General features: G+C 36.7%; 1 protein-coding gene across 3 annotated transcripts; it reads right to left on the bottom strand.

Moving 5' to 3' along the window:
- Window positions 1–7,461: 7,461 nt before the first annotated feature.
- On the bottom strand, window positions 7,462–58,639 carry EIF4E (eukaryotic translation initiation factor 4E). 3 transcript variants are annotated; one of them, XM_082653553.1, is made up of 7 exons: window positions 58,591–58,639; window positions 26,386–26,492; window positions 19,575–19,670; window positions 17,050–17,113; window positions 15,237–15,350; window positions 13,627–13,766; window positions 7,462–11,416 (listed from the first exon to the last, which is right to left on the bottom strand). In XM_082653553.1, exons 1-7 carry the CDS (start codon window positions 58,606–58,608, stop codon window positions 11,302–11,304), a joined length of 654 nt encoding a protein of 217 aa, XP_082509679.1. In that variant the 5' UTR covers window positions 58,609–58,639; the 3' UTR covers window positions 7,462–11,301. The 3 variants fall into 3 exon arrangements, with proteins under 3 accessions (XP_082509679.1, XP_082509680.1, XP_082509681.1); XM_082653554.1 differs by lacking the exon at window positions 19,575–19,670; XM_082653555.1 differs by lacking the exons at window positions 19,575–19,670; window positions 26,386–26,492 and having other exon boundaries at window positions 58,591–58,614.
- Window positions 58,640–72,089: the final 13,450 nt, after the last annotated feature.

The following is a 72,089-nucleotide window of genomic DNA, read 5'->3' on the forward strand; positions in this document are numbered from 1 at the left end:
CCAGGATCTCGGAAAAAGAATGGAGGCAAAGATCAAGAAGATGAAAGAAATGTTTAACAAAGACCTAGAAGAATTAAAGAACAAACAAACAGATATGAACAATACAATAACTGAAATGAAAACTAAACTAGAAGGAATCAATAGGAGAATAACTGAGGCAGAAGAACGGATAAGTGACCTGGAAGACAGAATGCTGGAATTCACTGCTAAGGAACAGCATAAAGAAAAAAGAATGAAAAGAAATGAAGACAGCCTAAGAGACCTCTGGGACAACATTAAACGCAACAACATTTGCATTATAGGGGTCCCAGAAGGAGAAGAGAGAGAGAGAAAGGACCAGAGGAAATATGTGAAGCGATTATAGTCGAACACTTCCCTAACGTGAGAAAGGAAACAGCCACACAAGTCCAGGAAGCGCAGAGAGTCCCATACGGGATAAACCCAAGGAGAAACACGCTGAGACACATAGTAATCAAATAGGCAAAAATTTAAGACAAAGAAAAATTATTGAAAGTAGCAAGGGAAAAAAGAAAGATAACATACAAGGGAACTCCCATAAGGTTAACAGCTGATTTCTCAGCAGAAACTCTACAAGCCAGAAGGGAGTGGCACGATATATTTAAAGTGATGAAAGGGAAGAACCTACAACCAAGATTACTATTCCCTACAAGGATCTCATTCAGATTCGATGGAGAAATCAAAAATTTTATAGACAAGCAAAAGCTAAGAGAATTCAGCACCACCAAACCAGCTCTACAAGAAATGCTAAAGGAACTTCTCTAAGTGGGAAACACAAGAGAAGAAAAGGACCTACAAAAACAAACCCAAAACAATTAAGAATATAGTCACAGGAACATACATATCAATACTTACCTTAAATGTGAATGGATTAAATACTCCAACCAAAAGACACCGGGTTGCTGAATGGATATAAAAACAAGACCCATATATATGCTGTCTACAAGAGACCCACTTCAGACCTAGGGACACGTACAGACTGAAAGTGAAGGGATGGAAAAAGATATTCCATGCAAATGGAAATCAAAAGAAAGCTGGAATAGCTATACTCATATCAGATAAAATAGACTTTAAAATAAAGAATATTACAAGAGACAAGGAAGGACACTACATAATGATCAAGGGATCAATCCAAGAACAAGATATAACAATTATAAATATATATGCGCCCAACATAGGAACACCTCAATACATAAGGCAACTGCTAACAGCTATAAAAGAGGAAATCGACAGCAACACAATAATAGTGGGGGACTTTAACACCTCACTTACACCAATGGACAGATCATCCAAACAGAAAATGAATAAGGAAGGACAAGCTTTAAATGACACAATAGACCAGATAGATTTAATTGATCTTTATAGGACATTCCATCCAAAAACAGCAGGTTACACTTTCTTCTCAAGTGCGCACAGAACATTCTCCAGGATAGATCACATCTTGGGTCACAAATCAAGCCTCAGTAAATTTAAGAAAATTGAAATCATATCAAGCATTTTTCTGACCACTCACTATGAGATTAGAAATGAATTACAGGGAAAAAAACGTAAAAGACACAAATACATGTCACATGGTGACATTCCATTCTGGCACATGTCTTTATCAAGCTCAACTTTCACAAAAAGAATGTGAAACTGCTTCTAAAGCATATGACTGCACACATAACTAGTTCTTCCGACACCAGTCCAAAAGTAAAACTCACTGCTATTTGAAACTCATTAAAAAGCTCATTTGAGAAACTATTTATACAGCACAGCTGTCTACTAGAACTTTCTGCAATGACGGAATGTCCGATATCTGAGCTACTGTTCTGGACACTGCCGATCTAGATCATTATGCCTTAAAGTATGGTCCCTGGGTCACAATAATCATCACAAGATCACAAGAATCACTTAGGATCAGGCACAATGAAATCTGAAAAGGACTGGTTCTCAAGGGACACAGTACCACTGACTATTACCATAACCAGTAGAAATTTATGTGACACTTTGATTATAACAATTATAGGTGAGGCGCATCTGGCATTATTAGGGATGAGCAATACACAGATGTACACACCTAAGAGCTGGTATCCCAAATGACATTCAACTATCCTGCCATGTAAACTTTTTAAAAATCTACTTTTAATACTGAAATTTTGAATCTAACTGTATTACCTAACATCTAACACCAAGCAGTTTTTGCACAATTTTAATATACTCTGAATTTTCCAGAAATACCTTAAGTTAAAAAAATGTATAGTTTTGTCCAGAACTTAGTACTAAGCATTGTTCACTTCAGAGTAACTTAACAACTTGCATTTAGAGTTGTCACATTCACACTGACACTAGGTATGTGTTCAATTACTAGACTACTTTCATTATATAGTTACATTTGGGCTAAAATAGCTGTACTCAGAACTACCTCCCTCTAATTTCCCCTCTGATTATTCTCTTATTATCTATTATTGTCTAGATAGGGAATTTATATTTTAACAAGTGGTAAGCAATTTCACTTCAGGATAATAAGAGCATGCAGTGATACATTTGCTTATACATATGGGGTGCTTTGTCTGACATGTGGGGTGCTGTGTCTGAGAGTGATCCTTAAGAATCACTGGTTTAAGGATTTATGCAGCCGTTACCATCCCCCTAGATCAGAGGCCCTTAATTTGGGAATACAAGGACACTCAGCCTAAGGAATCCACGGAGTGGCTTCAGAACAACAGAAATCCTAAATAATACATACAATTTGATACATATGTATAGCAACCTTGGGGGGTTAACAATATAACTTTGTTCCATCCCAAACTGTTAGCTTAAGTACCATTACATTACACCCTGAGACTATATATGCTGGGCTGGATTATAAACTTGGATCTCAAAATGTGGTCAAGCCCCACACCCAATTACATTTATGGAACTGCAATTTCATCACTTCATCAGCCTACACTAGACTATTAATCCTGACAAAGGATTAACCTCCAAAGTTTACAAGCAGCTCATGCAGCTCAATATCAAAAAAACAAACAACCCAATCCAAAAATGGGCAGAAGACCTAAACAGACATTTCTCCAAAGAAGATATACAGATAGCCAACAAACACATGAAAGAATGCTCAACATCACTAATCATTAGAGAAATGCAAATCAAAACTACAATGAGGTATCACCTCACACCAGTCAGAATGGCCATCATCAAAAAATCTACAAACAGTAAATGCTGGAGAGGGTGTGGAGAAAAGGGAACCCTCTTGCACTGTTGGTGGGAGTGTAAATTGATACAGACACTGTGGAGAACAGTATGGAGGTTCCTTGAGAAACTAAAAATAGAACTACATATGAACCAGCAATCTCACTACTGGGCATATACCCTGAGAAAACCATAATTCAAAGAGTCATGTACCACAATGTCCACTGCAGCTCTATTTACAATAGCCAGGACGTGAAAACAACCGAAGTGTCCATCGACAGATGAATGGATAAAGATGTGGCACATATATACAATGGAATATTACTCAGCCATAAAGAAATGAATACTGTATGCTAACACATATATATGGAATCTAAAAAAAAAAAAAAGGTTACGAAGAACCTAGGGGCAGGGCAGGAATAAAGATACATACGTAGAGAATGGACTTGAGGACACGGGGAGGGGGAAGGGTAAGCTGGGAAGAAGCGAGAGAGTGGCATGGACATATATACACTACCAAATGTAAAACAGATAGCTAGTGGGAAGCGGCTGCATAGCACAGGGAGATCAGCTCGGTGCTTTGTGACCACCTAAAGGGGTGGGATAGGGAGGGTGGGAGAGAGACGCAGGAGGGAGGAGATATGGGGATATATGTATATGTATAGCTGATTCACTTTGTTATACAGCAGAAACTAACACCATTTTAAAGCAATTATACTCCAATAAAGATGTTAAAAAAAAAAAAGCCCAATCCCATAAAAGCTAGAATTACTACAGAATGTCAGCCACTGCATTACATACACTACAGGTTTTTTTTAATGAAGACCCATGGAAGAAGGCTAAAATTCATTACACATTTGCTCTGCACCTGGTACTGCACTATACTTTATACAAACGATGTCGTTTAAGTCTCACCATTGCCCTCTGATATAGGTATCACTCATTGTTTCACAGATGAGAAAACTGGCTTAGAGAGCTCAACTAACTTGACTAGGTTCATACATTGAATAGATGGCAGAACTAGAATTTGAACTGAGGCTCTCTGACACCAAAGCATGTGTGTGTTTTTCTGGAGCAGGTTGCTATTTATTCTTTAATTTTACTGTGGAGTATGTACTGAATCCCATCTTCCTTTGACATAGCCAGCTGTATACTTAAAACAAAAATTGTGTCCCACAAATGGCAGTCGCCCAAGCATGACATTAGCATCTTTGAATAACTTGCTTCTCCATTTTATTTGGTTACTAGAATGGTCTTTATGGAATGGATTTTGCATGCTAACTTCACTTCTGGCTTAATCTTTTCTCACATCCCCCCCCCCTTTTTTTTTTTTTACTTTCTATAATAAAGCAAGAAACAGAGGCATACCACATGCTGCTTTAGGTAATAGAAAAAATATATTAAGACTGTCCTGTAGAGTACAAGCTTTGCTTGATGATTTATAAACCACCATGCAATCATTTTTGTAGTTAAAAACACCAACTATCACTTTGAGAATAAGTACATAAGCTCCAGTATTTCCCAGTTAGAAAACTTGATTACCTTGGCTGTTTTCTAAATAGTAAAAGAAATCTTAACATGCAAACAATGAGCATTTGAGGACATGGGCAAAAAAGCAGGGAGGTAAGCTGGGATGTCTTTTAGCCTAAGAACCCAGATAGTACCAGGGACAATCAGGAGAAACTGCAGTGGACTCAAGGACATTGTCTAAGTAGAGGGGAGAGAAGAAAATGATGATGTAAACCACACTCTGTTGACTGGATTAATGGTAAAGCCATCAGGTAGGAATGGGGTTAAGGGCTTGCTGGAAGTGAAAAGGAAAAGAAAATAGGATAAGACATTTGGCTTTGCTGACACTGTCACTAAAAACATTTGGTTTTGCTGACACTGTCACTACAAAACATTTAGAGTAAGGATCAGCAAACTTCGTACTACAAAGGCCCAGAGTAATAAGTATCTTACGCTTTACAGGGCTGTCTCAGTCACAACTAGTCAACTCTGCCATTATAGGACACACACACACAAAAATTAGACATGTGAACAAACATGTAAGTCCATGTTTTAATAAAACTTTATTTACAAAACAGAATGCAGGCCAAATATGACCTATGAGCTATAGTTTGCTGACCCCTGACAGAGAAGTCCAATAGGCAGGGAGAAGCATGATCTGAAGCACAAGAAGGTCATGGACAAGGATAGAGATTTGAAAGCCACTGACAGTATGGATAACCTAAGAATAGTAGAGATGGAAGATATGAACATTTAAAGACAGAATCCTTATAAAATAGCAACACTTAAAAAAAACATGAAGAGGAGGTAAATAATTGATGGTAAATAATTAATAATTAATGAAAGGAGAAACGTTGCATGAAATAGGAACTTATGATTCCCTTAAATATCATTCTGGCTCAATACAAATCCCGTATGCTTGGAGAAGCACAGAACACTGCAATAATTAACTATGGTTATTATCTAGAAGGCAGTGCTAGAACACAGAAAAAGCCCCAAATGTATATGGAATACACCTAATTAACACTTTGACATAACAAGACAACACAAAGCAGGGTCAAGTTGGGACAAAATCTTATGCCTCACATACCTTATAAATTATCTTACACCAGAAACAAAGTGTCAAGCATCATGCACAAACCACTTACCCAAAATTGAGTTAAAGGCTGAAGACAAAACTAAACAAAAAAAGGCCCAAACAAAAAACCCTTAAAAACAAATGTCAAAAGAAACTTGTTACGACAATATAAAGATGTGTTTGGGAAATGCTCTCAGTTCAAAAATTGTGAAGTTAAATTCATTACAAGGCTTGAAAACAAAACTAGGTCCTGTATCAGTGTTACCTGATTCAAGCTTTTTTAATATTTACAGGTCTAAAATAGAATTGCTAGCTTAATGCTTGTTTTCTGGAAGAAGTACTATCTAGCAAATAAACTATTTTATTTGTATTTTAAAACAATGTTGGCTCACTAGAAGAAAATAAAACAATTAAAAGTCAATCAGAAAAATACCATGAGGACCAAAACTGCAAAACTTGCAAAGCAGCATTCTGTAGAACACAATTACAAAACTGATGATGATCCTTGCATGTGGATTAGAACGGTCTGGGTGTGGAATGGGTAGAGAATAGGGCCATACAGTACTGCTAAAGAAAAGCAAACTTACACGTATCAAAAAACTACACTATACAGAGATAAGACTATAACTTACATTGGGAGACTGTAAAGGCAAAAATTACAAGGAAAGAAGGAAGACAGGCAGTCCTCCAATAAGGCATACATTCATATAATGGATCACTAGGCAATTAAAAATGTCTTATATGCGTTATGATGTGTAAAACTGTCCAAGATTATTAAATGAGAAAACAATGCTATTGATATTCTCAATAAAATGATTTGTGTCCAAAGAAAAAAGTTACACACATGTGCCCACACATACATCTGGTGTATGCACAGAAAATTCAGACATATACAAGAAATTTGAGTGGTACCTTGAAAAAGAAGAGTAGGATTGAAGGAGGCAGGAAATTGTCACCTTCTACCCTTCTACAGTCAAAACAAAATAGGCATGTGTTATGTTTGTGTTTTATGTCAAACATTAAAGAAAAAAAATCAGTATTTTAGAAGGTGAATAAAGGGAGAACTGCTATGTATAAAACCACACCAATACAGACACAATCATTTAAAATGCTTCAACAAATTCAAAAGTATGTTAAGTACAATCTCATAACCAAAAAAGAGCCACACCCACAAAATTTTATGTGGACAATCACACAGGTTTCAGTAATATAAAGTAGAAATTAAGTCTTGCAAAAGCTGTAATTTACATGTGAGGGTTTGGTCGAGTCCTCCTATATAGTGTGATCTGTTTAGACTCAATGTTACAGCTGGAAGGGTGTTCAGAGCAAACAACTTCATTTTATATTTACCTCTAGACTACTAATACCCAGTAACAGAAACCCTAGGAGTTTCTATTTCAATAACATAAACTATTTGCAGAACCCTGTGGAAAGACTTATTTATTCTGAATAGATGTCTGCTTTTAAAATTTTAGAGCAGGGACCAGTCTTTTGTTTTCTGCTGTATTTTCCAGCACCTAGAGCACAGTAAACGGAGGTACTCAATATGTATTTTTTGGAGGAAACGTAGGTATGTAAGTTCTGTGCAAAACTATGAGGAATTTGTAAGTTCTGAAGTAAAAGAAAAAGGGGCAAGATTAAAATGTGGAAACTGTTTCCTCTGAATTGGGAAAGACATAGCACATGTGATCTCATGCCCACAATTAAATTTTTCTTTTGTTTCTAGCAGTGGAAGAAATAATCACAAGACTATTGAAGTCTAAAACTATCCAAGGTATTAGGAATTTCTACTTTGAAATTCACAATAAGCAAGATACCAGAAAGTATTATTGAAAGACACTACAGACTAGGGCTGAAACTTTGACACGAAGTCCATTACTTGTGAGATGAGGAGTGAAGAGATAGTAAGCTGGATGTTTTTAGAGACTGATGGGCAAATGAGCTGGTCTTGGCTACTGAGGAAAACCTAAGAGTAGTGTCTCTCAAATTATATGTGATGAAGGACCACTTTTAAATCCCAAACTGCACTCTTGTCACAAATATATTTTTAAAAATCCGTTAGTAGAGAAATGATCACATACTTTAATGTCACAGCAATATCAAATTTCCATAGAAGTTTCTAGACATTCTTTAATTTCTATACTGGTCCAGAGAGACACCAGATAGCACTGACCTAGGGTTTTGTTTTTTAATGTCAATCTGACCTGAAATTTTGCATTTGCCCAGAAGGTCTAACTCTGAGTGAGAAAATTCAGCTCTTTTTTTCCTCTACTCACTAATGAAGACAATCCATAACAATTAAGAGATAAAAAGTAGCACAGAGACTTGTCATTAACTTGTTTTAATTTTAAAATGTAAAACATCACATTATCACACTGCCTTAGTAAATTAAAATTATACTTTTGAATGCAAACTTCAGCATTTAAGAATCTCAGCTCAACTTGAAAACTCTGCTTTATTTTGCCATTTAGCTTAGAAGATACAGGATATAGACACTTAAAACTGTATACGAAAATATTCACTTAATCTATGCACCTCTAAACTCCTGTACCTTTGTCTCCATGTTCTCAAAAAACCCCAAATGATTAGTTTAGCTGACTGCGAACAGACTGGCCTCGGGGGACGCTCCATCTATTATACGTTTCATTACCAAAGGAAGTAAAATTTAAAATGTCCTGACCTATAAACTTACTACAATCTGGTGCAATTTACTATAGCCCATCAGGTAGGCTCTATATCACTGAGACTGTATAATGTGCTTTACAGGATCTCCAAAACCAAATTTCCAGGATTCAAATCCATACTAAGCGACTTAAATCCTCACTGCTTGTTTCTTCATCTGTAAAAGGGGGATAACAGCACCTACATCAAAGGATTATTGTGCAGGTTAAAGTGCGTGTGAAGTGCTTAGAACACTGCCTGGCACATAAGTACTAAGTAAGGATTTCGACTTTTTGATTCTTACACAGTATGCCTCAAATCCTTCTGCAGAACTGGAATTATTAACAAAATTGGTTAAATGAAATATGGCACATCCCTACAATGAACTACTATTTACCCATTAAAGATTATTTTAATAATCTACTATGAAAATATATTTATTTATAATATCCTGTTAGAGAGGGAAAAGTAACTTAGAAAATCATGTACAATCTAATCTTATATTTAGAAAAGATGCTAATAAAGTTAGGAAATTTGCAAGTCATTGTGGTACTTAAGTGGCACTTGCCAAAAGTGACTCAGAATCATTCCTCCCCACCCATACTGGGAAAAAGACTTAAAACCGAATGTGATTCTCAGATGGTAATAATGAGGACAATCAGATGCTATAAATTAGGATTTTTAAAAATTTAGAACTCTGTACATTTAATGCATTATTCCTCCTCTACCCGCCAAAGCTGGTACTTCTTAAAATGGACTGCATCCTAGAATTAAGGAAATTAAGCATTAATTTCTAATAGATATATTCCTCCAATGCCACCCATTGCCCACACACTACCACCTCCACGGTCACTTTTAAGCAAGCTCTTGAAGTGCTCACAACTACGTATATCAACAAAGACAATAAATCACCTTAAACAATCACCCAACCTTAAACAACAGATATTACTAGGTACAGTATATTCAGATTATAAACACAAAAGACTCAGTTATTTCCAGACTACTGAACAAGGGGTGTTTGTGGTATTGCGAGTACTCAGATGGTAGCTTGTGGTACACTTTAAACTGTTTTAAATTCCTCAATAAAATCAATACTATTAATTTCATGTTTATTTTATATAGGATTTTTGTCAAACTTAGCAGCTTTAAAATGATTCATTCATAATCACCATCTAAAGATGAAATTTCCTCTCAATTAATGGTTCTCATTCTACCTACAGTTCAACTTACCCTTTTGTCTACAATATAACCATATTTCATTTTACGGGATCTGAAATATACAGTAATTATAAACAAACTGTTTTCAAATTTGCTTTCAAATGATGCCTATAAAGAGTAGATCAAGTTTTCAAGTTTACATAAATCTATACTACACCAATTCATCATTATAAATACAAGCATTCATAACCTGTTTATTCTAATTCTATTTAGACAGCAACACTAACAAAATTCTTAATGCATACGCCCACCACCTGTAACTCTTTCCCTATGGTGTCATTTGGACACTTGAAAAATAACGTCTCAATTCAGCAACCAAGTTTTACAACTGCTATTCCTACCAATCAAATGGTGATGCACCAAGGTCGCAATTCTCATGAGTTTTAACATATTAAGAGTACATTGTTTACCTAAGACTGAAGGACTGTGCCTCTTACTTTATTAAAAAAAAAAAAAAAGATAGCCACGTCAATTTAATTCCATATATGATGCTACCTATTCAATTTATTAAAAATTAAAATAAACGTAATAATCAAACTGATGCTCCAAACTTACGCTATTCACGTGGAAGACACTACAAGAGAAGACACCATAGAGACTGCCTTGCAATAAGAAGTACAAATTCCTTCTATAGAGATGGAGAAATAAAAGGAAGGACAAATCTAGTTGTCTAAAAGACAATTCACTGTACACATTTTATTTACAGTTTTGTACACTGTCTTAATATGAATGGGACCGCTTTTCTACTTGAGCCATTTTTTAACCAAAGCAAAATAACCTAAGTATAACAAAGTGTTAAAATACAGCATAAAGATACAAAAACAGACATACTAATTCTAATTAGGAATGTAATTATGATGTTACATTTTTTATAATCCACAATTATGTTTAGGAAATCACACAAACATAGATCACTGATTTGAATGAAATGCATAAATTTGTAGCAAAGCTTTGTAGTTACAAAAAAACAAAAAAATTACCAAAGAATGCACAAAATTAATGTTTATTCCACCTTTGTGTCATATTCCTGGATCCTTCACCAATGTTACATGAGGAAAAAAACAAAAGCAAAACAAATGAAAAACTGAAATCAGAATCACTAATGTTATCAAATAGGGAAACAAATAAATTAAAATCTAGCAGCCATCAGCAAGAGTACAGCACAAACAATGCTGTAAAAAGAAACAAAGAAAATTGTTAGAAAACTGTATGCATCATACTCTTTCAAACCAGCAAAATATGCTCCTGCATACAATGGAACATAAACAGAATCGTTCTCTTGTAAGGTATAGAAATGCAAATTCTTTTCTTTAATATTGTAGATGGGTCAAATGTGTTTGTAATCGTTAATTCTGTTAAGCTATTACAGAGTGGGCCAGGAACACATTTATGGATTCTGGGGACGATGTGTACTGTAATTCTTTGATTGGGATAGTGGACACTCTAGCCAAAATTAAGAAAAAAAAAATATATGAACACAGAAGTACAAGACAAAGGCGAATGAGACTTCTCTTATATCTTAGCAACATTTAGATGGAAATCAAATTTAAATGCAGTCCACTCTGCTTTTGAAGAGGCTTTGGTTCAGCTCCCAAATCTCGATTGCTTGACGCAGTCTCCTATGAGAATACTCAGAAGGTGTCTTCTTAAACAACAAACCTATTTTTAGTGGTGGAGCCGCTCTTAGTAGCTGTGTCTGCATGGGACTGATAACCAATCACTATCTTTGGAGGAAGTCCTAACCTTTCCTTATATACCCTCCTAGAAGATGAAAAAGAAGAAAAGTAGCCATTAATTTTTATTCAAACATACACCCCAAATCCAATATTATTACTCTTTACATTAAAAAATAATACCTAGAGAGTGAAATAGGAAATTGCACACCTTTTTCCTTTTAGCAAAATTTACTCTTCATAATCACTTAACCAATATTTGAGAGTCTACTATGTATCAGGTACTGTGATAATTATCAGTAAATTAATAATAAGCAAAGCAAGGACACTCTCTAGGCTCATGGTGTTTATAGTTTAGAGTATTTGATTATTTGCAAATAAATAATCACAAATACATACGGTGGAGCTGTATCACATACATAGTTAATGTATTCAAAATCAATTACATGCACATTTTAATTTTCTGATCTAAAATGCTTCAATTATATTTCACATATAAACCTTAGTAAATATTGTATGTTACTGCAGTTACATTTACCTTACCTATTACCGACAAGAATTCACACACAAAAATCAAACACTGTGAAGGCGATTTATGATATTTTAAGGATAATTTAGAACATAACATGATTTCTGCCTTATATATTAACTCTACAACCTAATTTTCAAATAAGATGTGACTGAGTATCAATGAGGGTAAGCACAGGGGTTGTGATATTAGCAAGGAGGATCTAATCTCCTCTTTGAAATCAGAGAACTCTCTCCTTTTAAAAACTCATGAGGTCAAAGTATAATGCTAAGAGAATGAAGCACATCTGAAGGCCAAGGAACAAAAATAAGGCTGTGTGGCTACAGCTCACAAGAAAGGTAAATATGAGAGATAAGGCTGGCTGACAAGGTAAAATTGGGGACAGATCATCATATGATCTTATGAGAACATCATAGGTCAAGTTAGGAATCTGGTATCTGAGAAAAAATAGCAAAATTTTAAAAACAGGCACCAAAATGAAACAAAAATAAAGAGATATATATGGCAAACAACAAAAAAAGAGATTTTCATGGAGCTAAATACTCTAGCAGTATGATACCAGGAAATTTTACTCATGGTAAGCAAAAAAATACGGTAAACAAAAAATACATGGTAAACAAACAAAAAAGATAAACAAAAAAAAGAGATTTTCATGGAGCTAAAAACTCTAGCAGTATGATACCAGGAAATTTTATTCATACTCTACCCTTCAGAAGACTTTACTACCTTCCTTCGAATAGAGTATTTAAAAATAATTTTATAACTAAAATTATAACTATTATCAGATTTACATTAGGATATAATGTATTACCTTCAATTATACTTAATCACTAAAAATGCCAGAATGAGCCCTGAGCCATGCAACTTAAAAGGGTGAAAAAAAATTTTTCCTTGAAAAAGTGAGGCCAAAAGTTTTACAGAGATTTCAAAAATGTTTAATATTGACACAAATAAAAAACTTTCCGAGGTAAGAAGTTCATACTTAGTTTCTTTAACACATTTTCAAAGAAATAGGAGACCCCCACTGTCAGTAAGTTTTAAGGCTGACAGAAAGATCAGGAATATGGTGACGAATCAACAATCAACCTTCTCTTATAAGAAACCCCGTGGAGAATGAAACCTGGAAAATCCCCACATCTTTTAATCCAGAAAGGAATTATGTTCACAGGAGAATTCATAATGTTTGAAAAATCAACATGCAAAGAGGCAAACTAAACATATTGTGACTTATGACTGGTACTTAATTTTAACACAAAATTTAAAGTCCAATTTTACTAATTTAAACATAGTAAAGAGAAAATCCTAGTTAACATTGACTGACATTTGCGGGGAGGGGGGGAGCGGGGACGACAGGCAACTTTTGCAAATAGTAATATTTGCCAAAACAAAGTTTTAAAATTTATACATGTGGGTTTTAAATATGGACAAAACCAAGCTACTGTCACTTAAACTTCAATGGCAAATGCCAATAGTCACCAAATTATTGAGTATTATACATTAGCATTATGGTTTTAAAGTAGGGCAAAAAAGACATATTCTCATATGCTAAATAATAAAATGCTACATGCTAAAATAGTGATTATATACCCCACTGCTAGGAAAAAGAAATTTTACAGAAGTGAAAAAAATACGAATAAGAGCAGTTCAAGATTATAAAAGTGCTCATGAAAAAAAGGAAAATAATGATCTACATAAATACTTTTAATTTAAAAAGTACTTCTGCTTTTAGTTATCTATTTTAAAAGAAGCACACAAAAAGCAAAACTTACCCTATATGTGTAACTGCTTCTCTGTTTTCACATTCAGTAGTCCATATTGCTATTTTATCACCTTTAGCTCTAACATTAACCACAGCTCCACATACATCATCACTGTAGTCATCAAAAGACTCTCCAATAAGGCACAGCAGCTTAAAAGAAAAAACCCAAATCTCAAGTTACATTCAATAGATGATAAACAGCTTATTAAGCTGCAAATGTCTCAAATATTTGTATATATACAAAACTGAAAAACAGTTTTTAAATCAAGAGTCGACTTTCTGAATGCGTAAATTATATTTATATATAGTTTTTTGTCCTGGTCTTTAAAAAATTTGTTAATTTGATTCTTTAATATCAAGAACATGATCAGTTTTGTTAACTTTTTTAGCAAATTGGGCAACTGATGTCAGGGCACATAAAAGGTGAATTATTTTATTAATATTCACTTTGCTCTGCTGCTGCTTATACTTGCCAGCAAACATTAATGGAATAACTGAAAAAGCTGCTTAATTGCCTCTTGTTCTTATTTTTCATGAACATTTTCTAACTTTTAAAAAAATTGTAGTAAATACATGACATAAAATTTACCATATTAACCATTTTTAAGTGTACGGTTCAGTGGCATTAAGTATATTCACATTGTACCACCAACAATCTCCAGAACTTTTGTCATCCTGCAAAACTGAAATGACTTTTTAATGCAGAATTCTAAAATGGTAATTACTGATAATCTCTCCCAAAAGCAAAATTAAGTTTTTTTTTTTTAACTTATTTATTTATTTGGTTGCACCAGGTCTTAGTTGCGGCCAGTGGGCTCCTTAGTTGCAGTTCTTGGGCTCCCTCTTTGCAGCTTGCCAGCTCCTTAGTTGCGACATGCGAACTCTTAGTTGCGGCATGCATGTGGGAACTAGTTCCCTGACCAGGTATCGAATCCGGGCCCCCTGCATTGGGAGCCGGGAGTCTTAACCACTGCACTGCCAGGGAATTCCCGCAAAATTAAGTTTCTTCTTTAAAAAGCCATTCACTGAAATATTTATTATTGCTCAACTTAGTAAGGGCTAACTATAAACCAGACACTGTCAAGTGATAGGGATACAAAAGAGACTATAATCCCTGCTCCTAAAAGCTTGGGGTTTGAAAACTTTCACTAGAGAAAATGCCTATTATCTCATATTTAATAAATGTCATATGAAGCCAAAAGTCCCAAGTTACATCACAACATATAAGGTGAATGATATCAAGCTACAATTTCACTGTTTCCTTCACTGATCTAAAAAGTTTAGTATACAGAGCAATACTCTAAGAGGATTGTAAAAAAACTTACATCATACAAAATGTGAGAGGTTACATAATTTTGAACTTAATGAGATGACCAGGATGACCTTATTCTGGAAGGTGAGTCAACTGCCGATCACTTTCTGGATGTGTAATATGTGGTAGGGAGTTTCACTGTATTAGTATGTAAGAAGTATACAAGATTCACAGGACAGAACAAAATTAAGTGCTGGCTTAGCTATTGTGGGAATCCTTATCTCATCTTGAATTAAGTAACCAATATAAAATGTAACATAAGTGAAGTTTTAGTATTCCAAAACAGCTTTATAATTTTAAAACCTTACTGTCTCTAGCCAAAAGCGATCGAGGTCACTTCGTCTCTGCTGTTTGTTCAATGTAATGAGCCATCGTCCTCCTCGTTTGTTTTTCTCATCTTCCCACATAGGCTCAATACCATCCTACAAGGTTAGGGAGACAACAGTATGAGACAATATTGTTACTTTAACTTGAGATCACCACTAGAAACAGCAAGCAACAACCCTATTAACTATTTACTTTATATCCATAAAAACTGTTAATTGATGTAGTGGGGAAAAAAGCACATAAGACTTAAAGCAAAATTAGAGTACTGACTTGGGCACTTATTAACTATCAAACCTTGGGTTTCACTTAATTTGGAGGCTCTAAAACATTCTGAGTAACAGATACCTTTGAGAAGCTGTATACATTTCTATACCTAGAAAATATATTAAAAACTTACACAATTTCAGAGAGCTAATGACTGTCCCACCCACTACCAGCTGACAAAACTCATAAATATCTCAAGGACCCACACACTACAGGTTAAGAATTCCTGACGAACTCTGGACTTCAGTCTACTCAAATATATAAAGAAGAAACGGATTGGATGACCCATTTGGATTATCAAAGCTCTCCTCAAAATCAATCACAGTATGTGCCCATACAGTCTGACTCACTTAATTTCAATAACTGGGTTCGCCAAAAGGTTCGTTTGGTTTTTTCCCTAAGGTGCATCTAGTAGCGCTCAGTTGTCTTTAACTTCATTCAAAACAATTTCGTTAGATTGTATGTGACAGCTGTCATATCAGCGTGCATTTAAAAAAAGACTTATCAGAATTGGTGAATTTTCATGTAGCCATTTTAATATTGAAGATGGAAGAAAAAAAGCAACATTTTCGGCTTTATTATTTCAAGAAAGGTAAAAATGCAACTGAAATGCAAAAAAAAGAATTGTGCAGTGTATGGAGAAGGTGCTGTGACTGACTGAATGTGTCTAAAGTGGTTTGCAAAGTTTTGTGCTGGAGATTTCTCGCTGGACGATGCTCCACGGTCAGGCAGACCAGTTGAAGTCGATAGCAATCAAATCGAGACATTAGCTGAGAACAATCAACGTAATACCACACAGGAGAGAGCCAACATACTCAAAATTAAGTGCTGACAATCATTTGCACCAGCTTGGTTATGTGAATCGCTTTGATGTTTAGGTTCCACATAAGTGAAAAAAACCTTCTTGAACGTATTCAAGCATGCAATTCTCTACTTAAACATAATGAAAACGTTCCGTTTTTAAAACAAATTGTGACAGGTGATGAAAAGTGGATACTGTACAATAATGTAGAACGGGAGAGATCCTGGGCAAGCTAAATGAACCACCACCAACCACACCAAAGGCTGAATACGTTGTTCAATAAAGTTCTTGGAGAAAATGAAAAATATGCCTTGAATAAATACAATTAGAGAAGAAAAACAAAAACAATTAAAGAAAAACACTAGACGTTTTGAGGAAGGGCAAAACAGAACAATGCTAATTTAACTAGACAACTAGACCTATGAATTATGGGGCTTCAAATGTAGTTCTATTACTTTAAAACATGGTTTAACTAAATTAAATGTGTATTTTATTTTTACTTAAAAAAATGTGTCTTTTATTTCTACCAAAAAGGCACTTTTTGGCCAACCCAATGTTTATACTAAAATAGGGCAAAATATATTTATGCTAAAACCTGGTAAAGCTAATTTAATTATTCTCCAAGCACCACAACATTAACTATTCCTAAGTTTATGGCAAGATTTTTTAATGAATACCTGAATGGTCCAGTCTTATAATAAATATATGAAGTCACCAATTAAACATACCTTAAAAAGTGAGTAGTCACAGCCAGGCATTAAATTACTAGACAACTGGATATGGTTGTACAGACTAGATAAAAGAAAAGAACAATTATAAACATAGCATATGTAATGCAAAGTTTAGGTGCGTACATATACATTCAGAGAATATGATAAAAATAAGATAAAAACTCATGTTTACTTCCCGCCCCCATGAAGTCAATTTCTGAAATGGACCAAACAGATCTCAGTAACAGTCAGCTTCAAGAATCAACATCTGATGATTTTCAAGAAAATATTTTTAATAATTTTATTCTGACAAGTTTGATGTATTAGTTAACTTAATACATACATATGTATATACAAGAAACTGAAAAGAGAGGTATGAGGTGGCTTTAAGTAGATGAAAGAATCCGTGAGGCTAATGAGCAGTTTTAAACACACAAAAAGACAAATCAAGAGAAAGCAAGACAAACTCCCTGACCATCAGGATTGCATGACTAAAGTAAGTCAACATTATTATCCTTGAAAGTATCCAAGAGTGGGACAGATCAATGGTTCCCAAACACCACACACCATTACTAGTTTAAGTCAGCATAATAATCTTTTGGGGAGCTTTTAAAAACAAAACAGGACTTCCCTGGTGGCGCAGTGGTTAAGAATCCACCTGCCAATGCAGGGGACACAGGTTCGAGCACTGGTCTGGCAAGATCCCACATGTCATGGAGCAATTAAGCCCGTGCGTCACAACTACTGAGCCCGTGTGCCACAATTACTGAAGCCCGCCTGTCTAGAGCCCGTGCTCCACAACAAGAGAAGCCTCTGCAATGAGAAGCCCACGTACCGCAACTAAGACTAGGCCCCGCTCACCGCAATTAGAGAAAGCCCACGCACAGCAAGACCCAACGCAGCCAAAAATGAATTTATTAAAATAGCAACCAAAAAAAATAAAAATAAAAAAACAGTTCCTTACCCTACTTCTTGAGATTTTAATTCCTTAAGTATAGGATGGAACCATAGAATCTGTACTTTTAAATTACTTCCCAAATAGTAATATCTAACTAAGGATAATAACACCATCCATGGTCACTAGTCATATAGCTAAGATCATCACTTCTGTATAAAATATTGGAGACAGGCAAAGCATTCTTACTCTGTTGCCCGTTTTATAACAATTTTACTGTGATAGACTTCAGGAGATCAAATGATCTAGGCTTCTACCTTCAGGCTAGTGAAATATCTAAATTAAAAATTTTAAAATTTCTTAAAAAATGTTTTCAGGGCTTCCCTGGTGGCGCAGTGGTTGAGAGTCTGCCTGCCGATGCAGGGGACACGGGTTCGTGCCCCGGTCCGGGAAGATCCCACATGCCGCAGAGCGGCTGGGCCCGTGAGCCATGGCCGCTGAGCCTGCGCGTCCGGAGCCTGTGCTCCGCAACGGGAGAGGCCACAACAGTGAGAGGCCCGTGTACCGCTAAGAAAGAAAAAAAAAAAAATGTTTTCAATTAAAAGTGACCACTCAAAGTGGTCTCAATATACAGTTTTCTCTAATTATTCTATGCTTTGTTTTCAGTGATTCAAATGCATACTAAATGCCTAATATGGGCAAAGCACTAGAAATATACAGAAAATTGTTTCTGCCCTGGAGGAAGTATACATTACATGCATAAATTTTCTAATCACAATCTGTTAGTCTGTACGCTACACTCAGGGAGTTAAATTAAACATAAGAATCACATCACTGATGTGATCCAAAATACACCAGCTGAACAAATTAGAATACTTAGATAACTGCTAGGTAATTTACAGCTCTTAAAAATGTTTTCAACAAGTTGTATCTTTCATGTTCTCAAGTAGTTTCTCCCCATACATTTTTCAAGCAAATAGACATACTAAATCAACTTTGTTTTTAAAGAATCAATATTCCAAAACTTCCTGAAAAGAACTTTGTCATTTTAAATCATATTTTGAAGTGATGCAAAGATTTAAGACCCCGAAATCTTAACTATTTGCTAAATTGAAACAAAATCTCAAAAATATTTCAACTATTCTTCTTGATGTTGACCACGAAGTATAATGAGATTAATAAACTATCATCAGAGATATTGTCATTCTTTGACAAACCCTGAATTATGAGCAGTTCTGCCTTTGAAATCTTGGAATCTCTATCACAGGAAATCCAGATATTATACTGGAAAGAATCTGCAGAAATAACGGCCTAAGAAAGCTCTGGAATACCTAAGAATAGGGCAAATGTATCTAGGCAACCAAGAAAGGGGACAAGCTCCTAAAAGTTGTTGGAAATTCTAGCAACAATAAAGGATTCTCAACGAAAGAGATCTCAGGACAAAGAATAGAGAATAGGCAGAGCTAAAAGACGACAAGACGGAAGCTTTCTAAAACTGATGAGGAATAATCACCAATTCAAACAGTTGTGAGAAGATGGACATACAAAAAGGTGAATATTAACTGTTCACAACTTACCCTTCATTTTGTGAATGCAACTTAAAATGAAAAATTACACAACAAACATCCTAAAATGAATGGTTACTTACGCCCAAAAGTCTTCAACAGTATCAAACTTAGAGATCAGCCGAAGGTTTGCTTGCCAAGTTTTGCTTTTATCATTTTTAAAAAACCAGAGTGCCCATCTAAAAACAGAAAGTCAGTGTCAAAAAAAAAAAAAAAGACGTAGCTTTACATCCATGTTCAAAGCAGCATTATTCACAACAGCCAAAAGGGGGAAGTGTCTATTGTCAGATGAATGAACAAAATGTAGTGTGGAATATTAAACAGCCTTAAAAAGGAAGGAAAGTGAAAAGAGTCCATCAAAGAAGACAAATACTGTATGATCCACTTGTATGAGGCACCTAGAGTAATAAAGTAGAATGGTGGTTGCCAGGGGCTAAAAGGGAAGGGGAATGGAGAGTTGTTGTTTAATGGGTAGAGAGTTTAAGTTTTTCTGCAAGATAAAGAGAGTTCGGGGTGGGGGTGGGGGAACTGGTTGCACAACAATGGGGGTGTATTTAACACTACTGAACTGTACATTTTAAAATGGTTGATAGTAAATTTTATATATGTGTTTTACCACAATTAAAAATAAATAAAATAAATAAAAATTTTATTTATAATAGCAAATGAGTAGTTTTCTCTATTTCTTTCATTTAAAAAGTATATATTTGGGGAGTTCCCTGGTGGCCTAGTGGTTAGGATTTGGGGAACTGAGATCCTGCAAGCCATGTGGTGTGGCTAAAAAATAAATAAATAGATAAATAAAATGAAAAGTATGTGTTTTGTACCTACTATGTAACAGATTCTCTGCTATACTTAGAGATCCACTGAGGCTCATCCCACAGGGAATTCACAGAAATGTTGTACAGAGACAATTACAATGTCCTAAGTGCTATGATAGAGATAATTAAGCACAGTTATTTAAGAAAAACAGACTAGGAGCACTTAACTGGAAAGGTTAAGTGGGGAATAGGGAAGCTGAATTTACAGAGAAACAAGAGGAGAGAAATGAGAGCACTAGGAATGGGGGCGGGGGGGGGACTCATACAAACGGGAATATAATACAGGGATTCATTGAATAATGTTACCACAGATATATTCTGAAATAATGCATAGTAGTTTCTATATATCTGTATATACTTTGTCTAAAAAAGTTTTATTCTAATACTTTGAAGACAAACTCATGTCACATAAAAGTTATGCTTAAATATTATCATCCCAATATGATTCATCTTTAGTAAAACTGTATTTTCTGAATTACTATACCACCTCTAAGGAAATTTCACTTACTCATTGATAAAAATGTTGTCTGAAGACAGGTTTCCAAGTGGACATATATTTCATAACTTTATGGTTAATGCTTGATAATCTCAGACATAAAAATGAGATGCATTTCAGCACCTACTTGATAATGTATATTTGCCAACCCACTCTCAAGGAAAAAAATTTTTTTAAAAAAGCAAAGGCAGAAAAACTATTAAACATACACACACAGTGTCAAGTATTATACTCTGGATTTCTAAAATTAATTCAGTCTTTCCTCAAAAATTTAAAAATAGAACTACCACTGAATCCAGCAATTCCACTTCTGGGCATTTATGAGAAGAAAATGAAAATGAAAACACTAACTTGAAAAAGATATGTGCCCCCCCTCCCATGATAAGCAAAGACATGGAAGCAACTTAAGTGTCCATCAAGGCATGAATAAGGAAAATATGGTTTATATATATATACATTTTCAATGGATTATTCCGTCATAAAAATGAAGGAAATCTTGCTGTTTGCAACATGGATGGACCCTGAGGACTTTGTGCTAACTTAAATAAATCAGACACTAGACAGTAAAAACAAATACTGTATGATCTCGCTGATATGTGCAATCTTAAAAAAAACAAACCCCCAGAAAAAACACCCCAAGCTCACTGATACAGAGAACAGATTGGTGGTTCCCAGAGGCACAAGCGTGGGGGAATGCATGAAGGGGGTCAAATGATACACACTTCCAGTTGTAAAATAAGTAAGTCATGGGGATGTAAAGTACAACATGGTGATAATACTGCATTGCAAATTTGAAAGTTGCTAAGGGACTAAATGTTAAAAGTTCTCAACACAAGAGAAAAAATTTATAAATATGTATTGTGACAGATGTTGACTTACTGTAATCATTTCACAATACATACAAATATTGAATCATGTTGTACATCTGAAACTGTTACATCTCAATTAAAAATAATAAAATAAATAATAAAATTTAATTCCATCTTTAAAAAAAATTGCATTCAGCCATTAAACATATAAAGATATATCCTAAGAAAATAATTGGATAACTAAGCAAAAATGTTTGTACAGGAATGTTCTTAATTTTGGAAAATTTTGGAAACATCTTAAGTGCCTACCAACAGTTCTCAAAATGTGGTTTACAGGCCCCTAGGGGATCCTAAGGCCCTTTCAAGGAGTGCTGATGAGTAAAAGCTATTTCATAAAAATGCTAAGACATTTTATTTTTCACTGTGTTGATATCTGCACTGATGATGCAAAAGCGACAGTTGGTAAACCTACTGGTGCCGTACACAGCAAGAATTATACAGTGGCACCAATTTGTACTAGTAGTCACTGTATCCTTTATTATCACCAACTCTCACAGTAATAATGTCAGTTTCAGTTAAGAATGCCACTGAATGGAAACCAGCAGTAAAAACTACTGGTTTCATTAAATTTCAATCTGTGTACATGTCTTTTTCTGCACAAAAAATATTTCTGCATACCAAATATCAATACGATGCTTAGGCAATTGAGTTGTGAGGTGAACTAGTTACTTTTTTCAAAGAACACCACTTTTACTTGGAAGAAGATTGGCTGATCAACCATGATTATTTCTTGAAAAATGAACAGACTGAGCCAGCTGCTAAAATTTGAGCTTTCAGGAGAAAATCAGAATTTTGGAAAGCATGTGTCACTGTGCACTTAACAATTTAATGACACTTGATGATATTTCTGATGAGTTTAGGTAGTGATAATAATTAATGTTATTGTTTTGATATCATATAATGAAAAGTGCCAATATTTGGAAGATCTGCAAACTCACTGAACCAATATTATCCAAATGACCAGAGGTGTGCATGGGTGAAGGATACATTCCAAATGCAAGATAGACCAATGGATTTTAATGTAACAGAGTAGAAAAAGTTCTTGGATATGGTTTCAGATTCTACAATTCAACTAACATATAAGAAACCTAGTATCAAAGGAAGGAGATAGTCATAATTATTTTAAAAGGCTATTAAAATTTCTCCTCCCTTTTCCAACCATGTACCTGTCTGAGGCCGTATTTTATTCTCATACTTTCTCTGAAACAACTTATCTCCAAAGACAATGCAACTATGAAGCAACTATGAAAATCCAGCTGACTTCTATTAAGTCAGGCACTTAAAAAGATTTACAGAAATACTTCCCACTATGTATTTTTTATGTATTCTTCCACTACGTATTTTTTATTTTGAATAAATTTTTTTCATAAAAATTATTTACATTAACATGCAATGGGTTAAGTACATATATAATTTTATATTTTTAAACATTTATTTTCTAATATAGCAAATGAAAATAGATAAAAATCTACATAACCAAAGCACTGTGGAATCCTCAATAATTTTTAAGAATGTAAAGGGGTCATGAGCCCAAAGAAGTTAAGATTTAAATAAAATATAAATAATATAATACATGCAAGAGACTGCTAGGCAGCTATTAAATAGGATAATTGTGTGAGTAAAATTCTCCTAAGACTGACATGAAACCCAGAAACCATGGAAGCAAGCTGGTATTTGATTACATGAAAATCAAAAACCTCTAAAATAACGTAACTCCTTAGACAATGTTGAAAGACAAATGATTTGGAAATGCATTTTCAACCTAATTCCCCCCCTTGAATGGGTGAACATCCCTAATACACAATGCTTGGAAATAAACTTGGGAAGATAACCCAAAAGAAAATAATAGACAAAAGAACTGAACAGACTGCTCACAGGTAAAAAAACAAATAAGCGATTGTTTTCAACAAAAATGTCTTGAAATTTCAATAAAAGAAATGCAAATTTAAAACAATAAGACACTGTTTTCACAAATCAATCTAGAACCAATCTGACAGGCAATTAAATTTAAGATTGATGGTGTTGCCAAGGATGTAGAAACCAGTAACCCTTAAACTGTTAAGAGTCTAATAAGCTGATAAAGGAGGATAATTTGGCAATCTCTACAAAGGTAGTTAAAAGGTAGTCTTTAACCTAAGAACTCTGAAATTTTACCCTAGATATATTCACACAACTGCAAAAAAATATATAAGGACGTATACTTTATAGCACTGTTTGTAAACAGAAAAAAATTCTATATACACATTAATGTAAGCCTGATAAAATACGTGACTATATATTCATTTAATACAAGGCAGTGGTTTAAAATAATGAGTCAAAACCTGCATATACAAACAAAAAAACTCAACAGTATGACCATCTATATAAAAAAAGTATATATATGCATATTGAAAGGTTTTGGAAAAATACAAACCAAATTTTTAACACTGACTATTCTGGGGAATGGAGAAAAGCAAAATGGGGAAGAAGGTATCAGAAAAAAGCGGAGAACTTTTACTTTATATACTTTGTACCCCAATAATTTAATCTTTCTTATAATAATATAGTTTTTTTTTAAAAGAAAACATAATTCTGCAATATTTACAAGAAGTAAATAATGAAGAAACTACTAAAATTGGAACCAAAAATGTCTTAAAATAGTTTTCCATATGATACTATTTTACACAAGAAATAGAATTGATAAGAGAAATTGAAATCCTCACAAACTTCATTTTAGGATTTAATCAGTTTGTTCACTGATAGGACAGGAATCTCTTCTCAGATTTCACTTAAGCTATGAGGGATACATGCCTTGATTACTTCTCCCCACAAAACAGCAACACTAAGAACTGTGTTCACAGTCAAGAAGACAGAGCTAGCTTTTTATATACGACTGAAAAGATGAAAAAACATACTTTAAAAGTTTGGGTACTGCTGCTAGGTTAGCTAAATGAAATTGCCACTAATCAACATTCAACTATTACCTTTGGCACAATGCTTTCCTGAGGAAGAATTTTTACCCTTTATGGACTATTTGACCTTTGACATCTCACTCACATTGTCTAGAGAACTGCTGAACCACAGGTCTCCTATGAAAAAACTACTGAATGTGTTTGGACTATTATTTCAATAGGTCTACCATGATAACGAAGAAATGATAAAAAATAAAGGGACATAAAGGGACAACACATTTTTCAGATAAATGAAACTAAATTATAGACAGTCTCATGGGATCTTTAAGGTAAAGAGAGTAAAAGGCCTGGGAGTGGGGGGAATGAAAGGAACTGAAGATCCTCATAAGTTAATTCCTTTAATGAAAGGAATTAAAGATCCTCAAAAGTTAACTCCAATTTACTTTCCTCCAGATTCTTACAATGTTTCTGAGTTGCCATTTTCTTCCCACCATCAGTTCTCAGGGAATGTGTTAATTTTCATCATGTAAGCCAGAAAGACAATCAAGTAAAAAACATAAACATACTGGGAAGTGGTAGGGTAGAGATAGGAAAAACCATATACTGAACTATTAAACTACTACACAGTAACTATGAAAACTTAACTCATCCTAAACTCTCCTCTTTTCCTCACCTAACTTCTCTTAAATACAACCAACCAATCTCCAGCCTCCACATCCCCTAGCTCTCTTTTCTCTTCACAGACCAACTTCAAATTGCCTATTCCTGCTCTATACATTTGTATACTTTCTATTCATTCTTCAAACTATGCCAATCTTCTTCCATCACCTGCTCTACTAAACTTTCTCCAATGTTAGCAAGGACTTATTGTTCAATCCAATGAACATTTGGCCTTTCTGTGGCAAATATGCTTATCTTGTCCTAAAATAAACCATCTGCTTGGTTTCCATGACCAAGCACTCTTTCCTAGTTTATACAGTTTATATGTCTATACCCTTCAAAGGCATTCTTTTTTTAAAAATTTTACTGAAGTACAGTTGATTTACAATGTTATGTTAATGTCAGCTATACAGCAAAGTGACTCAGTTATACATATACATATATTCTTTTTCATATTCTTTTCCATTATGGTTTATCACAGGATACTGAACGTAGTTCCCTGTGCTATACAGTAGGACCTTGCTGTTTATCCATTCTAGATGCACCAGTTTGCATCTGCTAATCCCAAACTCCCAGCCCATCCCTCCCCCACACCCCTCCCACTTTGCAACCACAAGACTGTTCTCTTCATAGGCACTCTTACTCAAAACTATCACCTATGGGCTTCCCTGCTGGCGCAGTGGTTGAGAGTCCGCCTGCCGATGCAGGGGACGCGGGTTCGTACCCCGGTCTGGGAAGATCCCACATGCCACGGAGCAGCTGAGCCCGTGAGCCATGGCCGCTGAGCCTGCGCGTCCGGAGACTGCACTCTGCAGCGGGAGAGGCCACAGCAGTGAGAGGCCCGCGTACGCAAAAAAAGAAAAAAAAAAAAAATCACCTATGTGCTAATATTCCAAGCCTCTGTTGTGAGAACTCATTTACTACTGTGCTTTCAATTACCATCAATTATCAATGAATTTCAAACCACTCTTTCAAAGTTCTACTATCTGAGTTCAAGATTCACACATAAAACTGCTGCTAGACATGGGTCATCCAAATGAAAATGGAATCCTTCACCTATCTAAAACTAGTCTCATCTAACTTTTCCCTCCAAACCTGTCCCATTCACCATTTACCTTGCGGCCTAAGTCAGAACACCTATGTGTCAGAAAGCTTACCTGTTCTGTAAAGGATGTTTAATATAGTGCTCTGGGTTAGCAACCTCCTGATTAGATTCTGTTTTCTCTTCTTCTGTAGGTGGGGGATTAGGAGTAGGGGTGGTTTCCTAGTGGAGAATAATTAAACATTATGAACTTCTTAACATGAAGAAATAACATTAAGAAATTTCTTTATTTTTAAATTTTTATTGAAATATAGTTAATTCACAATGCTGTGAAAAATTAATTCCTACGACAGCAATACGCTAAATAAATCTGAACCAATATTGTCCATATTTTTTTTAAGGAGAATGAATTAACAGCAGAAGCACTGGATAAAATAGACCACAGATCAAACTCTAAGCACCAGACTCTTCATTCTAGCATCTCTTCATTATGAGCAAAAGGTTTCTCAAATTTAAAAACATAATAATAATAATTTTGTATATTGTTACCTTCCACTTACACATTTTAATATAAGATTGTTAGAGACCATGGAAAAAAGTTGGGAAAATCAAGTACCTTTCTTAACATACTAAACACGGTGCATAGTGGGAGTGGGGGAGATACAATTAAAGTTTGGAGAGTATATTAACTATATCACAATGACACAAACACAAAAATCTTTATAAAGTGATCAAGGCAATACTACACAGATCCTTGCTTTCATGTTACACTGTTATTATATATGGTGACAAAGTTCAGCAACTTGTCATTTTCAATTGGCCCTAAGCAAAAAAGCTGGACATTGGCTTGAACTTAAATTCTTCTAGGCTAGACATAATTGTCATCTAAAAATGTCAGGGAAAAAGGGAGGCTGGGAATAATAAGTGTTCTCCACATTAATCCATGTAACTCTTCACCCTACTGTAAATTGGTATCAACAGATAGCTAAGAAAAGGGACCAGACGCTGAAACAAAAGCTGATACAAAAAAGGAGGGCACTGAAACAAGGGTTTGGATATCAGATTTAAATCCAACTAGCAAACCAATACAGATATATGTTCACATTAACAACATTCTGTAAATCAGAGATGTATGATCTAAAAAAAAGACTTCAGGGACAGGTGATACACATTTTACAAAATAAAATACATTTTTCTTATCAACAAGACACCTCCAGTAAGTACTTTTTACTAGCCTATGAAGTCACTCATAGCAAGGGCTTTATCTTGACTTTGCTCACAACTGTAATACCAATGATCACAACGCTACACCAATAAGAACTTACTGGCTTGATTACTTAACTGAATAAATTTAAATGTTTACACAGAGTAGTTAAGGCCATAAAATTTACACAGAGTAGCCAATGCCTTAATAGCACCAGAGCACCAATCATTTATACCAGCATTTCCTCATCACAATCAATTTACATCTTCAAATAGATGATCATTACCAAATGCCATTCCTTACTCTACTAGCTTAAAATTAATGATGGTCTCCAGACAGAGGTAGTCTGAGTGAACAGAGAAAATAGCCAACAGTTAGGGACTGATAAGACAGGGGGTTTGGGGAACAGGGTACCAGAGAAAAGTGAGCTGCAGAGGAGTGAGCCTCAAAAATCTATGTAAAAATCCCTGAAGTCCTTGGCTGTGACTCCTAAACTGAGATGTTCGGAATGCAGCTCCGGGTAGTCTAGCAGGGAACAGCTGAGCCAAGACTTCAGAGCCTGAACAGCATCAGGAAGACTAATTCAGACCCAGCCAGAGTGGATGGTTGAAAATCCTCAACTTTCAGATGAAATCCTAGAAAGGTCACGTCCTAGGTATCAAGTGAAATACATATGCCTAACAAATCCTAAAACTAATCCGTGACAGGATCAAGGTAATCTACTGATAAATAAATTAACTGCCCCCAAGAACCAGACTCTATACTCTGGAGGAAAATAACAGAAGTGTGAGCCTCTATGAATATTATCTACGATACCTAGCAAACCATCAAACATTATTAGACATGCAAAGAAAATTTTTTATAGCAACTAATGATCAAGATATTAAACTGTCCATAGAAGGACATCCAGATAACAGATACATGATCCAGATAACTGAGTTAGCAGACAAAGTCTTAATAACTATGACTACTATGGTAAAATAGAAGATGGAGGGAATTCCCTGATGGTCCAGTGGTTAAGACTTGGTGCTTTCACTGCCAGGGCTGGGTCCATTCCCTGGTCAGGGAACTAAGATCCCACAAGCCGCATGGTATGGCCAAAAATATAAACAAATGAACAAACAAACAAATAAATAAATAAAATAGAAGATGTGGAAAAAGGATAGAAGAAACAGGAGTATTTGAAAAGGGAATTGAAATCAATTTTTAAAAAGAATCAAATAGACACTACTGAACTGCCAACTACAATGTCTGAAATTGAGAGCTTATTGAATAACAAGAAACTCGACTCAGCAGAATGTACGACTGGTGAACTTCAAAGACAGGTCAGTAGAAAATATTCAAATAATCACAGAGGAGGGGAAAACAGATAGTAAGAAATGTCAAGATGGTTAAAAAGTTCAAGGACAAGATAAGAGAGAATGGGACAGAAGGAATACAGAAAGAAAGAATACCAAAATTTACCAAATTACATGAGGGACTCAAGTCAGATTAAAAAACTGAGGCAACTCCAAGCAGTATAAATACAAACAAAACTACACCTGGGGGATTTCCCTGGCGGTCCAGTGGTTAGGACTTCGCCTTCCAATGTAGGGGGTGCGGGTTCAATCCCTGGTCAGGGAACTAAGATCCCACATGCCTCACAGCCAAGAAATCAAAACATAAAAAAAAGAAGCAGTGTTGTAACAAATTCAATAAAGACTTGAAAAATGGTCCACTGCAAAAAAAAAACAAAACAAACAAAAAACAAAAACAAAAACTACACCTGGGCACATTAGACTCAAACTACTGAAAACTAAAGGAGGCAATATTAAAAGCAGTTAGGAAGAAAAATTTTAAAAAGACACATACACATTACTTTCAAAGGAACAATAAGAATAACTGCTAACTTCTCAAAAGAAATTATGGAAACCATCAGACAACAGAATAACATCCTTGTGCTTAAGGGAAAAAACTGTCAACACTGACTGAATTCAGTGCCTAGGAGGGGACTTCCCTGGTGGTCCAGTGGCTAAGACTCTGCACTCCCAATGCAAGGGTCCCAGGTTCAATCTGGGGTCAGGGAACTAGATCCCACATGACACAGCTAAGAGATTAGAAATGAATGACACGGAAAAAACCATAAAAAACATAAACACATGGAGACTAAACAATACATTACTAAATAACCAAGAGATCACTGAAAAAATCAAAGAGGAAATAAAAAAATACCTAGAGACAAATTGCAACGAAAACACGACCATCCAAAACCTATGGGATGCAGCAAAAGCAGTTCTAAGTGGGAAGTTTATAGCTATACAAGCCTACCACAAGAAATAAGAAAAATCTCAAATAAATAATCTAACCTTACACCTAAAGGAATTAGAAAAAGAAGAACAATCAAAACCCAAAGTTAGCAGAAGGAAAGACATCATGAAGATCAGAGAAGAAATAAATGAAATAGAAACAAAGAAAACAATAGCAAAGATCAATAAAACTAAAAGCTGGTTCTTTGAGAAGATACACAAAATTGATAAACCATTAGCCAGACTCATCAAGAAAAAGAGGGAGATGACTCAAATCAATAAAATTAGAAATGAAAAAGGAGAAGTGACAACAGACACCGCGGAAATACAAAGCATCCTAAGAGACTAGTACAAGCAACTCTATGCCAACAAAATGGACAAAATGGACGAAATGGACAAATTCTTAGAAAGGTATAACCTTCCAAGACTGAACCAGGAAGAAACAGAAAATATGAACAGACCAATTACAAGTAAGGAAATTGAAACTGTGATTAAAAATCTTCCAACAAACAAAAGTCCAGGCCAGATGGCTTCACAGGTGAATTCTATCAAATATTTAGAGAAGACCTAACACCCATCCTTCTCAAACTCTTCCAAAATATTGCAGAGGAAGGAACACTCCCAAACTCATTCTATGAGGCCACCATCACCCTGATACCAAAACCAGACAAAGACACTATAAAAGAAGAAAATTACAGACCAATATCACTGATGAATACAGATGTAAAAATCCTCAACAAAATACTAGCAAAGAGAATCCAACACCACATTAAAAGGATCATACACCATGATCAAGTGGGATTTATCCCAGGGATGCAAGAATTCTTCAATATACGCAAATCAACAATGTGATACACCATTAACAAACTGAAGAATGAAACCCATATCATCTCAATAGATGCAGAAAAACCTTTCTTTCAACACCCATTTATGATAAAATCTCTCCAGAAAGTGGGCATAGCGGGAACCTATCTCAACATAATAAAGGCCATATACAACAAACCCATAGCAAACATCATTCTCTATGGTGAAAAACTGAAAGCATTTCCTCTAAGATCAGGAACGAGACAAGGATGTCCACTCTCACCACTATTATTCAACAGTTTTGGAAGTCCTAGCCTCGGCAAACAGAGAAGAAAAAGAAATAAAAGGAATACAAATTGGAAAAGAAGAAGTAAAACTGTCACTGTTTGCAGATGACGTGATACTATACATAGAGAACCCTAAAGATGCCACCAGAAAACTACTAGAGCTAATCAATGCATTTGGTAAAGTTGCAGGATACAAAATTAATGCACAGAAATCTCTTGCATTCCTATATACTAATGATGAAAAATCTGAAAGAGAAATTAAGGAAACACTCCCATTTACTATTGCAACAAAAAGAATAAAATACCTAGGAATAATCCTACCTAGGGAGACGAAAGACCTGTATGCATAGAACTATAAGACACTGATGAAAGAAATTAAAGTTGATACGAAGAGACAGGGAGATATAGCATGTTCTTGGATTGCAAGAATCAATATTGTGAAAATGACTATACTACCCAAAGCAACCTACAGATTCAACGCAATCCCTATCAAATTACCAATGGCATTTTTTACGGAACTAGAACAAAAAATCTTAAAATTTGTATGGAGACACAAAAGACCCTGAATAGCCAAAGCAGTCTTGAGAGAGAAAAACGGAGCTGGAGGAATCAAGACTCCCTGACTTCAGACTATACTAAAAAGCTACAGTAATCAAGACAATATGGTACTGGCACAAAAGCAGAAACACAGATCAGTGGAACAAGATAGAAAGCCCAGAGGTAAGCCCACGCACCTATGGTCAACTAACCTATGACAAAGGAGGCAAGGATATACAATGGAGAAGAAACAGTCTCTTCAATAAGTGATGCTGGGAAAACGGGACAGCTACATGTAAAAGAATGAAATTAGAACACTCCCTAACACCATGCACAAGAATAAACTCAAAATGGATTCGAGACTTAAATGGAAGACCGAACATTATAAAACTCTTAGAGGAAAACATAGGAAGAACACTCTTTGACATAAATCACAGCAAGATCTTTTTTGATCCACCTCCTAGAGTAATGGAAATAAAAACAAAAAGAAACAAATGGGACCTAATGAAACTTCAAAGCTTTTGCACAGCAAAGGAAACCATAAACAAAATGAAAAGACAACCCTCAGAATGGGAGAAAATATTTGCAAACGAATCAACGGACAAAGGATTAATCTCCAAAATATAGAAACAGCTCATGCAGCTCAATATTAAAAAAACAAACAACCCAATCCAAAAATGGGCAGAAGACCTAAATAGACATTTCTCCAAAGAAGACATACAGAGGGCCAAGAAGCACATGAAAAGCTGCTCAACATCACTAATTATTAGAGAAATGTAAAATCAAAACTACAATGAGGTATCACCTCACACCAGTTAGAATGGGCATCATCAGAAAATCTACAAACAACAAACGCTAGAGAGGGTGTGGAGAAAAGGGAACCCTCTTGCACTGTTGGTGGGAATGTAAACTGATACAGCCACTATGGAGAACAGTATGGAGGTTCCTTAAAAAACTAAAAATAGAATTACCATAAGATCCAGCAATCCCATTACTGGGCATATACTCAAAGAAAACCACAATTCAAAAACACACATGCACCCCAATGTTCACTGCAGCACTATTTACAATAGCCAGGTCATGGAAGCAACTTAAATGCCCATCGACAGACAAATGGATAAAGGAAATGTGGTATATATACAATGGAATATTATTCAGCTGTAAAAAGGAACGAAACTGGGTCATTTGTTGAGATGTGGATGAATCTAGAGACTTTCATACAAAGTAAAGTAAGTCAGAAAGAGAAAAACAAATATCATATATTAACACATATATGTGGAACCTAGAAAAATCGTACAGATGAACCAGTTTTCAGGGCAGAAATTGAGACCAGATGTAGAGAACAAATGTATGGACAGCAAGGGGGGAAAGCTGCGGGGGGGTGGGGGTGGGGGGGGTGTGATGAATTGGGGGATTGGGATTGACATGTATACACTGATGTGTATAAAATTGATGACTAATAAGAACCTGCTCTTTAAAAAAAAAGTGATCAAATGTGTATCATTGGAAAGAAGCAAAAATAGATCATGTTTACTGTCTAAAAATATATATTTGATTTTTGAAAAAAAAATAAAAATCAACAGAAATTAAAAACTCACCTTTGACCTTACTGAAACCTAGGATCCCTCTCCTGATTTAACTACTGTTTTATTATGTAGCTTTTAAAGACCTTTTCTAATGCAATCATATGCTTCTGAATGTTTGAAAATATTAAATATTATTTTGTTTTATTGAGGTGGATCTTTTCATATGTATGGATACTATATGTATTTCTGGAAATTGTTGCACACAGTTTTACTCTGTCTCAAACTGTATTTTAATCAATGCAAAAAGTTGAAATATTATAAAGAACAATGCTTGGAATACCATATATTTTTTCTTTGATATTTTTAATTGAATTTTTAATATGTAAAAGTCACTTAAAAATGTTAGTGCCAGTTTGTACCAGCTTTCTAGCAGACAACTGGGTAATTGGAAGCATTGATGTCCAGACTCTGTAATTCTCAAAATCCTTGTTGCTTTGGGAATATTTGGACTTTATTAAGTTGATGACAAGATAAACTGTTATTCACTGCATATTATTACACAGACATATTACTGACTTTATTACTCTATTATTAATAGTAGAATTGGCATTTTTACAATAAATATTATAGGGATTCATGTTAAGTAATAAGAATTTTCTTCTGGAAGCAAGATTTTTGAAGCAAATTATGATGTCATAGAGAGAAATTATGTAAATCATTATATACTATCTTAGAATATTGAGATGCTGAAAGGTCACTATAAATAGTGTCGTAAATAAAACTGTTCACTTTCTCTAAAAAAAAAAGAAAAAAAAGAGTTCGAATGCTGCAACTAAGGATCCCACCCGCCACAACAAAGATCCCACATGCCACAACTAAGACCTGGCACAGCCAAATAAATAAATAAATATTTTAAAAAAGAATTCAGTGCCTAGGAAAAATATCCTTCAGAAATAGAGAAGTCAAGTCAGACTCACACAGACACTACACAAACACACTCTCACACCCAAGGTCCAAAGTAAGAGGAACACCAAAGGAAAGTTTCAGGCTAGAGGGAAAAGTTCCCAGACAAGAGAATGGAAGTGCAAAAAAGAATGAAAAGCACTGGAAAAGGTAAATGTATGGGTAAACATATGAAAAACTATTAACAGTTTAAAGGAATAATAATAATGATGCCTTGTGTAGTTTAACATAATAATGACGGTCCTACCAAAGGACTGGGTATATATGGATTTGTGAGGTTGGATGTGTGAATAAAAGATACTCTTCCTGGGACATCCCTAGCGGTTCAGTGGTTGGGACTCTGAGCTTCCACTGCAGAGGACACGGGTTTGATCCCTGGTCGGGGAACTGGGATCCCACATGCCTCGTGAGGTGCTCAAAAAAGAAAAAAGATACTCTTCCTCCCAAACTTAAGAAATAATGCAAATTCTCTTATTTACCTAAATTAAAAGACAGGGCTTCCCTGGTGGCACAGTGGTTAAGAATCTGTCTGCCAATGCAGGCCACACAGGTTCGAGTCCTGGTCCGGGAAGATCCCACATGCCGCGAAGCAACTAGGCCCGTGGGCCACAACTGCTGAGCCTGAGCTCTAGAGCCTGCGAGCCACAACTACTGAAGCCTGCGCACCTAGAGCCCATGCTCTGCAACAAGAGAAGCCACTGCAGTGGGAAGCCCGTGCACTGCAACGAAGAGTAGTCCCTGCTCACCACAACCAGAAAAAGCCCGCGCGCAGCAACAAAAACCCAACGCAGCCAAAGAGTAAATAAATAAAATTTAAAAGAACTGGCTACCATCTTTAAAAAAAAAGACAAATGATAAGTAAAACATATTCATAAGTTCACAATCCTCATTACAAACCATACTTTCACAGCACATATTTACACCTTTTACCTCAGCAGCATGTAAAAGACAATCACAGTATGAGTAATTACAAGTTTCATAGGGTAGAAAATGTCACTTCCTAACTCCTTTAGTACTTTCCTTTCTTTTCTCTTATTCTACTCTTTTCACCATTAGGAGAATGGTGGAAAGCTTAGATGGTATCAAAAGTCTCTAGATATATAAGAAATAAAAGCAGGTAATAACTCAGAAAAAAATATGTTCACTTCCTTAAAAAGTGTTCCTTTGAATTTTACATTCTACATTAGCTGAAATATTAGCCTTTATATTAATAATATATAATTTGGGGGTTTTCCTGTAACTAAAATAAATATAGCTACTCATCTTTAAATGATTGTGTAGATGTATGAGTAAGTATACTAGTTTAAAAACTTAGTCTTTGCTTTTAATATTATATAAACGTACTAGATTACGACAAATGCTCTAGAACACTGAAAAAAATGTTTATTAACCATAAACAATCTTTTCAGTATTTGAAACCCTTTTTTAATATAAGTGTAGTATTGCTGTTTCTTTTTTAGATTTTTTTTTTCCCTTGGCCACACCGTGAGGCATGCGGGATCTTAGTTCCCTAACCAGGAATTGAACCTGTGCCCCCTGCAGTGGCATGCGCAGAGTCCTAACCACTGGACTGCCAGGAATTCCCATCTTTTTTGGCCTTTTAAATTATTATCTACAGTTTAATATATGTTTACATTTTTAAACTTATTTGAATTTAATTCCTCTTAATAAAGCAAAAGTGATTAATAGCCAATTGTTTCCGTGACAGAATAAAAAATACTCAAATACTCTACAAAAATACTCATTCACATGGCACAGACCAAATCTAGTAAGATTCAGAATCATTTTCATGATGGAAATTACTTATGAAAACATTAATATTAAAAATCATGTATTTAAAAGGGCATATTTTCTCAACACAAATTTTCTCAGGTCGTACTTTGCTATGGTCATATACTTATCACAACAATCCATTCATAATCAATAGAAATTTTTTTAATGCATGTACTTTTTAATATTTATTTTTTGGCTGCACTGAGTCTTAGTTGCAGCACGCAGGATCTTTCGTTGCACTGTGCGGGCTTCTCTCTAGCTGTGGCATGTGGGCTTAGTTGCCCTGGGGCATGTGGGATTTTAGCTCCCCAACCAGGGATTGAACCCGCACCCCCTGCATTGGGAGGCTAAGTCTTAACCACTGGACTGCTAGAGAAGTCCGCACCCTGTAAACTTTTTTAAAAAAATTATTTATATTTTATTTTTGGCTGTGTTGGGTCTTCGCTGCTGCGCATGGACTTTTCTCTAGTTGCCGTGAGCGGGGTGCTACTCTTCATTGCGGTGCGCAGGCTTCTCTTTGCGGTGGCTTCTCTTGTTGCAGAGCATGAGGTCTAGGCACATGGGCTTCAGTAGTTGTGGTACATGGGCTCAGCAGTTGTGGCTTGTGGGCTCTAGAGCACAGGCTCAGTAGTTGTGGTGCACGGACCTAGTTGCTTCGCGGCATGTGGGATCTTCCCAAACCAGGGCTCGAACCCATGTTCCCTGCATTGACAGGCAGATTCTTAACCACTGGATTCTTAACCACTGCACAACCTGAGAAGTCTGCCACTCTGTAAACTTCTTGAGTCTGCAATTATGTTGCAAATTACTGCAAAGGATAACATTATTTTTGTTTGAGACTACTCAGACATGCCTTATTATAAAATCATTTCCTGTCATTTCTTTCAACTTGTTTTATTTTTTTGTTTAAAATCTCTTAACTTTGAAATAATCAGGATGCTTTTTTTCTTATTTTCAACTTAGATAAAGCAAAACAAAAGTAATAGCCATGTAGGATGTTATTTTAAACTTTCAGATTAATTCTATGGGGGTGGTCTATTCTATGGGGAAATTCCAATCCCCTATACCTTTTTTTTTTTTTTTTTTTTTTTTTGTGGTACGTGGGCCTCTCGCTGTTGTGGCCTCTCCCGTTGCGGAGCACAGGCTCCGGACGCGCAGGCTCAGCGGTCATGGCTCACGGGCCCAGCCGCTCCGTGGCATGTGGGATCTTCCCGGACCGGGTCATGAACCCGCGTCCCCTGCATCGGCAGGCGGACTCTCAACCACTGCGCCACCAGGGAAGTCCCCCTATACCTTTTGAATCCATGGTAGTATATACAATGAGAAGTAATATCCAGAATGATGGCCATGCTATATTAAATTATTCGATCAGGGACTTCCCTGGTGGTCCAGTGGATAAGACTCCGTGCTCCCAACGCAGGGGGCCTGGGTTCAATCCCTAGTCAAGGAACTAGATCTCGCATGCCACAACGAAAGATCCCTCACGCCACATCAAAGATCCTGTGTGCCACAACTAAGACCTGGTTTAGCCAAACAAACAATTAAATAAAATTCTTTGATCAAAAATGACTTATAATTATGGACATATGCCAAATAAGAATGATGAAATACATTTTTAAAAGAATCCTAGAAAGGAGAATTCTCTGACAGTCTAGTGGTTAGGACTTGGCAAGTTTATTGCTATGGCCTGGGTTCAATCCCTGGTCCGGGAGCTAAAGTCCCGCAAACCGCTCGGTGTGGCAAAAAAACAAAACTTTCAGGTCAATCCCGAGTTAAGCATAAACATCAATTAACTATAATAGATGTTAAAATTATTCATTATTTGTCTTAATTTGCTAAATATTTATTTTTGGCTGCATCGAGTCTTCGTTGCTGCACGCAGGCTTTCTCTAGTTGCGGCGAGCGGGGGCTACTCTTTGTTGCGGCAAGTGGGCTTCTCTTGTTGCGGAGTACGGGCTCTACGTGTGCGGGCTTCAGTAGTTGTAGCAAACAGGCTCAGTAGTTGGTGGGCTCTAGAGCACAGGCTCAGCAGTTGTGACACATGGGCTTAGTTGCTCCTCAGCACGTGGGATCTTCCCAGACCAGGCTCAAACCAGTGTCCCCTGCACTGACAGGAGGATTCTTAACCACTGTGTCACGAGGGAAGCCCTGCTAAGTACTTTTAATATAAATTGACTTTAAAAATAAAATTAAAGTATTTTGAAATTATATCTCCTCTTAAAATTCTTTGTAAGGCTATTAACTAGTTAGGTATCTAAGACTTAGGATCACCAAAAAACAGGTCGGAAGAGGAGTACTATGGGATACTTGTAGCACCAACTTCACAAAATTCTCCCTAAAAACCCTTAACAGGTGTTTTCACGGGATATGTTTAAAATGGATTTAATTAGATATTTTTTAATTATATGAGATCATCAAAGAAGCAATAAACAAGGTTATCACATTACATGGGAACTTTTTACAAACTTGTCATTTTTATGGTTGCTTCCTACAGAGCAGACAGTAAAATAGTTTTAAATTTACACTCAGTTTTTTGTTTTTTGTTTTGGCCACGCCAGGCAACTTGCGGGATTTCAGTCCCCGACCAGGGATTGAACCACTGCCCTCCACAGTGAAATCGCAGAGTCCTAACCACTGGACCGCCAGGGAATTCCCTACATCCAGTTTAAAAACAAAATTCTCTACTGGAAAGTCCCACAACATCCCTCTACCTACTCTCTCAGCTTGGTGGTCTCCCCCATAAGCAATTTTCTTTGGAAATTACTTTTTAAATATCCATGTTTTATCAATACTTCTAGGTTCGAAAATTACCCAAACCAGGAAATGCTACTTTAAAAGACTATGGCTACTCTCAAGCCACCACAAGGAGAAGCCCGCACACCGCAACAAAGAATAGGCCCCCGCTTGCCACAACTAGAGAAAGCCTGCGCACAGCAATGAAGACCCAACGCAGCCAAAAATAAACAAATAAATATATTTTTTGAAAAAGTGAATTGAGAAAAATATTAATTAAAAAAAAAGACTATGACTACTTTCAAAGTAATCAAATACAATTTTAACCTAAGAAACAATCTGCAAGTGAAAAACCACTGTTTTTCAAGGGGGTAGAATGGCGAGTAAAGCCATGAGATGGTACAGTGTTTACCAAGAAGACAGTAATGAACCAGGGAGTCTGAAAGTGAGGGTCCATGAAACCAAAGATACAGCTAGAATGGTAGGCTGGAGCAAGACTGTAAAAGGCCTCAAAGGTCAGGCTAAAACTGTATCTTTCCACATGTAAGCAATGGAAGCCACTAATTAACAGGTCAAAGTGATTAAATACAAATAACAAGTAAGGGAATAGAAGAGACAACCAGTTTAAGTACAAGTTATTAAACCTGGTTTTGGATTTGCTGAGTTTATGAGATTCAAATAAAATTGTATGGAGGGGGACAATAAATTAAGAGCTTGCGATTAGCAAATACACACTACTAGACATAAAACAGATAAACAACAAGGTCCTACTGTATAGCACAGGGAACTATATTTAATATCTTGTAATAATCTATAATGGAAGAGTATGGAGAAGTACATACATACATATATTAAACTGAATCACTGTGCTGTACACCAGAATCTAACACAACGCTGTAAATAAACTGAATCTCAATTAAAAAAAAATTTTTAATGTACAGTATAATTTCGTGGTCCCAGGGCTAAGGAGCTGTCACACCAATAGAAGAAAGTAAAGTTGAAGGGGAAGAAATAAAGTCGAGCAAGGGTGGGACAAGTCTAACAATTAGCTGCAAAAAATTTCAAGCAGTTTTACTGCATTCTGCAAAAATCAGCAAATGTGTCAGTCACAATTATTAACCATGTGGTACAATCTTAAGAGTATAAAGCTAGATATTTCCCGGACGTAGCATCAGTTCTGTGGGGTTTTCTCTAATCTGACTACAAAATTTAGATTCCTTCTAGCCATGTTCAAATCTACACTGCTTAAATTCCAAAACCAAGGTGCACTTTTTCCATGGCTATGAACATTCAACATTTCTTAGCAACCCTTGGCCCTAACACACAAACTATCTCTTGTAGAAATATAAGGAGCCTTCCCCTCATGACAACCAATCACCTAAGGCTTCATTTGAAATGCACAAATACTGGGAGCTCCCTGGTGGCCTAGTGGTTAAGATTCTGGGCTTTCACTGCCTTGACCCGGGTTCAATCCCTGGTTGGGGAACTGAGATCTGGCAAGCTGCACGGCACAGCCAAAAACAAAAAAGTACACAAATATCAATAGTTCCCTGGCACTAAAAATGGTTTAAAGCACTCAAAATCAGACCTTCTGCAGGTTCTAGTCTACAACCAAGTTAAGTATAGAAATGGAAAGTAAACATTTAGAAATTTTATGGTAATTTGACAGTATATTTATGTCTGTTCAAACTAATAATATAAAATTCAGGCTTACATTTTGTATGCCTTTTTTCATCTCTTTATCCTATTGTTATCATTTTACAAAACATTAGATTGGAAATTGTTTAAAAACAAAACAAACTAGTTTTCTACCAAAGTATGAGAGACACTGGTTTAGATTACACACTCTGGAGCCATGTTACCCAGGTTGTAATCCCAACTCTGCCATTCACAGATATATGGTTTGGTGGGGCAAAACACCATAGTACCAAATAACAGATAACAATATTATTGGTAACCCATCTCCAGTAGCACTTCCTTATATTTCCCCTTCCTTGCTTCACTATTTTTTAGCTGAATGGCAAAGACCATTTGTGGCTTTAATAAAAATGTAAATGCTATTATGGCCAAGGCAGCTACAATTATCTCTACCAGTTACTAACCCAACATTTCAGTAAACTGAAGGCATTAAATAAAGATATGAAATAATGAACAGAAGGGTGAGCAAAGTAAGAACAGGAAAAGATGGTAGTGTTTTATGATTTTTAAAGTGGTTAACACCAATCCTCACACTTCTACCAAACTATGAGTTTTTACTTGATAGGTAACATTTACTAAGCAGTTACTAACAAGCAACGGGCTGCATATTTTTATATATGTTATTCAGTATATTCAATCTTCACAATACTGTGAAACTACTACTCTCTCCACTCTTCAAATTTAAGCCCTGGGAAGTTAACAAGTCTTATTTATATTCTACATTTTATTGCAGGACTGTCAAGATTCATAGCTAGGGATACTATGTGTCCAAATTTTACCTGTTTGTCGTTTCAGCATAATTATTATTACTAAAACCCTGGTTCACTCTCACAAGTGCCCAAAATTGGATAATAAATTGTATATTGTTACCAAGGTACTCTTTCCAGGCAGCATAACCCTACAGTATGTACTATGCTTTGTACCACAGCCTCAGGCTCAACACTTTCACTATCTTCCAAGTGCATGCCATTGCCAATAAATTAGAAGAAAGGCATGAATGGTACACTTCACTCTTCAAACACACACACACAAACACACACACACACACACACACACAATCCCACTACTAGGGGAAAAAGCAAGTAAACACCAATGATTGATTATACTGATTTTATATTATGCAAGACAGTGTACTAAATGCCTATGTGATCAAAATATCTTAGAAATACAGGTAAGCATATATAAAAGCTACCTTTTATGGATACAAATAATTAACTCTAAGAAGATTATTTTTTAATACAACATATGTAAATAGACTTCAGGATACTTTACTCTTCCTTTTAGTATCCAAACATTCAGTTCCCAGGTCTCTTTTTAGTAAAGATACATTTCCCCCAGCACTCTCCCATATGTAAATTAGTATAATTAATTAACTAGTACACAAAAACAAATAAAGCCTCACCACCTGCCTTGTGAGGAATGAAAAAAAATCTGGTGTAAACAGTGAAAATTATCACAAATAATTAAACCAACTGTTTTCAGTGTCAGTTTTCAAATATACCTATAGTAAAGGAATACCAGCTAATCTGGCATCACTCATCAGGAAAAGTGCAGCTGTGGATTTTGCAGGTCTTCTTCCTTGTCTGTAATAAAGGATCAAATTGGTGACCTTTGTGCCATAAACTAAAAAGTCGAAGTAGATAAACAACATATGTAGATTCAGCAAATACAAACCTTTTAAGTTTAGAACACTGCTCAAATGGAGAATTTATTTTTCATGTAAAGGACTGTGAGATCCCATATATCAATTCTGATTCAAGACAGTACTTTTTAACATTCCTTTTTACTAATATAATATGACACCTAAACAATAATATTGAAAGCTGAGGTACAGAGGGAAGAGCTTTGACCATCTGCACAAATTGTGTTGTGTCTAAAAATTATGACAAAATTTAATAGCTGTTCAATTAATTATTTAAGTAATAATAATGTAATTATCTGACTAAAACTGATGACTAGCCCTAGACTTTTAAGTGAACAGAGTTAAATTTGCTATGCTACAGCTAAAAGTTTGTATTTCTGGATAGTCAGCAAATTACACTTAACCACATTCTACTAATAAAAAAATTCCTATAGCTCACATTTGAATTTCTTATCTTCTAGAATATAATTTTAAAACTAGAAAGACTTGTAGGCATCTTGTTACATTTAAAATAAACTAATTCCTAAAGGAACACTAATATCTGTCAACCAAATTACTCTGCACATCTTAATGTAGCTTAGGGCAAGACTACAAATTCAGGAAGTGTGACAGAGACATAAGAAATAACAAACATGTATGATCAAGAATGATGAGATTAACAATAAAATTTAAATGTCAATACTACTTAAACCAAAGGCTACCAGAAGATTCACATTTTTTAAATAACTAAGGAGAAATTTATATAAGTTGAACATTATACAAAAGTAAAAATTAGTGCTTCAAAATAACATTAAAATGATGTTAGGACAAACATTTACATTGCACAAAATTATATTGGTTCCCGTAACATGATGATTTCTATTTCATTCATTCTTTAAAGATTTATAATTACAATTTGAAAGGCAAACATTTTAAAGAATTTAACTGCTGCTTCTTTTAAAGTTTATTCCTTTTAAAACTTTGAAAAGCATAACTAAAATTTAATGATACTGGTTAAATATTTGTTTAAAAAAATCAATTTTAGGGACTTCCCTGGTGGCACAGTGGTTAAGACTCCACGCTCCCAATGCAGGGGGCCCAGGTTCAATCCCTGGTCAGGGAACTAGATCCCACATGCATGCTGCAACTAAGAGTTCGCATGCCACAACTAAGAAGCCCGCCTGCCACAACTAAGACCCGGCGCAATCAATTAAAAAAATAAATATTTTTTAAAGTCAATTTTAACATGTCAGCTAAACAAATAAGCAGTTTAATTCTTTTTAAATTCCATGTGTTAGTTTTTTTAAAGTTCTGTAATGTTAAAAGTTAAAATTTCAATGTAAACTATGGTTTAATAAGAAAATTAGATTTATCCTTTTATTCTCCAAGTATTTAAACCATTTTTCAAAAGAAATCAACTGGGCTTCCCTGGTGGCGCAGTGGTTGAGAGTCCGCCTGCCGATGCTGGGGACACGGGTTCGTGCCCCGGTCCGGGAAGATCCCACATGCCGCAGAGCGGCTGGGCCCGTAAGCCATGGCCGCTAAGCCCGCGCGTCCGGAGCCTGTGCTCCGCCATGGGAGAGACCACAACAGTGGGAGGCCCACGTACCGCAAAAAAAAAAAAAAAAAAAAAAGAAATCCACCAATATTTCTTTAAAAATTAGAAAACCAGGTACTACACTGTTTCAAATGTCCCCAGGTTTATAGAGTATGACTATATCCTTTCACTTAAGTTAATGAACCATCCAAACTTCCAAATATAAAAACTTCTATATTCTTTAACCCAGTTATACTTTTAAGAGATTTCTTCAAAGGAACTGTCAGGACAATAAAAGCTTTATATATTTTATATCAGGAAGGAAAACTAGAGGCAATATATATATTAAAAAATACGACCAAAAGGTAACAGATAAATCATGGTGTTTATAATATAGGCACTAGAAGTGATGTTTGGAAAATCATTTTAAAATGTTAACATAAAAGTAGAAAAAAGATGTCAGGACTGAATAATGAGAACTTTACTTTTGTGGGGGAGGGCACTTTATTTTTAATTTAACCAGTCCCAAATAAACGTGGTACATCCAGACAATGCAATATTATTCTGCACTAACAAATAAGCTAACAAGCTGTGAAAAGACATGGAGGAATCTTAAATGCATATTACTAAATGAAAGGAGGCTTAAGAGACTATCTACTGGGTTTCCCTGGTGGCGCAGCGGTTAAGAATCCACCTGCTAATGCAGGGGACACAGGTTTGAGCCCTGCTCCGGGAAGATCCCACATGCCACAGAGCAACTAAGCCTGTGCACCACAACTACTGAGCCTGCGCTCTAGAGCCTGTGAACCACAACTACTGAGTCCACGTGCCACAACTACTGAAGCCCACGTGCCTAGAGCCCGTGCTCTGCAACAAGGGAAGCCAACACAATGAGAGGCCCGCGCACCACAACGAAGAGTAGCCCCCGCTCGCCACAACTAGAGAAAGCCCGCAGGCAGCAACGAAGACCCAACCCAGCCAAAGAAATATATAGAAAAATGAAATAAATATATAAAAAATAAAATATTAAAAAAAACTATAGACTGTATGATAACTGTATGATAAGAACTATATTTCTGGAAAAGACAAAACTACAGGGACAGCAAAAAGATTAGTGCTTGCTGGAGGTTAGGGAGGAAGAGGGATGAACAGACAGAAGATTTTTAGGCAGTGAAAGTACTCTGTATGAAACCTATAATGCTAACTGTGTTATTCCACATGTGTCCAAACCTACAGAATATACAACACCAAGAGTGAGTCGTGATGTAATGTACAGACTTCGGGTGATAATGACATGTCAATGTAGGTTCATCCAGCGTAACAAATGTACCCCTCTGGTGTGGAATGTTGATTGTGGGGGACACTGTGGATGTTGGGGCAGGAGGTATGTACCCTCCTTTCTATTTTGTAGTGAACCTAAAATGGCTCTAAAAAAGCCAAAGGAAAAGAAATAGACACAAAGAGAGACATGGTGAGAAAAAAGAATCCACAAACAAGTAAAGCAAAATATTAACCAGAGAACATGTTGTTGGGATTGCAGATTATTTTTTCTTCATACAGAGCTAAATGTTCCAAATTTATTGTAACAAAATTATACTGAAGCCCAAAGATACAGAGACTCTACTCCTGGACTGTTCAGTCTGTTCCAAAGATGTCAGTCCCCACTTGCACCAATATCACATTTTTATAAGTTACCTTTGTTGAATAATGTTTTTTTCTCCATGTAGGGCAAATTCTCCATTCCCCTTTTCTCCTCCAAAAATTTACTGCTAATTCTCATTTGTTTATTCTTTCAAATAAACTTGCAAACTTTTTCTCTAAAGGGCCAGAGAGTAAATATTTTAGGCTGGTAAACTTCTATCACTTATTCATTGTTTTGTTTTACTTTTTGAAATAAAAACCATTCTTGGGACATCCCTGGTGGCACAGTGGTTAAGAATCCACCTGCCAATGCAGGGACACTGGTTCGATCCCTGGTCCGGGAAGATCCCAAATGCCGTGGTGCAACTAAGCCTGTGCACCACAACTACTAAGACTGCGCTCTAGAGCCCGCAAACCACAACTACTGAACCCGCGTGCCACAATGACTGAAGCCCACGCGCCTAGAGCCTGTGCTCCGAAACAAGAGAAGCCACCACAATGAGAAGTGTGCGCACCGCAACGAAGAGTAGCCCCCACCTGGCGCAACTAGAGGAAGCCCATGACCCAGTGCAACCAAAATAAATTAAAAAAAAAAAATCTTAGCTAGCAGGCCACACAAAAGCAGCCCTAAGGCCAGCTTGAGAACCCCAGCATAAAGTGTAGCTTCCCAATAAGAACCTGCTGTATAAAAAAATAAATTAAATTTAAAAATTCAAAAGAATAAAAATAAAGTGTAGCTTCCCACCCCACTGGCAAAGATTTTGGCATTTTGACTCAGTTTATACTGAATTTACACATAAAATTCAGGAAAAATTAACATCTTTCCAACATTAACTCTTTCAAAAGCAAATTATGTGATTAAGTGATTCTTCACTTATTAAAGTCCTCCACTGTAGTTCTCAGAGCTGTACCGCTTTTATTTATGAATCCTGCAAACTAACTGTTAGGGTTTATAATTCCTGGGCACTTGAAGGCTCTGGCATTTGGGTATATGAATGCTGCAAAGAACTTGCTAGGTTTATTATTCCTGGCGTTTTTTGCCTAAAGAAAAACTAAAAAAACTACCACTAGAATGCAACAAAAAGTTACTTTTAAAATGTGGTAATAAGTGTTAGTTCTTTATTTCTTTTATATTCAGTAATCCAGTAACTCTTAGGTTAAGAGAGAGGTGGGTTAATCACTCAAGAGTGCATGGCACATGATAGACACTCAAATGTTTCAATAAATAAATGGTTCTAATTCTGTTCCCTCTCAAAACCCCACTAAAACTATAGTAATTTACCAAAAAAAAAAAAAAAAAAAAAGCCCACAACCATGGGAAGAGCAGAGAAAAAAGAACTGGAATGTAGATGGAAAGGGCTAAGTAATCAATATACACCTTAAAGTCTCCTGGCAGCACCTTTCAGAACTGGGAGTGAAGGAAGGGAGTAAATTAAAAAGAATCCAGGGAAAGTTGTTCGGGAAATAACTAGATCCCTCCATCCCCTCCCCCTACTCCAAGTCCCTAGGCTTGCTGCCATGAGTTCAAAAATAAAAAGAAAAGAAGCAATTTGGAGGTAACAGACAGGCAGGGAATAGAAAATGCCTTTAAAAATATGTACCTATATATATCCTCAAAAGGATGTTAAGATTTTGCATGCACACAATTACAGGAAGCTATAAAAATGAACATTCAGAAGACCAGAGAGAGAGAACATCTGGAAATTAAAATTATGAAGCAGAAAAGGTTGGAAAATAAATTTCCCAGAAAACCAAACAAAAAGAGATGGAAAATGAGAGCAAAATTTAAATGAGAGTGAGAGTGCATCAGAGCTCGAAGACACTAACGAACCACTGCAGTAGATTCAATATCTGAATAACTGTTTCAAAGAGAAACGGGAGAGGAAAATCACCAATAAATCTCTCAGAAGTGATGGATAGGAGTTGCTATATTAAAGTCCAATAAGTACCCAGCACAATAGATGACAACACTCATACTAGAGCATGTCATTGTGAAATGGGGACAAGGAAAGACTCTATAAATTTCTGGTGAGTAGAAGGGAACTGGTCACATTAAAAAAAAAAAAAGTCATCAGAATAATTCCTGAGTTATTAACAGTTACAAGAGAAGATGACCATGGAACTTCAAAATTCTGAAGAAAAGAATTCTACACCCAGCCAAACTACAGATATGATATTGTTCAATAGGCATAGTCTCAAAAATCTTTAATAACCCTCATGTACCTTTTCTCAAAAAAGTTCTGCAAGATGTGATCCACCAAAGTGAAACAAGTAACCAAATAAGAGGAAAACAAGAGATACAGCAAACAGAGGAGTGCAACACAGAAGTCATATGAGAGCAAATAAGGAACATAGTCAAAAGAGATCCAAAAAAGACAGGTGTGCACCAGATATAGAGAGCCAACGGTCTAGACTGGAGCAATGTGATTCAGGCTACATTCATGTGCTGTTATGACCAAGAGGCTTACTATTGTACCTTTTATTAAAAAACGACTGCCATGTGTCTGGCCTGGACTTTTTTTTTTTTGGTATTTTTTAAATTGTAAATTTATTATTTTTAAAAATTTATTTACCTATGGTTGCATTGAGTCTTCATTGTGGTGCACGGGCTCCTCATTGCGGTGCTTCTCTTGTTGCGGAGCATGGGCTCTAGGCACACGGGCCTCAGTAGCTGTGGCTCGTGGGGCTCTAGAGCACAGGTTCAGTAGTTGTGGCGCACAGGCTTAGTTGCTCTGCAGCATATGGGATCTTCCCAGACCAGGGCTCAAACCTGTGTCCCCTGCACTGGCAGGCGGATTCTTAACTACTGCACTACCAGGGAAGTCCCTGGCCTGAACATTTATGTACCCGTAACTCAGCTTAAAAATATGTTAACATGGACTTCCCTGGTGGCGCAGTGGTTGAGAGTCCGCCTGCCGATGCAGGGGACGTGGGTTCGTGCCCCGGTCCGGGAAGATCCCACATGCCGTGGAGCGGCTGGGCCCGTGAGCCGTGGCCACTGAGCCTGCGCGTCCGGAGCCTGTGCTCCGCAACGGGAGAAGCCACAACAGTGAGAGGCCCATGTACCGCAAAAAAAAAAAAAAAAAAAAAAAAAAAAAAAATATATATATATATATATATATATATAGTTAACAAAGCTCCTTTTTCCTCTTCTGTGCCCTGCTCCCTGGAACAGCTCAGAATTTCACACCAGAATTAACCTATTCTTAAACAAGATACAGAGCAGCTCACTCGAAGAGACCACTCTCCTAACTGAAGGCTCTGCCTGGCCCATACCACAGCCCCAGCAGATAACTGTAGAGTCCTTTGTTTCCCAGAACATGTTCATGATCTTGCCCACTCGTTTTCCCAAGATGGGCTCTAGTAAAAATTCCAGGAAGCTGAAGCCAAACTATAACCCAGAAATGGTGTTTAGCTTATCTTAGGAACCTACCTGTAACAGTAGCAATACCGTGCTTTCCCTACACATCATCTAAGTTTTTAGTTTTTCAAAACTAAAATACTTAGCTGAAAGATATACACACTGGAGATTAAACTCTAAAGATAATTATACTGTAAAAAAAAAAAAAATTCAAGGGAATGACTAACATGAAAGTCAGAACAGTGAGTAGGTAAGGAGGCAAAGAAATGAAAATGTGATCAGAGTGTAAGATTGAGGTCCTGGGGCTTCCCTGGTGGCGCAGTGGTTAAGAATCTGCCTGCCAATGCAGGGGATACGGGTTCGAGCCCTGGTCCGGGAAGATCCCACATGCCGCAGAGCAACTAAGCCCGTGAGCCACAACTACTGAGCCTGCGTGCCACAACTACTGAGCCTGCACTCTAGAGCCCATGCTCCGCAACAAGAGAAGCCACCGCAATGAGAAGCCCATGCACTGCAACAAAGAGTAGCCCCTGCTCCCCGCAACTAGAGAAAGCCCGTGCACAGCAACAAAGACCCAACACAGCCAAAAATAAATAAAAATTAAGAAAAAAAAATTGAGGTACTGATGTTGTCTTATGTGATGGGTACATGGGTCTTCAGGTTATTACTCTAAAACTTACGTACAAATGTATTTCACATTTTTTCTACATAAAAGCATCTTGCTATTAGAAAAGAGAGGATCTCTAACAACATCAACAAAAAACAATTGTAGCATGATGGACAACAAGAGTCACAGAAGTGTTTTATTTGACCAGTAGTTTTTTAATTTTCAATTTGTTGCCAAAACATTCACCTTACAGATATACTACCCCATGTGTAGAATGACACAGGTAAAGGGTTATTCATCACAGTACTGGAATAGCAAATGGTTCCAAAGCAAGTTACATGGCTAAGCCCAGTGGGGATGGGGGGGCTGTAGACTACTCAAAGTTATGGATACAGGGAAGTATGATTCTTTAGGGGGCATAGCTAACAATCTTCCATACCTGTAAATTTTCTATTGCCTTTCTCAAATAATAATAGTAGTTACCAATCTTTCTAATTGTTCAATTTATCACCTAGTCCTTGGCTCACCTGGTATGGATCACATAGCCACACCAATAAACACAAACGGTACTATAATTTATCCCCAAATTAACGATCACATTCCCTTTTACAATCTATACAGGATTATAAACTCGAATATACTTATATGCCTTAATTGAACCCTAGCAAATGTTCATCAGTATAGAAATAAAAATGTTTTAAGGGCTTCCCTGGTGGCGCAGTGGTTGAGAGTCTGCCTGCCGATGCAGGGGACACGGGTTCGTGCCCCGGTCCGGGAAGATCCCACATGCTGTGGAGCGGCTGGGCCCGTGAGCCATGGCCGCTGAGCCTGCGCGTCCGGAGCCTGTGCTCCACAACGGGAGAGGCCACAGTGAGAGGCCCGCGTACCGCAAAAAAAAAAAAAAAAAAAAAAAAAAAAAAAAAAAAAGTTTTAAGACCAAACCATGTAATACATACCATCAGAAAAAAAGTGAAAGCTTTGTGTTTACATGTAATGCTCTAAAAAATATATTACTAACTGAAAAACACAATGTGCCAGAATAGTGTACAGAGTTGGTTACCATTTATTTTTTTGAAAGAATATACAGCTGACCCATGAACAACGTAGGGGTTAGGAGCACTGACCCTCTACACAGTCTTAAATCCACACATAACTTTACAGCCAGCCCTCCTCATCCAAGGTCCCACATTTGCAGATACAAACAACCGCAGATCACATAGTACTTTAGTACGTATTAAGTGAAAAAAATCCGTGTATGTATAAGTGGAGCCATGCAGTTCAAACCCATGTTGTTCAAGAGTCAACTGCAAATCATATTTGCTTGTATATATAGTTGTCCGTCGACATCTGTGGGGGACTGATTCTAGGATCCTCTCAGATACCAAAATCTATAGATGTTCAAGTCCCTTATATAACATGGTATAGTACAGACAGCTCTCCAAAATTTGATCCACAGCTGGTTGAATCCTCAGACGGAAATCCATGGATGGGGGGCCAAATGAACACAAATCTCTACAGAAAGATATGAACTGACCATGGTGGTTGCCCCTAGAAGTGATCCACCTGGATGGGATCAGCTTGAGAAGATTTCACTGTATACTCTTTTGTACAAAATTTGAGTTGTGGACAATGTATACAATGGGCTACTCACCCACACATTTTCTTAAACAGCAAAACAAGGTCATAGGACAATTGTAATTTTAGGACAATTTTAATTGTCCATACAAAAGCAAATAATTATCTTTGGAAGTTTAAAATACAGAGAGAAAAAAATTAAAAACTAAAATACAGAGAAACATTTTCTAGAATAAAATTAAAAAATAACTTGCCCAACCAAACTGGTCTTTGTCATATTCAGTTGTACCTTACAAAGTTATAATACAACATGTGTTTGTATACAGCAGGATATGTCTAGATTCTACAGCCACATTGTCCAATTTGGTATCCCCTAGCTACATATGGAATTAAATTTCAATTAATTAAAAAATACAATTAATACAAGTTTAAAATTCATCTCCTGGGTTGGATTAGTCTTATTTCAAGTGCTCAATAGTGCCGCTAGTGGCTACCGTATTGGTCAGCACAAATATAGAACACTTCCATCATCACAGAAAGTTCTCTTGGACAGCCTTTTTTAAGAAGAATCCTCAAAAAAACTGGTTAATACTGGATGCTCTGGAGAGGAGAACTAGGTGACTGGAGAAAATAGATAGGAGATAGGTTTTTCACACCAGTAAGACAGGACTTTGCCTGTGCCAGGCAGCACCCTTAATGTTTCATGTTAACTCACTTAATCCTTACTGTACTTCAACTTCAATATAATTAGTTTCCTTTGTAATCCTATGTATTTTATTTAATTTAAAAAACATTATTCTGAAAATGAGGTCACAGGCTCCAGCTGTTTACAGCTAAAAGGATCCATCTGAATTTTGGAACATGAGCATTTATTACTCATCTTCAAGAAAAAAGCTATTAAAAAAAGCTAAAATACCATTATCTATAAACCAAAACCCAAAAGAGATTTTACTAAATATTATTTTAAAATACGTCACACCAGTTTAAAAGAAAAAATAAAATGTATCGCTCCTAATCTCATCATGCCACCACCCATAAACCATCTGATACATCCTTTCAGATATGATTTTATGTTTATTTGTGTATAATGATGACCTATGCATCAATTTTATCCATAAGGTAAGAGTTTTGCTGAAGGCAAAGAGTTGGACATTTTAGTTTTGGTTGAATTTTAGTTTTTTTTTTTAAGTATAGTAATAAAGCTTGAAGATAGGACCTGGGTTGGAGTTCTACCTCTCTCACTTAGGAACTATGTGACCTTGGTAGAAACTTTTTAATTTTAAAAAGTTTTAAAATCAAAAAAAAAATCACTTGAAATATGAATTTCTCACCTATAAAAAGTATTTATCCCACAATATTAAGATTTACAAAAAATTACGATATTTTATCTTTCTATTAAAATATTGACCTTAGTTAATACTTTATGTTATTAGACTGTGGTTACATAAGCTGTTGCCCTAAGATGACCCATGTAAAACCCCGAATTTTTTATAGCAATACTAATATCAGTTCACATAAATACTAAAACTTATTGACTGTCACTGTAATAAGCAGAGCACAGAAAAATTTCTGTAATTTCTAATTTCTGTATAGCATTTTGTATGAACACATTTAAAATATGTAACTGAAGACATTTTAGCTTTAAAGATTACTGCAGGGCTTCCCTGGTGGTGCAGTGGTTAAGAATCTGCCTGCCAATGCAGGGGACACAGGTTCAAGCCCTGGTCCTGGAAGATCCCACACACAGAGCAACTTAGCTTATGCGCCACAACTACTGAACCTGCGTTCTAGAGCCCGCGAGCCACAACTACTGAGCCTGCGCACCTAGAGCCTGTGCTCTGCAAGAGGAGCCACCGCAATGAGAAGTCTGCACACCACAAGGAAGAGTAGCCCCACTCGCTGCAACTAGAGAAAAACTGCGCGCAGCAACGAAGACCCAATGCAGCCAAAAATAAATAAATTTATAAAAATAAATAAAAGTAAAGATTACTGCAAAGACATGAGTTTCAGAGAAATCTTATGGTCTTATTACTTCTACATTCCCCAAATAATTCAGCTTTTAAGACTAGCAACATACTACAACTGAAACTTTTTCAAAACTGCTTGACTCTTTGCCAGACCTTTCACCAAAATTACTAAAAGTACAAAGGTAGATGAGAGTAAATTCCACGTTTGCAAATTTTTTTTCAATTTCACTACACTGTTTTCACTAGCAAAATATTTTAACTGGCAAAACATATGAATTGACAGGTCCAGAAACCAAATGTAAAGGGGGAGAAGAAGAGTGACCATTCACTTTCTTTAGAAATCAACGCACAAAGTTCTGGACCAGTATGGCCAGTATAACTACTTGTTTAGTCCTCAAATTTAGACACCAAGGTGATATTTTCTTCTTGGTGATATTTTCTTAAGATTCTATACTTTGGATATCAGTTAGCCAACACTGTAGTACAACAGAAACTAAAAATAAATGTCCACATACTTTTAGAACTGTAGCAAAGTATCTATTAAGTTTATCAAATTAATCTTTCCAAGTCACACAAGGAACACACGTTAAATGCTTATGGGAAAGACAGTGTCATGGTTAAGAACACACACTCTGGAACATGGTTGCTTTAGTTTGAACTCCACCCCACCACTTATTAGCTCTGTGATCTTGGGCAAGTTAGTCACACAAAGTTACTTAATCTCTCCGTGCCTTGGTTTCCTCAACTGTGAAATAAGAATAATACCTACCTCATCGATTTGCTGTTAAAAATTAAATGAATAAATATATGTAAAGCACTTAGTAAGGTGCCTGACATACAGTAAGTGCTTTGTGTTAGCTATTATTAAGATATAAAGATCACCTACATTAAAAATCACTGTTACAGACTGTGTTTAAAATATCATTTTTATTCAGTTGCTTAGAACTCTAAATCTATAGCCCTGGAAATTCAATGCTGGGTCCTAATTTGTCATAATTCCATAGAAACTTACTGAACACAGTAAGCCAAAACTACAGCTTCCTATTGTTTCTATGGAAGATGTATCAAAAGTTCCAACTGGGAAAAACAATCTTATTTTTCTGACCACATTCTCAGGTTCTAGAAGGGACTACTTAGTACTTAAGAGACAAAAGCCATCCTTTCTTTTTTCTCCAGGCATGTACAGGAACTTTTAAAGAAACACTAGTGATTTTTACAGTAAGGAGCAGGAAGACTATCTGGGGGTTATGGGTCATAAGCCTTGTATTTCTTAATAATGGCAAAGAAATGATAAAGTCGGCTATGTAAATCTCCTAGCAAAGAGAGGAAAAAGTGAGTACAACTTTGCATGGATACACCTACATGCAGCACACCTATGGAATATTAACTTTATCTAGTTCTTTTTTTAAAAATAAATTTATTTATTTTTGGCTGTGTTGGGTCTTCACTGCTGTGAGCGGGGCTACTCTTCATTGTGGTGCACTGGCTTCTCATTGAGGTGGCTTCTCTTGTTGCAGAGCATGGTCTCTAGGTGCACGGCCTTCAGTAGTCGTGGCACGCGGGCTTCAGTAGTCGTGGCATGTGGGCTTCAGTAGTTGTGGCTCACAGGCTCTAGAGTGCAGGCTCAGCAGTTGTGGCGCACAGGCTTAGTTGCTCCGAGGCATGTGGAATCTTTCCAGACCAGGGCTCGAACCCATGTCCCCTGCATTGGCAGGCGGATTCTTAACCACTGCGCCACCAGGGAAGTCCTCTATCTAGTTCTTCATAACTGATAAATTTTCATCCCTGAATAGTGCATTTGAAAATCAAAACCACTATATCTTATTCCCATTTTTCAGCCAGACTTAGAAATTTCCATCTTCAAGGTCACACAGATATTAAAATTAGACTATAATTCTGGCTCGTTTCCACTTCTCAAAAAACTCTCTATGACAAAAATGGAGCAACTCAGAGGTACCAGAGGAGCAAGGAAGTTTCTAATAGTAGCAGAGAAGTAATAGAAGAAATTACCATTGCTAGAACAAGTACTTCACAGGTTGCTTGTTACATCCAGGACTGCTGGTACTTCTCCTATATTCTTAACCTTATATAAATTAAATAGAATACTTTAAAAAAATTTTGCATAGAATTTTCTGTCCAAATTGGATTAAGGTTACATAATTCATTAAACATTTTATTCTCTGCAACTTTGGTGTGTAAAACTATGTCTATTTCTAAACTGGACTTCTCTAAGTCAAATAATTAGGCATAATTTTAATTCAGAGTAAAAAACAAAGTGAAATCTAAAATATAAACACCGGAACTAAATTTGTTTGGTTTATGAATGAACTTTGATATACTGGGTTCTTTCTCTTTTTTTTTTGCAGTACGTGGGCCTCTCACTTTTGTGGCCTCTCCCGCTGCGGAGCACAGGCTCTGGAAGCTCAGGCCCAGCGGCCATGGCTCACGGGCCCAGCCGCTCCGCGGCATGTGGGATCCTCCCAGACCGGGGCACGAACCGGCGTCCCCTGCATCGGCAGGCGGACTCTCAACCACTGCACCACCGGGGAAGCCCCTGGGTTCTTTCTTAAAGCAAAAATATGCATATTAATTTGCAAGGTCTGCTTGTTAATCAATAGTCTTTGGTTAGCAAAAATACATGGCATTATATAACAACATATTTGTCAACACGTATTTAAGACTTATTTACTTTTAATAAACTCTTTGCAATACAAAACGTGTTTCTAAAGGATAAAAAAAGGAAACATTAGATCAGCTGATTGTCCAAGTTGATTCCATTTATGAAACTAATGTACAGTTTAAAAAATTCAAGAGATACAATGTAAAAACAAGTAAAATTATATACCTTCAGTTTAACTAAATAAACCAAAATCTCTTACCTTTAAAAGAACTACAAGTCAAAAAAACCCCAATAATGAAGAATGAAGAATGAAGATAAAAGCTGCCAAAACCCACGACCCACTGGAGGTAAGATGGCCTGCCACCTTCGCCAACTGGTATTAAGTCTAACTTTGATCTACCCACAAAGTCTAATTTTGACCTAACCACAATTTAAATGCCAATAGAATAGGAGAGTATTGTTTATCCCAATGTTCAAAACTTTGCCATATTACCTGTTAAGAGGTAAAATGCTGCCTTTAATATACCTATCAAGCTTGTCAACAAGTTTAGTATTTGTAAGCCACTTCTTTTATGTGTCTGTGTGTATTTTGTTGTGGGGTTTTTTGTTTTTTTTGGAAGTATAGTTGATTTACAATGTTGTGTTAGTTTCAGGTGTATTAGCAAAGTAATTCAATTATATATATATATATATACACACACACACACGTGTGTATATATGTACATATATATTTTTTCAGATTCTTTTCCATTATAGGTTATTATAAGATACTTAATATAGCTCCCTGTGCTCTATAGTAGGTCCCTGTTGTTTATCTATTTTATATAGTGTGTATCTGTTAATCCCAAACTCCTAATTTATCCCTTCCTCCTCCCTTTCCCCTTTGGTAACCATAAATTTGTTTTCTATGTCTGTGAATCTATTCCTGTTTTGTAAATAAGTTCACTTGTATAATTTTTTTAGATTCCATGTAAGCCATTTCTTAATCTAAATGATCTTATACACACACACTTGAGAAGCGCACAATATCAAACTGAAAATGACTGATATTTTACTTAATTTCCATAAATAAAAATTCCCTGAATGCCTTCAAAGGTGGGACAAGCAGAAAAAACCCATGACTCTAGGTGCTTCTGATTATGCTCAGCAAAAAATAAGGAAACTCACAAGCTAGCTGAAATAGCAATGAACAAATATGCTTTTTGTAGGCTTTTACATGGATACCTCAATTGCAGCAAATACTAATCAGCTGCTTAAAAAATATATATATACCACTATTTAAAATTGTTAAAAAGAATTCTAAATGACTAACCTGTGGACAAAGGTGCATTAAAAGTACTTTAAACTTGCATTTTTCACTAAAAATAAACACAAGATTATTTTACATGCATCCTCACTCTATTATAGCTTCAATCTGGCTTTTGACTTTCACACACTAAGTTTTTAGGTTCCCTACTCCCCAAATTTAAATGCAGCATTGAAATCTCCCTGGGGTCAGCACTAGAAGGAATGCTATACTGCATCATTGACCAGATCACTGGAAATTAAGTTCCTAAAATTTACACTGAACAAGGTATAGAATCACATTTTGTATAACTCTGTATCCTAAAGAACACTTGGTACAAGGTCCTAAATGTATCAGGAGCTATAAATATTTACTGACTCAAAACAGTCCTTCAACACTTTTTAGTTTTGTTCCATGTTGTTGAAACAAAACAGCATAGCCTGCAAAACCCAAAGGCCCTAAATGTTACTGAAACTTCACAGACTACATTGTTTTATTGTTTAGAGGTTTTAGCCTTGCCCTTATTACCAGCTGTAATGCTTTTACTGACGCTGGTACGGTCGGTAGGAGTTGATCCAGTCAGAAGTAGTATCAGAGCCCATAAAAGGGTTTTAAGTTCAAGTTTTACATATTTATCTTTTATCTATTTAACATTAATGTTCTAAAAATCATTTAACTGTATCAGCAACTTAATAAAGTTCTGTAGTCAACCTAATTTCCAGGAATGTAAATAAACACTGGTACCAATAAAAGAATAAGTAACCAAGCAGGAAATGTGCCTTAAGTTCTGGCAACAAGGTAAGGATAGTGTTTAAGTCAATGTAATGAAAAATAAGCATTTTTGTATTCTATAGACCTTTTCATAACTAATTTTTTAATAGTTATAAAAGTCTTTAAAAAGTCAAAGCAAATTGGGAAGCCATTATCAAAATCACAAACTACCATTAAAGATATATGAAAATATCCGGCAACCAAGGTCCAGAACTGGTTCCAGGGTATCAAAGGTTTTCTGGTTAATGTATTATGCCTCTAAAATATCACTTAGATGCAACATTCCTGAAACGGCAACACAGACCTAGAAGTTTCAGTGAGCCACTGCCGGCAAACCCAAACTATGACAAAGATACTCCCTCCTTTGGACGGTTATCAATCAACTTGGTGCTCTGGGATCAGCTTGCTTGAAAGAAGTTTAAGATGGTGCCCAAACTGGGAGAGAAACCAGTAGAACGGATAAAGAGAAAATCAAATGGAAAAGTAACTTTAAAAGTTAAGTTCCTATTTCCAATAATCTGTGCCTGAGGAACCTTCCAGACGAAAAAGACAGATTCGGAAGAACAGACGGATCTACACCCACTCGCATTCTCTGAGGCGTGAGCACTGCGCGGAAACGATGAATGAATGGGAGACGGGCGCGTGTGAAATGCAGCAGGTCCGGCCGGCAACCAGACCAGCAGCAGCTCTCCGTAGGCCTCGCTCCTCCCCCTTCCCTCCTCCATGACAGCCCAGCCTCCAGCATGGAGGGGCGAGGACAATGTGATCCCCCGGCTAACCACCACCACCACCCTTCATCCTACTCGCAGAGCTTTACCCTGTGACACGGGGTTCTCCTTCCCACTCCAAACCCTTCTCGCCTCCCCTGCAGCCCACCCCGGCGACTCTTGGACGCGCCGGCGTAACATGCGCTGGCCGCTCTCGGCTCCCCTAGGCGAGGTCGAAGCTTCTCCGCGCACGCCGCGGCACCATTCCCGCCCAACTCACCCTAGGGCAACGCGCGCCCACCGGCTCCCTGGCCCACCAGTCTAAGGAGTTCCGGCGCGCGCTCCGCACCCGAGCCCCTGGGCTAAAGCGAGGGAGGGAGACACGGAAAGGCTGCCCCAAGGCTCCCTCCATCTCATTCCAGGCCGGTTCGCCGCCCACCCTCCCTGCGGATCCGGGCGCCAGCTCGGAGACGACCCAGCGCCCTCCTATCCCGAAGACACAATTCCCACACACCTAGCCCAGGGCCCAGGTCGCCCTCCACCCTCGAACCCCCTCGCGGCTCCGCCTGAGGCGCCGCCCCTCCCCCACACCTCTCCGCGAGCTCTCGGGCTCCCACCAGAACGTGGGCTCTACACGCCGTCGCGGCCAACCTCCGGGGCGCCCCCAGTTGTCCGCGGGGAGGTCAGGCCCACGAAGAGGGGGAGGGGGCGGCAAGGGGTAGCGTGCGCACCGGGAACGCGGTCCCGCGAGGTCCCCGAGTCCGAAGGGAAATGGAGCGTGCGGGCCTGTGGGGGTGGGGGCCAAAAGCAATACTCACCGGTTCCACAGTCGCCATCTTAGATCGATCTGATCGCACAACCGCTCCTGAAGGGGGGGGTGAGAGGAAAAAAATGAGATTCAAACCGCATTGGCCGGCTTCTGTTCACGTGACGGACGTGTCCGTTTGGCCCTGGCGGCGCCTGCGCAAGACTGCGGCGGCGTGTTTAACGAGAGGCTTCTGGGAAGTGGAGTCTTTCTCCTGTGTTTCTCTCTCGTTTTCGTTTTTTTTTTTCTTTCAGGCAAAGAAGTTTAAAAAAAAAAGGACTGGTCACGTGGTCGATGGGTACCGTGCACGGTTCTCGGCGCGGCGGACACACGCGTTCTGGAGGGTGGTTTTCAGTCCTCTGCTCTTCCGCCTGGATAGCTGCTGTCGCACTTACTGCCAGGCATGCCTGCTGTACCCTTTGTCGCCCTGTCCTCCCATCTTTCCCGAAAGGTTGGGAACCGTAGGTTCAGCACGCACAATAAGGCTTCGTTTGCTTAGTTGAGGTCCTAGAACAAGTTGCCTGTGTGTTCATTTAATTTTCTTTTGACTGCACACCATTTTCTCTTAGTTTCAAAAAGAGGCGGCGATGGAGAATCGTTTAAGCAGGCAACCCTCCCCGGTCCCCCGGCTCCGCTAACGCTGGTGGTCACTCATGGCCATCACTGCCAAAAGGGGTGGCGGGGCTGCCCACAGTACCCACTTGCCACAGGTTGGGGGAGGGGGAGTGCACCCGACAGCGTTTCCTGTTCCAACTCCTGAGATTAAGACCTCAAGGCTAAGGCTTGCGTGGAAGTAAAAATCATTTGCAAGTTGGGTCCTCTCGCTTCCACTGTTCTGCTTTAACGTGATCGGAACTAGCCCAAGTCCGGGTGCCAGCCAGGGAAGCCACTCCGGCCCCCGCTGACTAAGCCCTGGATTGACCGTCAGGAGTCGTTAGGCCGGGTCAACTATGACTCGACGTTGACTCATTCTCCTTGGGCGAGTGACTTAATCATTCAGTGCCCTAGCTTTTTCATTTATGAACCACAGATGATAATACACTTCCCTCACAAGGGTGTGCTATGCTAATGATTGTAACCAGCTTTGAAAATGAATCGGACTCCCTAAATGCTTCAGAATAGTCAACCTCGTGCCTTCCTAAGGATCAACGGCTTTCCCTGTTTTTTTTTTTTAAACAATGTTTAATTTTTTTCTTTCGTGCACTTTCTTACATTATCATGTACACCAATGCAATTTTAAAGTTTCAAGACAAGTTTTTTTTTTGAACTGTACCTACCCTCCATGGAGACTTTAATGTTCAGGAAAATAGTGTTATATTCACAATAATCACTGGTAATTAGAAATTTATCCCTACAGTGGCATCCTATATTTCCTTTCCCTGTAAGATGCTGTGCTGTCATTTCTCAAGACAGTGTTATTCTGCATGGTTATTAATACAAAAAACAGAGGTAAAGAAATCTAGTAGAGTGCTACTGTAAGGTTTTAATGAGGAAGACATACGATTACTGTTTTCCATGCTGCTTAAGAATGTTAACACCAGAAAAATCAGTATAAGCAGGTTGCCTGTGCCTGCCTGCTTACAGTGTTGCTGATGTCCAGAGCTGTGTCATACCTATTACTGACTACATAATGGTCGCTTGAGTTGGCTAACACATAATTGAGGCTGTAATAACTCAAAACCATTGCCTGATCATAGGCTTTGGTTTACCTGGATGTCAGACACGATTAATAAAAGCTTTTGACCAACTTAGCTCTAGTAGGTTTAAAGTAGAAAGAATTCTGAAAACATAAAATAAATGGATAAATGAATTTCTATTTAGACTATCTACTCTTAGTTAACCTATCCAAAGTAATTATAGTCGACCTCAGTGATACTTTCTGTTGTTTAAAAGTAGTATCCTGTTATCTTCTTTGAAGAGATAGTGTATATGTATTATTTTCCCAATGCTGCTAGATAATAGAACAACAGAGATTTAAAGAGATTTCAGTGGGACTGAATACCAGTGATGTTCTTAAAACTTCCTTTTAATAATAGCTTCCATTATTTTAACTTTTCTCTTGATCAAAACACACCTCACTTTTGTCAATCATCCTAGTACTTCTACTATACATGTATAGTAGAAGTATATATATATACTCCTCTTTGGAGCTTAATTTCTCTCCATTTTCTATGAGCTTTGTTGCATGTGTTTTATGACACATTCATGTGTCTTTTCCTAATATTACCATTAGACTCTACCATGTCAAAGACTTGGTGATTAGGTTTTTATCTATGTGTGTATATGGTTGTTTTGCTTTTGCCAATCTGAAATATTTTATTCTTTTTTTTTTTTTTTTTTTTTGCAGTACGCGGGCCTCTGACTGCTGTAGCCTCTCCTGTAGTGGAGCACAGGCTCTGGACGTGCAGGCTCAGCGGCCATGGCTCATGGGCGAAATATTTTATTCTTTATTAATCTATTAATGCACAAAAAAGTACATTTGTTACATTACTACCATATTTGTGCTTGTACTTAAAGGAAAGAGTAATAAAAAAGATATTTGAAATGGGATATGGTATTGAAACACTATTCTACTTGTTGGAGTTATCTAGTTAATACATAATTAATGGCCCAGCATAGTATCATGGTAACTATTATTTAAAATCCTGGAAAATAAATAAATAAATAAATGCCTGGAATGATTGGTTATCATTTAGCATCTGTAAATAGTCATGATCTTTTCTCTACCTAATATAATCCTGAAGCTGGTATATCACTAGTCTTTATAGATCTAACTCATGGTAAAGAGACTTTAAATAATTTAATAGAACGCATCATAATAAAAACAGCACATCATTTTTATCATGTATTTTGTCATTGGAATTTTATTTAGGTTTTCTAAATAATCAAAATCATTGTTTTGCTGGGCATTGTTCAACTGTGGTTCAAACTGATCACATCTGCTATAAAAATATTACTACTACACTGTCTAGGATTTAAAAAAAAACAGGCCTTGGAATTTTAGACATTCTGTTTAAATTAGTTGCCTTTCTTAGACTTGGATTAGTACTAAGCAATCGTTTTTTCTTAAAATGAATAGGTTTTGAGACTGAAGATATGAAATCGCATAATAAAGTAAATGATCCTTAATATTTTCATTTTGGGTATTAACTTTAGATATAATCTAAACCAACCTCTAGTTAACACTTTTTTTAAAACCTTTTTCACTCTCTTTTTAAACTTGGTTATACTTTATACTCTATTTTTTAAATTGTTATTGTCACTTTCTACAGTGATGTTACTTTAGGAAAGACCTAAAATGATGGCTTCAAACAGGATAAATAATCCTTTAAATTACAATTATATAGTTTAGTATGTGAGAGCATGAGCTCCAATGTCAAATTTTCTTGGTTCATAATCCCAATTCTCCCCTTTACTGTGACCACATGCAGATTATTTAGTCTCTTTGTGCTTCATTTTGTCATCAGTTAGATAGGCACAATAACAGTACATGTCTTGCATGGTTAGTGTGAGAAATGAGTTAATCCATGTAACTTATTTAGAATAGTTCTTAGAATATAGTAAGCACTCAATGTAACTATAATTACCATGATGTAATATTATATTAACATAAATTTATTATTTCTACTTTTTGTATAGTGTAATATGCTTAAGAATTCTTCTGTGCAGAGAACCAACCCCCACCCATTATCTTTAAGGATATTCCAAGCTTTCAGAGTCAACTATTGATTTCTTATAACATACCACATATTTTTCACATCAATTAATTCATTTGACCTTTATAACAAATATGTGAATTAAAAATTATCACCCCCATCTTATAGATAAAGAAACAGACTCAGTAAAGTAGGGGACACAGGCAAGTCCACACAGCCAATGGGTGAGCTGGAATTCAAACCCAGTTCTCTTGACTCCAAGATTCTTTCTTCCATACCAGAGCTGCTTTCCTCTGATAGGGTCTTCCAAAATGCCTGTATCTCTTTGAAGGACTTCAAAACTGACAATTCAAGAAGTACTAAGTTAGTAATGGGAAATGTGTAATATTTGAAGGATATTTAAAGGACATGGGAAGCCCAGGCACTTCCTTTCTGGACTGTTCTGTTTGGCATCCTAAGTCATAGATATATAAATAGTTCACTACCCATATAAAGAAGTGTGACTAAGAACAGAAAGGGTGCAGCTAACAAGCCAAAACAAGCACTCATTCACCTGACGATTGAGACAGTCACTTCGTTTCTTCCCTTGTTTCATTCAGATCTCTGTTCCAATGCCATCTCCTGAGGGAAGGCTTCCTTGACCACCCTATCTAAATTACCATGCTCATTACTCTTTATCTCCTTAACCCTGCTTTATTTTTCTTCAGGCCACTTTATAACTCTAGCTCTAAACCCAGTATTACATTAAATATTATTTAATTAATCATTGGTTGCCTCCACTAGCAAAATGTTAGGTCCTTGATGATTTGTAGGTAGAATGCCAACAAATATTTGGGAAAAACCAAGATTTTTAAAACTTCACAGAATTCTAGCCTTAGGACTAACAATGTAATAGGAAAATTACTATATACCAGGTATCATGTTAAGCAGTTTATGTGCATTGATAATACCTCATTTTATCTTCAAAACAACATTCTGAGATAGATAAGGAAACTGAGGTTAAATAACTTTCCCAAGAACACAGTTCTGTCTTCAGGGCTCTTAACACTATATAATATTGACTAGCTTGTAATTGGACTGCCTAATAAGAAAGATAATTGTCTGAAATACTGAGAAATAATCTGCAAAGAGTATGTGAAAAATTCATATAAGGAGTATGCTGGGTCAACAATAAGATACTATAAAGAAATGTAATTTACCTTTTAAAATTGAAATTAGAAAAAAATTTAAATGTAGTGGGATGAGATCAGTAGCTTTTAGAAATAACCCACAAGATTGTAAACACCCAAAATTCAGAGATTTGGGTGGAACTTCAGGGAAGCATGATTGGATTTTCATTGTTACATACATGAGTAAGTGCTTATATTGAACTTGTCTAAAGAAATATGTTAATGGGTGGGAGCTGGTCTGCTTACCATCTATAAAAGAGGAATCCAGAATGACAATATTTGACCACCTAGTTTTGTTCTAGGGACAGAGTGCCCTGGTGCAAAAATATGGATCTCTGGTCCATTTGGCCCTCATTGGGGACGGTTTCTTGAGGACACCAGAACTAATTCTCCTTGTTTGGTTCCAGGTCTACCAAGCGACCATATGATGAACATATCTTCTGGTATTGATTTGTATATATGTAGGGCTGATATGGATACACGAATGTCTAGACTAGCTATATTGCTCAGAGTCCATCTTAACTGGCACTAAATTTTTAGTTTGTTTTACTTACACTCTATGAGCTTGGCTAAAAGAAAACTACCCCTGTGGACTGGATTTTCTCTGTGTCCTCAGATTGTGATGATTCTCGGAGGAAACACCAATCTACAGGAATGGTCTGGTTGGCTACCTTCCCCAGGACTTGCCATGTGCCTTTCTACTCCAACAGCATCGTTGGAGACCTGTGAATTAGAAATTTTTGATTCACCTGCCTCTAAACTCTTATTTTAAATTCAGAGTTTGAGAGATACCAATCCTCATTCAGGACATTGCTCAGAAACATGGGATGTACTAAAAATTCTCAGATATCACCTTATGTGTTTCAAGTAGCTAATGGAAAACCGTGATTATTGTTTTGTTAAAAATAAATAATAAAATAATGGTAATAATACTCGCAAGAGAGCCATTTATATCTTTTTAAAAAATGACAAATCACTATTAAAGACTTACTATTTGGGGAGAGCTTTTGTCAGGTCTGTGGATGCATTTAGTACAAACTGACCAACAGTATCCACAGCTCTGAAATGGAAAGTTAAGAAACGGGTCTATACTTTTATCATATCAGTGCCTGAGATTATCAGGTTTTAAGAAGGGGAAAAGGGTTTGATCTAGATATGCGTATTAGCAGACTGGATGTACTTAGCTTATAAAAAGTGACTTCTGGAAAATGAAAAAAAATTACTATGCTGGGCAGATTTATGAAACAAACTGTTAGTTTAATTGCCAGGCAATTTATGGAAACAGAACCTTAAAGAAAAAAATCTGACCTTGCTTAAAAGTTTTTCCATATAGGCTTATATGCTTTTCCTCCCTGAAAGGTAAGAGAATAGGTTCACATGAGAGTTAAATACCTATTTTATTGTACAGTAAAATAAGATGGCAAGATAAGTAAACACGATCCTATTCCTTTATTAGAGCTTAACTTTTACATTCTGAAAGAGATTTGGTCAATATATAGGAAAATGTCAGCAGTCATTGTTGAAATTTTAAAACTAAGGGGAAATTATTGTTTTGTTAGTTACAAAAAGGATTAGCTAGGGCTTCCCTGGTGGCGCAGTGGTTGAGAGTCCGCCTGCCGATGCAGGGGACACGGGTTCGTGTCCTAGTCTGGGAAGATCCCACATGCCACGGTGCGGCTGGGCCCGTGAGCCATGGCCGCTGAGCCTGCGTGTCTGGAGTCTATGCTCCGCAACGGGAGAGGCCACAACAGTGAGAGGCCCGCGTACCTCAAAAAATAAATAAATAAATAAATAAAAGGATTAACTAAATGTAATTAATACTTGAAGAAAAGGGAAATTATTGTTTTGTTAGTTACAAAAAGGATTAGCTAAATGTAATTAATACTTGAAGAGCAGAGCGATACTTGACTGAAAATATTTAAGTGAAAATATTTAAATATTTTAACTTATTAACTTTTGTTTATTTTTTTGTCTTAAAAAGGAATGTTGGGCTTCCCTGGTGGCGCAGGGGTTGAGAATCCACCTGCCAATGCAGGGGACACGGGTTCGAGCCCTGATCCGGGAAGATCCCACATGCAGAGGAGCAACTAAGCCGGGCGCCACAACTACTGAGCCTGCGCTCTAGAGCCCGCGAGCCACAACTACAGAAGCCTGTGCGCCTAGAGCCCGTGCTCCGCAACTAGAGAAGTCACCGCAATGAGAAGACTGCGCAACGCAAGGAAGTAGCCCCTGCTCACTGCAACTAGAGAAAGCCCGCGTGCAGCAACAAAGACCCAACGCAGTCAAAAAAAAAGAGGAATGTTACATTGCATGTCAACTGTACCACAATAAAACTTTTTTTTCAAAGAGCCGAAAAAAGGTAATGTTAAATATAGGAAATTCATGCTATTTTCTGAAACTGCCTAGGGGGTAAAAGTATTTAAAGTACTCATAAAGAAACTTGGAACTATGTTCTTATTTTGGGAGATTAAACCAGATATCTGATAGAAGATAATATTACTTAAAAGCCTTGTGTTCAGCTCCATCAAAAGAAAAAAAAAAGAAATCACACCCATACCAAGAGAGGAATTTGTTATTTATTTGCTCTTTAACTTGGAGCTGGACTTTAGCAAAACCTTTCATGTTAGGGGATGGGACAACAGCTTAAACTGGTTTGGATCTATAAATTAAACTTTCGTTTTTCAAAATGTAAGGAGGGAATTCCCCGGCGTTCCAGTGGTTAGGACTCCACACTTTCACTGTCAGGGGCCTGGGTTGGATCCCTGGTTGGGGAACTAAGATCCTGCAAGCCGCGTGGCCAAAAAAAAAAAGAAAAAAAAAAAGAACAAACAAACAAACAAACAAAACATGTTTAAGGAACCCTGGAGTAGAATTTGAATTTTAAAAATTATTCTATTATTCTTATTGTTTTTATACTGTTCTTCCCCTTGGTGATTTTTTTCTTTTCTTTTTTTTTTTTTTTTTTTTTTTAGCCCCTTGGTGATTTTTTAAATGCATTTAATCTTATATAATGGTTTCATTTTAAACACAATATAACAAACATCATTAAAGAAATTTTTTTTTAAAAAAGGAAAATCTTCCCTACTACCCTAATACATCAATATGCCAACATTTTATGCTCTTACAATTATAGGTCACATACAGTTTTGAACTGTATTTTTCACGTGATCTCTTATTGAGAATATTTTGGACACTGTTTGTAGACTAGATAATACTTTTTAAACATTTTATTTTGAAAAATTATCAAACTTACAGAATAGTTGCAATAGTAACTTCCACAAACCCTTCTAAAGTAAACAATCGTTAACATGTTGCCTTGTCTCTCAATCTTTCATTATTTCTGAGCCATTTGAGAGCAAGTTGCAGACATAATGAGCTCTAAATACTTCAACATGTTCCTCCTAAGTATGAAAATATTTTCTTACAGAGCCATAACACAATTAAATCAGGAAATGTAATATTCAACACTTTTATCTAAAATTTAATCATCGAATCAATATTCAAATTTTGCCAATTGTTCGAATAATTAGTTTTATAAATTTTTTTTTCCAATCTAGGATCATGCATTGCATTAGTTGTCATGTCTCTTCAGCTTAATCTGAAACAGTTCCTCAGCTTGTCTTTTGAAACAATGACACTCAAAAGTAAAGGACAGTTGTTTTGAAGAATATCCCTTAATTTGGTTTATCTGATTGTTTCCTACGATGCTGTTAGGATTATTGTGGACTTGTTATGTTGATACAACACTTTTAAACTTGTACATTTTTGGCAGAAATTCTATGTAATATTGTGTCCTTCCTAGAGCATCACATCAACATTGGTAGCATTAGCGGCCTCAGAATATTTCACTAAGTAGATATATTACAATACCTAATTCTCCATGGCTACATATTCAGGTTATTTCCAGTTTTCTCCTATTATGAATAATGCTCTAATGCATACATTCAAGAGAAATTTATTTTCATATTTTAGATAATTACTTCAGGATAAATTTTCAGCAATGGAATTAAATGGTTTATAGAATACAACACAACTTTCACTTTTTATACATATTGGAATTCATATTGCTCTCCAAAAATGTTGTATCAACCTAACAGGTTACAACAAGCATCAGCATTTGGCCTTAAAGGAATTAAAATTTATTTATTTATTATTATTTTTTTTTAACATCTTTATTGGGGTATAATTGCTTTACAATGGTGTGTTAGTTTCTGCTTTATAACAAAGTGAATCAGTCATACATAAACATATGTTCCCATATGTCTTCCCTTTTGTGTCTCACTCCCTCCCACCCTCCCTATCCCACCCCTCCAGGCTGTCACGAAGCACCGAGCCAATATCCCTGTGCCATGCGGCTGCTTCCCACTAGCTATCTACCTTACTACATTTGTTAGTGTATATATGTCCATGACTCTCTCGCCCTGTCACAGCTCACCCTTCCCCCTCCCCATAACCTCAAGTCCGTTCTCTAGGAGGTCTGCGTCTTTATTTCTGCCTTACCCCTAGGTTCTTCATGACATTTTTTTTCCCTTAAATTCCATATATATGTGTTAGCATACGGTATTTGTCTTTTTCTTTCTGACTTACTTCACTCTGTATGACAGACTCTAGGTCCATCCACCTCACTACAAATAACTCAATTTTGTTCCTTTTTATGGCTGAGTAATATTCCATTGTATATATGTGCCACATCTTCTTTATCCATTCATCCGATGATGGGCACTTAGGTTGTTTCCATCTCTGGGCTATTGTAAATAGAGCTGCAATGAACATTTTGGTACATGACTCTTTTTGAATTTCGGTTTTCTCAGGGTATATGCCCAGTAGTGGGATTGCTGGGTCATATGGTAGTTCTATTTGTAGTTCTATTTGGAGGTTTTAAGGAACCTCCATACTGTTCTCCATAGTGGCTGAACCAATTCACATTCCCACCAGCAGTGCAAGAGTGTTCCCTTTTCTCCACACCCTCTCCAGCATTTATTGTTTCTAGATTTTTTGATGATGGCCATTCTGACTGGTGTGAGATGATATCTCATTGTAGTTTTGATTTGCATTTCTCTAATGATTAATGATGTTGAGCATTCTTTGATGTGTTTGTTGGCAGTCTGTATATCTTCTTTGGAGAAATGTCTATTTACGTCTTCTGCCCATTTTTGGATTGGGTTGTTTGTTTTTTTGTTATTGAGCTGCATGAGCTGCTTGTAAATTTTGGAGATTAATCCTTTGTCGGTTGCTTCATTTGCAAATATTTTCTCCCATTCTGAGGGTTGTCTTTTGGTCTTGTTTATGGTTTCCTTTGCTGTGCAAAAGCTTTGAAGTTTCATTAGGTCCCATTTGTTTATTTTTGTTTTTATTTCCATTACTCTAGGAGGTGGGTCAGAAAGGATCTTGCTGTGATTTATGTCATAGAGTGTTCTGCCTATGTTTTCCTCTAAGAGTTTGATAGTTTCTGGCCTTACATTTAGGTCTTTAATCCATTTTGAGCTTATTTTTGTGTATGGTGTTAGGGAGTGATCTAATCTCATACTTTTACATGTACCTGTCCAGTTTTCCCAGCACCACTTATTGAAGAGGCTGTCCTTTCTCCACTGTACATTCCTGCCACCTTTATCAAAGATAAGGTGACCATATGTGCGTGGGTTTATCTCTGGTCTTTCTATCCTGTTCCATTGATCTATATTTCTGTTTTTGTGCCAGTACCATATTCTCTTGATTACTGTAGCTTTGTAGTATAGTCTGAAGTCAGGGAGCCTGATTCCTTCACCTCCGTTTTTCGTTCTCAAGATTGCTTTGGCTAATCGGGGTCTTTTGTGTTTCCATACAAATTGTGAAATTTTTTCTTCTAGTTCTGTTTAAAAATGCCAGTGGTAGTTTGATAGGGATTGCATTCAATCTGTAGATTGCTTTGGGTAGTAGAGTCATTTTCACAATGTTGATTCTTCCAATCCAAGAACATGGTATATCTCTCCATCTATTTGTATCATCTTTAATTTCTTTCATCAGTGTCTTATAATTTTCTGCATACAGGTCTTTTGTCTCCTTAGGTAGGTTTATTCCTAGATATTTTATTCTTTTTGTTGCAATGGTAAATGGGAGTGTTTTCTTGATTTCACTTTCAGATTTTTCATCATTAGTATATAGGAATGCCAGAGATTTCTGTGCATTAATTTTGTATCCTGCCACTTTACCAAATTCATTGATTAGCTCTAGTAGTTTTCTGGTAGCATCTTTAGGACTCTCTATGTATAGGATCATGTCATCTGCAAACAGTGACAGCTTTACTTCTTCTTCTCCGATTTGGATTCCTTTTATTTCCTTTTCTTCTCTGATTGCTGTGGCTAAAACTTCCAAAACTATGTTGAATAAGAGTGGTGAGAGTGGGCAACCTTGTCTTGTTCCTGATCTTAGTGGAAATGCTTTCAGTTTTTCACCATTGAGGATGATGTTTGCTGTGAGCTTGTCATATATGACCTTTATTATGTTGAGGAAAGTTCCCTCTATGCCTACCTTCTGCAGGGTTTTTATCATAAATGGGTGTTGAATTTTGTCAAAAGCTTTCTCTGCATCTATTGAGATGATCATATGGTTTTTCTCCTTCAATTTGTTAATATGGTTTATCACATTGATAGATTTGCGTATATTGAAGAATCCTTGCATTCCTGGAATAAACCCCACTTGATCATGGTGTATGATCCTTTTAATGTGCTGTTGGATTCTGTTTGCTAGTATTTTGTTGAGGATTTTTGCATCTATGTTCATCAGTGATATTGGCCTGTAGTTTTCTTTCTTTGTGACATCCTTGTCTGGTTTTGGTATCAAGGTGATGGTGGCCTCGTAGAAGGAGTTTGGGAGTGTTCCTCCCTCTGCTATATTTTGGAAGAGTTTGAGAAGGAAAGGTGTTAGCTCTTCTCTAAATGTTTGATAGAATTCACCTGTGAAGCCATCTGGTCCTGGGCTTTTCTTTGTTGGAAGATTTTTAATCACAGTTTCAATTTCAGTGCTTGTGATTGCTCTGTTCATATTTTCTATTTCTTCCTGATTCAGTCTTGGCAGGTTGTGCATTTCTAAGAATTTGTCCATTTCTTCCAGATTGTCCATTTTATTGGCATAGAGTTGCTTGTAGTAATCTCTCATGATCTCTTTTATTTCTGCAGTGTCAGTTGTTACCTCTCCTTTTTCATTTCTAATTCTATTGATTTGAGTCTTCTCCCTTTTTTTCTTGATGAGTCTGGCTAGTGGTTTATCTATTTTGTTTATCTTCTCAAAGAACCAGCTTTTAGTTTTATTGATCTTTGCTATTGTTTCCTTCATTTCTTTTTTATTTATTTCTGATCTAATCTTTATGATTTCTTTCCTTCTGCTAACTTTGGGGTTTTTTTGTTCTTCTTTCTCTGATTGCTTTAGGTGCAAGGTTAGGTTGTTTATTTGAGATGTTTCCTGTTTCTTAAGGTAGGATTGTATTGCTATAAACTTCCCTCTTAGAACTGCTTTTGCTGCATCCCATAGGTTTTGGGTCGTTGTGTCTCCATTGTCATTTGTTTCTAGGTATTTTTTGATTTCCTCTTTGATTTCTTCAGTGATCACTTCGCAATTAAGTGGTGTATTGTTTAGCCTCCACGTTTTTGTATTTTTTACAGATTTTTTTCCTGTAATTGATATCTAGTCTTATAGTGTTGTGGTCGGAAAAGATACTTGATACGATTTCAATTTTCTTAAATTTACCAAGGTTAGATTTGTGACCCAAGATATGATCTATCCTGGAGACTGTTCCATGAGCACTTGAGAAAAATGTGTATTCTGTTGTTTTTGGATGCAATGTCCTATAAATATCAATTAAGTCCATCTTGTTTAATGTATCCTTTAAAGCTTGTGTTTCCTTATTTATTTTCATTTTGGATGATCTGTCCATTGGTGAAAGTGGGGTGTTAATGTCTCCTAATATGATTGTGTTACTGTTGATTTCCCCTTTTATGGCTGTTAGTATTTGCCTTATGTATTGAGGTGCTCCTATGTTGTGTGCATAGATATTTACAATTGTTATATCTTCTTCTTGGATTGATCCCTTGATCATTATGTAGTGTCCTTCTTTGTCTCTTGTAATTTTCTTTATTTTAAAGTCTATGTTGTCTGATATGAGAATTGCTACTGCAACTTTCTTTTGATTTCCATTTGCATGGAATATCTCTTTCTATTCCATCACTTTAAGTTTGTATGTGTCCCTAGGTCTGAGGTGGGTCTCTTGTAGACAGCATATATACGGGTCTTGTTTTTGTATTCATTCAGCCAGTCTATGTCTTTTGGTTGGAGCATGTAATCCATTTACATTTAAGGTAAGTATCGATATGTATGTTCCTATTCCCATTTTCTTAATTGTTTTGGTTTGTTATTGTAGGTCTTTTCCTTCGTTTGTGTTTCTTGCCTAGAGAAGTTCCTTTAGCATTTGTTGTAAAGCTGGTTTGGTGGTGCTGAACTCTCTCAGCTTTTGCTTGTCTGTAAAGGTTTTAATTTCTCCATCAAATCGGAATGAGCTCCTTGCTGGGTAGAGTAATCTTGGTTGCAGGTTTTTCTCCTTCATCACGTTAAATATGTCCTGCCAGTCCCTTCTGGCTTGCAGAGTTTCTGCTGAAAGATCAGCTGTTAACCTTATGGGGATTCCCTTGTGTGTTATTTGTTGTCTTTCCCTTGCT

Source organism: Grampus griseus (genome assembly GCF_964374135.1).
Source record: "Grampus griseus genome assembly, chromosome: 4".
Classification (NCBI taxonomy): domain Eukaryota; kingdom Metazoa; phylum Chordata; class Mammalia; order Artiodactyla; family Delphinidae; genus Grampus; species Grampus griseus.

Bases quoted from the DNA above. Each gene is read 5' to 3' on its own strand.
- EIF4E (XM_082653553.1), bottom strand. The intron at 19,671-26,385 runs GTAAGCTTTCTG...TTCTGTTTTTAG, and splicing joins AAACATCCTTTACAGAACAG to ATGGGCACTCTGGTTTTTTA. The intron at 13,767-15,236 runs GTAAGGTTTTAA...TTTTCTTTTAAG, and splicing joins ATCGCTTTTGGCTAGAGACA to CTGCTGTGCCTTATTGGAGA.